General features: G+C 35.6%; 1 protein-coding gene and 1 long non-coding RNA gene across 2 annotated transcripts; both read left to right on the top strand.

Moving 5' to 3' along the window:
• Positions 1 to 34,677: 34,677 nt before the first annotated feature.
• On the top strand, positions 34,678 to 49,894 carry LOC145803154 (homeobox protein knotted-1-like 3). Its single transcript, XM_082896486.1, has 3 exons — positions 34,678 to 35,025; positions 47,450 to 47,570; positions 49,701 to 49,894. The coding sequence occupies exons 1-3, from the start codon at positions 34,681 to 34,683 to the stop codon at positions 49,862 to 49,864; spliced, it is 630 nt and encodes a 209-aa protein (XP_082752612.1). The 5' UTR covers positions 34,678 to 34,680; the 3' UTR covers positions 49,865 to 49,894.
• Positions 49,895 to 59,870: 9,976 nt separating this feature from the next.
• Positions 59,871 to 62,495, top strand: LOC145803153 (uncharacterized). The gene is made up of 3 exons (XR_014345270.1): positions 59,871 to 60,043; positions 62,064 to 62,095; positions 62,227 to 62,495. It is a non-coding gene; the product is annotated as an uncharacterized LOC145803153 (long non-coding RNA).
• The last annotated feature ends 9,594 nt before the right edge of the window (positions 62,496 to 72,089 follow it).

The following is a 72,089-nucleotide window of genomic DNA, read 5'->3' as shown; positions in this document are numbered from 1 at the left end:
AGATGATCTAAAAGCAAATGCCCAGGACCCCTAGCAAGAAGTAAATATGGAAATAGAAGAAATGCCAAGGTTAGTGTATGTCAGCTAGCTCTTACCAGAAGAAGTTAAAGTGGAATTATTTCACCTCCTACAAGAGTTCAAGGAGTACTTCACATGGGAGTATAAGGAAATGCCTTTAGAAGGCTTGTGGAATATCTGCTACCTGTCAAAAAGGGTTTCGCTCCATACCAACAGCCTCCTAGAAGGATGTCAGGGGAAGTCATATAGATGGTAAAAGAGGAGCTTAAGCACCTCCTAAAAGTAGGTTTCATCAGAACCACAAGATATGCAAAGTGGCTCCTATCATCAAGAAGAATGGGAAGATCAGAGTGTGCATTGACTTCAAAAACCTAAACTTGGCTACTCTTAAATACGAGTATCCAATGCTAGTCGCAGACCTTCTGGTTGATGGAGCAACAAAACATAAGGTACTCTCATTTATGGATGGTCATTCTGGTTATAACCAAATTTTTATTTCTGTGGAGGGCACTCCTAAAACCGACTTTAGATGCCCAGGAGCTCTAGGGACTTATAAATGGATAGTTATGCTTTCCAGCTTGAAAAATGTCGGGGCAACCTATTAGAAGGCCATGAATGTTATCTTCCATGACATGATTGGCCGCATCATAGAGATTTATATTGATGATGTAGTGGTTAAGTTAGACAGTCATAAGCAACACTTGGCAAACTTTAGGAAGTCATTTGAGAGAATGAAGAAGTACCAGCTAAGAATGAACCCCCTAAAATATGCCTTTGGGGTATCAATAGGGAATTTTCTCAGATATCTAGTTCATCAAAGGGGAATTAAGATAGACAAGAAAAAAACCATAGCAATATGAGAAGCAAAGCCTCCTACCTGTAAGAAGGATCTTCAGAGGCTATTGGGATAGTTAAATTTCTTGAGAAGGTTTATCTCCAACATGGCTAGTAAAGTTCAAGTTTTTTCAAAACTCCTGAAGCTTAAGTCATAAGAACAATTCAGGTAGAAACCACATCATCAGAAGGCTTTTGAAGTAATAAAGTAGTACATGTCTAGTCTTCCCATGTTAACACCTTCTATAAAGCAGAAGGCTCTGAAGCTTTATATATCGGCATCAGAAGAGTCAATTGGAAGCCTTCTAGCTCAAGACAATGAACAAGGAAGGGAACAAGTAGTGTATCTTAGTTGGCTATTAACTCTTGTTAAGAGTAGATATTCTCCTGTAGAGAAACTTTGTTTACCTCTATATTTTTCTGCAATAAAACTCAGGCACTATATGCTACCTGTGTTAGTTTATTTGGTTTTTAAGACTGTTTTAATTAAGTATTTGCTTTCTTGGCCTATCCTTAGAGGCCGAATTGGCAAATGGTCATTTGCTTTGATGGAGTTCTCATTCTAGTATGTACCATAAAAGGCAGTAAAAGGTCAGGCCTTGCTGACTTCCTTGCCGATCATTCTTGTTTGGAAATTGGTGATGAAGCTTCACAAGGCTTGAATATATGTGCAACATTCTACATCCCATGTAGTCTTTTATTTGATGGGTTAAGAAAAGAACAAATGTCTGGTTACGAGGTGGTCCTCATTTCCTCACAAGGTTTGAAAATCCAACTCTCTTTTTAATTTGACTCTCAGTGTTCAAATTACCAAGCGGAGTATGAAGTTGTCATCGTTGGCCTTGAGATCCTAAAGGAGATTGGGGCATCTACGGTCAAGATTATTGGGGACTCTCAATTGGTGGTTAAACACTTAGGAGGAGTATATAAGTGTCATAGCAAGGATATTACACCTTACTATATGGCTGCTAAACAACTTATAGAAGATTTTGAAGACGTAGCCATTCGCTATGTTCCCAAAATGCTCAACCATGAGGCCAATGAGTTTGGTCAAACTGCTATAGGAGTTAAGTTACCTATGGGGTATATCAGAAGACTATCATGGTCTAGAGAAGGTTACCCCCTTTTGTTCGTAGAAGGAATCTTGTTGTTCACGCCTTTTAAGTGGAATTGGGTCAAGAAGATTAGAGAACCCCTATTATAGACTACCTCAAATATCCACATATTCCTACGGACAGAATAACTAGAAGAAAGGATGCTCAATACATCCTGATTATGGGAGAGTCTAGCTCAACTTTTCGTGCTCCTTTCGGATATGACTAGCCCTACAGTTCAGATTCCTGTGATTTTGAATCTGATTTCATAAGTACAATGTGAAATAGATAAATACAAAAGAGTTCAAATCTGACAAGTCTTTTGGAAAATTGATTTTGAATCAAAATGTCAAAAATAAATTGTTTTGCCAGACACAGAGTAGTCACCTAAATATTTTTGAAAAATTTAGGAAACCCATGACTCATGCCAAAGACCACGTGTCCGTTATCACTAAGATTGTCTTGGCTCGGGAACTTAGGTACGAGAGGGGAAGGTCATGAATTGAGCACCCCACTCGCCTGATTAAAGATCGGTCTCTACTAATCATGATGTGATTCTTATTTACATTATACGCTCTTGTTCCGATTATTAGGCTAACTTACCATGTGATGCACACAAGTATAGACTAATTTGTAAAAATTAGAACACTTTGATTTCATGTTTGTTTTGAAAATTGTTTTGAATATGTACCACGTGAAAAAACGATCTCATATGTACATTACTCAAATTATTCTAATTCAAGCAATTAGCCTTCATCCACAGGCATTCAAGAATTATATCGATTAAGCAATTAGCTTTATGGTAATCATGCTAGACATGGCAATAATCACACTTATGCAATATGCTAAAGCAAATAAAAGCTCACCTAGTACTCCAAGGCAACCCAAACAAAGCAAAATAATTAGAAAAATGCATGTTCCTAACTAATGCAATATGACTAATGCAACACATGCAATATGTAACTAATAAGCTCGGCTACTAGTTATGTCATTTGAAACAACTTGATAGCATGCGGTTTAAATACGTATTCAAGGAAGTATGTAAACTACAATGCTTTGTTAGAATAATGAACCGAGCCTCGATGCATGCGAGACAAGTGAATGCAAACATGAGAAATGCTAAAAGAAACATGATGTTCTAAACTACCCATTATAAGCAAGTAAATAAAAGGGAGAAAGACGTGGGGTTAGAAAACATACACATTATTACATGTTTGTCCTTGCGCAGGAGGGTCCGAATAAATATCCTAGCTAATTACTACGAATTAACTAACCATTACAAACCGAATGAAATAAATTAACTATACTAGCTAATTATTACAACACCACAAATTCACTAACTACTTTAGCTAATTAAATAAGTACAACACAAAACTAACTAGCTATTCTAACTAATTTAACTAATTAATTACTCTAAGTACAACGTACTGATATTACAACATCATTTTAACGGATCCTGAGAATCGAGGGATGGCTCATGCATGAATGTGGATTTCCACCCGAAAAAGCTCTTGTTTCGATACTAGAATGCCTCTGTTGCACAGTTAGAAAATTGCACTGTTTTTTCACCTTTGCCTCTGCTCTGCTCTGTAGGAAAAGGGATACTACCTGGCTGAAAAAAGTGGCAGGCAACCCAGAAGTACTGACCGGTCGGCCACAAATAGTGGCTTGCCGCCTAGTAAAAGTGGCCTGTTGGCCACTAATGTTGGTTCTTTCCTACTGCAACAGAGAACAAACAGAGCACAAATAGAGCATTCTCAGGAAATGTTTGTCCACCATGCCTCTCCGTATTAGCAAACAGGTCAAAGGAAGCGTAGGCTTGATTCGCAACCATCAATCGACACAATTTCATTGCGCAATGACTTATGAACCAAGGGATACAATTTCAATAAATGGTAAGAAAAGACCAACAAAACCTCCTCCCTATCATGAATTGATCAAGGGAAGTGGTTGAGATTGGAAACTTGAACCATTTCATCACTAACAAGTATGAAATGACCTGAGTTTCCATGTGTTCAATTAACATCCGATTGAACACCAAATCATTTTATTATCTTGGTCTATTTTTAAACCATTGATTTCATGTTTTAAATTACCTTCCATTCATTAGTCAATTAAGTCCGATAATGAGCTTTAAGTCCACTAAAGGAGGGAAGTACCAAACCAAATATTGTTTTAGGCATGAAAGGGAGATCATGCTATTGGTAATCAACCCCCAAAATGGATTAAACCATTAAGCACAATGTCACCCTTCAAGCTTAAACAACACTCCTTTTGGAGCAACTCTCAAAACAAAGAGAACAAGCCAAGAAAGGAGGAAGATTGCAAAGATGTTTAGAGGTGAACACAAGTATGGAAAGTAAGAAATAAATGCTATTAACTCAAATAGGTTGGTGGCTAAGGCCTAAACCACCAAGTCTATGAGAACCATTACACTACAAGCATACTATACAAAGCACGAATGAAGCTAATATATAAAAATAGTCCTAAAACACTCAAAAAAAGTGCTGGAATGAAGACAAAAACAACTATAATAACAAGCTAAAATATTGAGGGATTAACACTAGCACACAAGCATAAGAAGGAAGGCTAACCCTCCATTTTTTTAGGACTTCAAACATGATTTTAGCCTCTGAAAAACTCTAAAATTCAGGGCTAAAAAAGCTCAAAAATAGTTGATGAGAAGATGGGAAACACAAGGGCAAAGGCCTTGGAAGCAAGATTCAAAGAAGGGTTGTCAACCCCTTTACCTTTAACGGCCTTAAACTACAAGTTTCAGCCTAAAAATATAGGGAAAAAAACACCTCAAAAATAGCAAGAAAAGATGAGAAAGAGATCGTACAAAAGAACTAGAATGTATACCTCTTGAAGAGGAATGATCCCTTGAATTCCAAATCACTATTTCACACTCTCAAGTGCTAAAATGCAAGATTAAGAACCTCAGCCAAGATCGCTCAATTTTTTGTTTAGAGTGCATAGGCAAAGGTTATGTAAGCTGCAAGAGAGAGAGAGAGAGAGAGAGAGAGAGAGAGAGAGAGAGAATTGTAGAGAGAGAGAAATTTTCCAAACTTTTGCTCTCCAAAATTTTCTAAGATCAATTTTTTTTTCAAACCCCTCTAACAAAATAAAGGGTCATCTAAATATAGAAATATATGTGAGACCCTTGGAAATATCCTTATAAACACAGCTAGAATGATGCATATATCTGTGGAGACAGCTGGCCAAAAATATATGGTTTTTGCACTAGTGCGCGGCCAGCCACAAATAGTGGACGGTAGGCCACATTAGTGAGAGGCAGGCCACTGTAGTAGGTTTGTAGGTCCCTGGATGCTCAGGCCTCAAAAACCACCGTTTTGGTCCAAAACAAGGCACAAAGTTTGTAGGTTCAAACAGAGGTTTCCTATTGAGAAAATCAAGTATTTGACAAGAGTACACATTCATCATTGAGTGATCAATCAGTGGCGCCCAAGTCTTAAGGGCGGTCAATGGAGTGTCTGTAGAGAGTTGTTCAAAAAGAGTCCTGAAGATGATTTACTCCTAAAATGCATAGGTAAGGAGGACGCAACGAGGGTTATGACAGAAGTTCATGCAGGTATCTGCAGGGCACACCAAGATGGAAAAAAGATAAAGTGGTTGATCAGAAGGTACAAGTTACTATTGGCCAACTATTTTTACCGATTGTATAAGATATGCTCAAGGCTGTCAGGCTTGTCAAATTCAAGAACCAATTCAACATGCACTTGTTATTGAAATGAAGGCTGTAGTCAAGCCTTGGCCTTTTAGAGGGTGGTCAATGGATTTAATTGGTAAGATATTTCCTCCTTCTGCGAAAGGGCCATTGTTACATTGTAGTTGCAACAGACTACTTTAAGAAGTGGGCTAAGGCAATCCCAATGAAAGTTGTAGATCAACAAACCGTCATTAAAATGATCAAGGAGAATATTATCTATAAATTCATCCTTCCATAACATATAATTGCCGAGAGGGGTATTGCCTTCTTTAGAGAACAAGTTTAGGCATGTGCTAGTGAGTATGGGTTCCAATTGACTCATTCTACACCTTATAATGCCTAAGGCAATGGTTAAGCGAAATTGATAAACAAAGTTTTGAAGGGAATAATTGAAAGGATGATTGAGGAAAGGCCAAGACTTTAACATGACATTCTACTAGAAGCCTTATGGGCATATAGGACTTCCAAAAAAACTACAATAGGAGTTACTCTATTCATGCTCATGTATGGTCAAGATGCAGTCCTTCCAATGGAGGTAACAGTCAAATCTTTACGACTTTCTTTTCAGAATCATCTATCTTCCGCTGAATATAGTTAATCAATGTTCATGAATTCGAAGAATTGGATAAAGTTAGGCTTTTGGATTTGGATCATCTCTTGGTTCGACAGTAGAAAGTTACAAGGGCTTATAGCAAAGGGTTTATGAGAAAACCTTTGCTGAAGGAGATTTAGTGTGGAAGGCAATAATTCCTATTGGTTCAAAAGATCCAGCTTATGGGAAGTGGTCTCCTTCTTGGGAAGGTCCTTTCCAAGTTTGTGATATTCTTAAGGGTGGGGTTTATAAGTTACAAGATTTGATGGAGAAGCTTATAAACACCTAATTAATGGAAAATTTCTTAAATGATATTATCCAACTAGTTGGAAAATGATGAAACTTTCTACCAAACATAACTAACGCCTCCATTTTATTTATTTATAATAAAGGAGTTGGGGGTACATGTTCCCAAAAAAAAAAAAAAAAAAAAGACAAAAAGGTAGAAGATGTAAAAAGGAAATTTTTTAGGAGAAAAAGTAAAAGGGCTATAAAAGGTCTTCCATATTAGACTTCAGGTTTGCCCATGACTTCCTGACAGTGACTAGCTCTTTCTCACAGTCATTTTTCTTTGCCTTCAAGACTGGGAATTCAGTGTCAATCTCCTCTTACTCGTTCTTCAAAGGGGCTGATGAATCATACAATTGTGTGAGCTTCTCATGGACCTTCTTGGTTTTAGCTTTGGAAGTGGTAAGATAGGTTTTCAGTTCCTCCATTTTTTTGGTAAGCTCTTTTTCCTTCTAGATGTAAGCATTCTCATTTGTTTTGAGGGCCTGGTAAGTGCTAAACACGTTATCAAACTGCTGCTCAAGGACCAAGCTCTTTTAGCCTTCTCAGCGATGAAGTTCAATCCTTTAGTAGCATTGTCATAGGCAAGGCTGATAGAAGGCAGAACAATCTGGAACCATTCTTGAATTTGGCGGTACACCTCATCAAGTGATGAGGCCCTGGCCAAAACTCCTAGAGCTTCAGTTAAATCAGGAAGGCGACCAAGGTGGAGCACGCCAGAGATATTTAGAGGCAGAAGTTTCCTTAGTTGGGACTTAGCCTTTGCAATACTTTTTGGATCTTCGTTGGAGGAGGCTTGGATTGAAGACATGGTTACACTACCAGAAGTCTCTGAGAAACTTGAAGCACTTCTTTTGGTCAATAACTGGAAGAAGGAGTTAAAGTTGACCCTTATGCTTGGCTTGGCAAGGGCCTCCTGAGGAAGAAGCTCCTTGGTAACCTTAGAAGGATCGCTAGAGCCGTCAGAGGACATCATTGATTCCTCTTAGAAGGAAGATAAAAAATGGTCATTTGGAAGGAGAAACCTAAGTAAGGCAATGGATAAAAGTGAAGTATTTAGGAGGTTTGATTTACTCACTAGAATTGTTTTGCTTAAGGTTGGGTTGGTAGAGGCAATGGAAGTTGGAGAAGTAGGATTAACCTTTTCTTTTTTACCCTTCTTGGAGGGAAGAGAATGAATTTCTTCAACAATGTGGGTTGAACTTGTGCGTTTCTTTGGCAAATTGGCGACCTGAAAGAGGGGGAAGTTAGAAATAAGATTGTGAAATTACAAGGTGTGGATAAATGATTACCTGGTTTCTCTATTTTCTTTTTCTTCTTAGAAGAAGCGAAAGGAGGTTCAAAGCATCAGAGTTTCCTTCGTCTTCTCCATCTTTTTCAAATCCGGTTGACTAGTCTTTAGGAGTCTTTGCGCTTGCTGGAGCAGCATTTGAAAAGAAAGAAACATTATCATTTCAAATGAAGAAGATATGGAAATGTAAAGCTTTTTTTAGCTTAGGCCTTCTAACCTTGGCTGGACATCCAGTTTACTTTGATTACCCTATTTTCCAAGGTTTCTTCTATTTTCGATGGGTTGGGATCAAAACTAGCAATAGTGACTCGTTGTGTCTCAAGAATCAAGGCATTCATTCTTTCCCATTGAAGAGTGAAAGCAAGAGCGAAGGAGGTTAAAGGATCAAGAGGGATACTCCTCCTGTAAGGTTGGTAGAAACTTTCTATAAGAGGAGCACGTGGGCCATCCTTCGAAAATGCCTTGAAAAAGGCAGTGTTGGCCTTGTTACGTTGACCATCCTCAATGTCTTTGAGATGAGTTTCTTTTGCATATGCCATACTCTCCTTATCATGAGGGTTCCATTTGCACTTAAAAAAAATTTCAAAACGAAGAATGAAAGCATAAGTCCTAGAGGAGGAGAGAGGTTTACCTTTCTTGGCCTTGGCAGGATCAGGGGATGGAATAGCTATATCTTTTCTTGTTGCACTTTCAGGGGAGATTCTAGCTAGGATGTCTTTGGTTGTAGTAGAGACGTTATTGGATACATACATTTACCACCAAAAATGGAACTCATTGCCGGCATTAGTGGCCTCCTTAAAGCACAGAAGAGTGAAGTTTTGCTTCAAAGTGGAGAAGGTTTGGACTACCTTCTCAACCTTATGCATGTCCAGAATAGGTCTTCCAACGAGAAAGTCATTTTCCGACAAGTAAGGAGGAAATAGAAGTAGTTGGGTTTGGCCGAATTGCATGGAGAATTGAGTGGCATTATGGCATTATAATTCTTAACCCCACACTTGTTGTAATTGAGGGAGTAGGACATTCTATGGGGAAAATCTCTAGAGATAAGGAAGCTGGCCCAAACCTCCTTTTGTTCAGAATTTAAAGGGGTGATTTAACTAGAAGGTGTTCGCATCTAATTAGGAGCTTCAGATCTTTTAAAGGAAAGCCATTGATGTCGTTTCCTGGTCATAGCCTTTTGATGGGGGAAGACAAAAAAAAGTGAATCATTTATCGAAGTAGAAGTTCCAAGGCTTAACGTTTACATAAGAGGCTTCAAAGCAGAAGGCAACAGTTTCTTTGGAGAGTCTATCTGGGCAAAATTCAGAGAAATAAGCCCAAAGCCATAGTTGTAAATGCCAGAGTGGCCTAGCAGCTGCTGAAAATTTGGAGTCCATCAATTCCTTTATTTTCCTATACAGGTGGGCCAAAATTATTGGGGCTAGGGCTAGTTGCCACTTTACTGAAAATGCCTTAGCTAGATCCATAATCTTTGGTTACTTTATGGGAGGACACACAGAAAATGAACTTGTTGAGCTAGAAAATTAGAAATCAGATGTGCTCTTCTTCAATCACTACACCCGCGGTTTCTTTTTTCGATAATTTAAGAAGAAGTTGTAAGAAATATCCTTTTGGTCTGGGTAGTTGAAAGCAAAGCTCTTACAGGAGATAAAGGCGTTAGCCTCCTCGCCATGAGGGTGAATCCCAGCCAGAAACCCTAGGTCTTGAAGAGTTGGAGCCATCATCCTAAATCGAAAGTGGAACGAGTTGGTGGAGACAGACCAAAATTGGTTGGCGACAAGAAGAAGCCCTTTGTCTTGCTTCCAAGTGTAGCGATTGAGCATCACCAAATCATAAATGCCAATTTCTTCCCACAAATCCCCTTTCACCGTGGCAATGTGATCAAGCCAGTCAATGTAGGCTGGATTAAAGAGGGCCAAAGTCTTATGGGGGTGTTAGTTTGGTATTTGTCTTATTCTGAAACATCGGTGTAGGCGAATGGGGGGCTTCTCTTCAACGAAGGATATTAGGCTTCTAAGAATAAAGGATAAGGAGCTTGCAGTGAAGCTCCCGGGCCATATTGTTATTGTGATAATGAAGCAAGAAGGGAAGAAACAGAGATGAGGTAACTGTTGAAAGAAGAGGGTTTGTGTTCATTGATTAGTTTGGCGATGGTGTTTCCCACATTATCAGGATCTCTTGGAGTGGAGGAGTATCTCTTCGTCGCCATTGTTGAAGAAACTTGAAGGTTTGATTGTGAAGAGTAAAAGAGGAATGGAGGAACGCTGATGAGAAGATAAGAAATATGGCTAAGTGTTAGCAGATTTATAAGGTTAGGGTAGAGTCAAGAAATTAGGGGATTTGATTTGAAGTTTAAAATTACTTTTCAGACTTGTCGCCAAAAGTATTGGAAGAGTCCTCAATTAATTAGGACAAGGAGAAGAAGGATTTTCGCCAGTAGAAGAAGTTATGGTGGTGTGAGTCCCAACAAACATCAAGCTTCATCCTTTGTTCAAAGAATAAGGCTTGAGGAGGGCAATGTTTGTACCTAAATTGATAGTCCAATGATTGGTGCCACGTGTGCATGTTGTGGTTAAAGACGTGTGACCATAGCCAAATTTTGGTGGCAAATTTTGGGAAGAAGGCTACAATCATAAGCCTTGATTCTGATTTGACCAAACCCAAAGGATAATGGACAAGGCAACGTGCTTTCTTCTCCTTCCCTTAAATGGATATATGCAAATATATATTTGTATATTAATATTAATATATTAGATATATGTGGTTATTGGTAAGGTTCAAACAGTTTAAGTAGAAGAACAGGTGGCATAGATCCAATGGGTGCCACATTGTTGCCAGAAGTAATCCAATGGTCCTAGCTCAAAAATATGTAACGACTCCTTTTGTAGGAGTCGTATGTTGACCAAGTCAAAACAGGTGGCATCCATCCAAGACCCCCACCCACCACCCAACGACTCATTTTCAGGAGGATCTGGTCAACCCTTTTCACAAGGAACAAACAACTATTTGCATAAAAGGAAGAGGTTATTGGGACAAATGTCACTGCAAGAGGTAATCAAGTACCCTACTTTCAAAAGATCATGAGGGATGTTTAAGAGGCTGTTGCTGATTTCCAAGAGGTAGCCACAATTTTTCAGGAGGCTTCAGCATTAATAAATACAAGAATTGAAGATAGAGCAAACCCCAATCAATCCAACATGCAACACAACTTATTACATAGCTCAGTGTTATTTATCCTTAGTTTAGCCCTAGTTCAACTTAGGAGTACACTTGAAAGGCATCTTTGTTATAGATTTAGCTTTAGTTTCTTAGTTTCCATGACATCCGTGTCAAATTAGTTGTTTTTTGGCCTTCACAGGCATTATTTTGGAATTTAAATTGTGTTTCAATTCCATTTTGTTACTCAATTTTATGTTTTCAAACTTGTTCTTATGCTTTTGTAATTTTCAACTCGTTGAATTTATAAAAGTATGTGTTTTGGTGTTCATTTCCCTTTATTTTCCTCTCTTTTTGACATTAAAAACTCCATGGAGATTTTAAGTCTTCTTAATTGACACAAAACAAGAATCAAGAGGTTTTTTATTTTTTTGAGTCTCACACAACCTCCTATTTTAGAAGTTAGGTTCTTCCAAGTACATTTTCACAAGTTAGGCACTGTTGCCTTAACACGCCCGCAAATCACGCAAAACCTCTTAATTTTAGTCAAAACTTACGTTTTAGTCAAAAAGTATATTTTTGTATTTTTTGCACAAACAATTACTTAGATTTAAAGTGAATTTATTATGTCATTTAGCTCAAGGTTTTTTTTGCATGATCTCTCAATTAACTAAGGGCGTTACAAAATAATTGTACCTGCGCATAGAAAAATAAAATTATAAAATATGAGACACTTTTCGTTAATTTCATAAATTCTTAAAATCTATTTACAAAACATTTTTTTTTACATTAATATCAAATTAAACAATGGACTTAATAACATTTATCATTAACAAATGTAAACAATAATTTTTTAGTGCACAGAACTCATGTCAAAATAAATTTATAAAAAGTATTCTACATTATGATTGAACCAATAACCTTTAATTCGGTCATTTTGCTTGTTTAGTCAACTGTTTGAGTTTCAAATTTTGCTATACACAATTTTATTGATTGATTGGCTTATGATAAATTTTATTTTTATTTTTATTTTAATTGAAAGATGTTAAGTCTTAATCCATTTGACAATAACTTGTATAATGTCATGGGATGGGACCTTACTCTTATTTTTAGCCTCCACAAATTTCAAAAGCAAAAAAAAGCAAAACAGAAAAAAAGATGATGTTTGAGTAAATGCGATAGTGGGGTTAAATCGAGTCCCCATCCGTACGTATCATATTGGTCATTCGAGAGGTTCTCAGTCGGACCTTCTCTTCCCTTCTCTTCTCTCCTCTAAGCAGCGATTTGAGATTTTTAAAGATTTTAGATTATGATGTCGTTTATCAATTATATATTTTAATATTTTAAGTTATTATATCAATTTTTTTATACATTTTTTTTATAAAAAGTATTAAAATAATATATTCTTAAACGGGACTTAAATATCAAAATAAGACCTTATATGGTTGAGTTTTTAAAAAATTTCAAAATTTTCTAGTAGGCCTTAGGCAACCAACTAAGGCACGGATGCGGTGTTGCTGCACTGCATTTCGTTCATTTCTTTTATTTATTTATTTATTTTTCTCTCTCAAAATCTTTTTCTTTCTCTTTGTTCTTTAGCTCCACTTGCTCCATATAATATATAAACATATATATATATATGTGTGTGAATAATTATATAAAAATAAAAATTTTATACAAAATTTTTATAGTGATGATGTGATTTAATGTGAGTATAAAACACTTATGAAAATGATTTTTTTTATAAAAATAATATTGTCACATAATTTTTGTATTATTTTTTGAATAGTATTTACAAAAAAAAAAAAACATTTAAAAAAATAGTATTATGTGAACCCGTAAAATGGCCCATATGCTCACCACAAAAAAATGTGAATCGAGTTCACCTGATGTGAAATGTAACTCACCAAACTAAAACCATAATTATAAACTTATAGACCAAATTATGAAGTATGCTTTATCTATATTTGCTCACCAATTTTTTATGGTGTATTATAGCATCTCAAATTCTTTACATTTTTTTCATCAAATTTTTAAATTTAATAAAAAAGTATTAAAAAAAAAAGAATATTTATCAATAAATCACATCTTACAAACAAGTACCCCCATTAGTTCTAAATTTTTTTTATTGATCTATTAAGTTATATTAGTGGAGAGTTTCTTTCTGTGTGGCCTTATTTTTTTATTTTGGTAGTGTTTTGGTGGACAATTATACCTTTTTATTAATGTCACACATATGATGTGATACTCCAATGTGGCAAGTATTAATGTGACATTCCAAAAAAATTAAAAACTCCTTAATGTACTTTTCCTAAATGTGACAACGTGGCGGGTATGATGTGACACTCAAAAACTTTTACTCTAAAAAAAATAAAAACTTCTTAGTGTATTTTTTCTAAATGTGACAATGTGACAGGTATGATGTGACACTCTAAAAAAAATTAAAAACTTCTTAGGATAGTTCATATCATATTAAATTTTTTATTCAATTTGGGATTAAATTCAATAAAAATAAGTGATGAAGGGTTGAAGATGCTAAGTCAGAAAAAATACATTAATGACAAATTTATTATGCACAATCTAAAATTTCGAATGATGAAATTATGTCACTTTGTGATAAAAGTTAACCCTTTTTTTTAGTGTAAATAAATTAATTTTTATTTCATAATTTTGTGTGGGGGGTGGGTCAAAAACGATTTGTTATTTTGTGGTATGTTATGAAATGTATAACATATGGACCTTTCTAAGGGTGCACACAACAGTATTTTTTTAAATGATTATTTTGTTAATACTATTCAAAAAATATTACAATTATGTGACAATGTCATTTTTATAAATAAAAATCATCTTCATAAGTGTTTTATTTTAAAATAAAGGACTTACATTAATCATATTACTTTGAAAATTTTATATACATTTACAAAAATTTTATATACGTTTATGTTTTCAGTTTATATTTACAAAAATTTTATAAACTGGTTTTTGTTTATTTTTAGAAAAATATAAACCACAAACGCGTTTGGTAATTGACAAAATGTTTAAAAAAATTTTAAAAATATAAAAAGAGTGAAAAATGGCAAGTGGTGGCAAGTGGCGGCGAAAGACGGTGGTGGAAAGTGGTGACGGCGGGTAGTGGGTAGCTGGTGGTGGGGTGACGGTGGCAGGTGGGTGGGTGACGGTGGCGGGTGGTGGGTGGTAGCGGTGGCGGTGGCGGTGGCGGTGGCGGTGACAGTGACGGGTGGTGGTGGCAGGTGGGTGGCGGATTGCGGGTGGCGGCGGGTGGTGGCGAGTAGGTGGCAGGTGGTGGAAGTGGGTGACGGTGGCAGGTGGTGGAAGTGGGTGACGGTGACGGTGGCGGGTGGTGGTGGTGGTGGTGGTGGCGGCGGGTGGTGGGTGGTGGCGGCAGGTGGGTGGCGGATGACAGGTGGCGGGCGGTGGTGGCGGCAGGTGGGTGGCGGATGACAGGTGGCGGGCGGTGGTGGCGGTGGCGGGCGATGGGTGGTGGCGGCAGGTGGGTGGCGGATGACAGGTGGTGGTGGGTGGTGGCGGGTGGGTGGTGGGTGGTGATGGTGGTTGGGTGGGTGACGGTGGTGGGTGGTGGGTGGTAGCGAGTGGGTAGTGGTGGTGGTGGCGGCGGCGGGTGGTGGGTGGCGGATGGCAGGTGGTGGCGGGTAGTGGCGGGTAGTGGCGGGTAGGTGGCGAGTGGTGGTAGTTGTGGTTGGGTAAGTGGGTGACGGTGGCGGGTGGTAGGTGGTAGTGAGTGGGTGGTGGTGGGTAGTGGTGGTAGGTAGGTGGTGGTGGGTGATGGTGGTGGTGGTGGTGGGTGGCGGGTGGTGGTGGTGGCAAGTGAGTGGGTGACAGGTGGCTGGTGGTGGTGGGTGGCTGGTGGTGGCAGGTCGGTGGTGATGGCAAGTAGGTGGCGGTTGGTGGCGGCGGGGGGCGATGGATAGTAGTGGCGGGTGGTGGATGGTGGGTGGTGGTGGCAGGTGGGTGGTGAATGGTGGTGGCAGGTGGTGGTGGGGGGTGGTGGAAAATGGTGGCGGGTGGTGGATGGTGGTGGCGGAAGACGGTGGTGGAAAATGGTGGCGGGTGGTGGCTAGTGTTAGGTGGTAAAAAAAAAAAAAAAAACTGAAAACTGAAAATGGAAACACATTTTTTGTGTTTTCATTTTTTGACTAAATTTATAAACTGAGACCATTGATTTATAAATCAAAATTTTTACCAAACAAGTTTTTATTTGAGTTTTTAAAATTTTTATAAATATAAACAAAAAATTAAAAACGTAAGGGTTACCAAACAACACCTTTTTATTTATATATATAAATTATATGGAGTAGGTGGAGTTAAAAGGACAAAGCGAGAAAAGGATTCTAAAAAAAAGAAAAAAAGAAAAAATAGAAATTCGAAACAGAAAAACAAGTGTCTTGGAATGGGAGCACAAAACGGTGCCACGGTGCAATAGTGCTTGCACAGCAGTAGCTTCTGTACAGCAGCAACCCCGCATCCCTAGGGCACCTAGTGGTTGAACCCCCTCTGGTCTCCTTTCTTCCCATTAAGGTACAGGCACTATATATAGTATACTCCTATAATGTAGACATTATCCATTACATTACATCACTTCTACAAGAACAGAGAATATCTATGTGTAAGCTGCGTAGCCATAGATTCTCGCTCTTTCCCTTTTGTTTTATTGTTTTCTTTCATGTGTTGTTGGACCACAAACTTGGTTGATTTGCCCATGGTTATCATCATCAAATCGCTATTCAAAGGACATTTCCCTATTTCGTAGGCTTATCTAAATAGGAGGAATCTTTAATAAGGTGAAAGATGAAAATAATTACAAAAATATGATCGGTGTAACTTTGTTTTGTACAAAGAATTCGTAGAAAAAAGTTACACCTCACCCTTCTTTGTAAATATTTTTTGGTCAATACATTGTCGTATAATTTCTCCTTCTAAATATTTGTTTAGAACAACTTTAATGCCAAAGTAATAAAATTTGTTAAACCTAATTTTTAACATAGACATCTCAAATTATCGACTATACACGTTGACACATGTTGAGGACACGTACGCGTGATGAATATGATGCAATATGCACGGCTAGCTTATCTTCTTGTTCATATCATTGAATGTAGAAATGTTTGAATTTTATTTTATTTTATTCTCCAAAAATACTGGATTTTTGGCATGAGAGTGCAAATTGTAGCATGATGAAAAAAGTCTAGCTATGAAACAGTGTGTGGCACTATATAATACTATGATGCCAAACTCCATATCATGTAAATGAAGAATTTCCACTGTTTTTTTAGTATATGAAGACCAAAATTAACTTTTAAATTTGGAGAAATTACACATCATTTGTATGTTTTCAAAATAATTACTAATTCATGGAACAAAAATTCATTTTTAATTATTAAAATTTGTAAAATTTATCTTTAATCTGAAATGGATTTTACAAACATACATTGAATTGTTATTTCTCCTTTAAATTATGAAACTCACATGCTTGGCTTTTAATTTGGTGAAATTAGAACACAATGGGAAGTGGAGAAATTATTTACCAAAAGGTGAGGGTGCAATTTTTGCTGTGATTTATTTGTACGGAAAAAATTACACCCCTCATATATTTGCAATTACTTTTATCTTCAATATTAATTAATAATTTTTCCTTTTAATTTCCTCTGAAGAAGGAGATTGATCCATTCAATCTTTATTAATATATCATATATAGGGGTAAGAGATCTTCTCTCTAGAAACTTTTTTGGGATGGCAACGGGCACGATTGATTCTGACATTTTTGAGGACTAAAGTGAATTCAATAGTTATTCATTTAAAAAAAAAAAAAAAAAAACGTGTTTAAAAGATTATATATCTAATTTGATTTATTTATTTATATTTGACAATATTTACAAAAAATGTTACTTCCGTATATAATTATTCAAATTTATTTAAATATATAACAAAGTTTATAATAAGCAAATGAACAAAATAATTCAAATTTAAGTACAAAATAAAAAATAAAAAAATTATTATAAAATATCACTTAAACACCATTCTTTTATCATTTTTAGTTATAAAATTGCTAATTAAATTTTCATAATTGAACTTATCAACTAAATCATTTCAATGGATAATTTTTTTTGACCAAAGGTAAGATTTAATTAACTTTAAATTTGAATTTTTTTTTCATCAAACTGTAACTGATATAATTAATTAATTTTATATTCAATCCATACATTTGAGAAATAATCATCTATTCATTTTAAATAATTTACAACATCAACCGTTTATTATTTTTGAATTTTTACCGAATTTTATCAAGGCCTTTTAAATTTAGATATATATTTTTTGTATGTGAACTAATATAATCCGTAAAAAAATTTGAGGCTCTTTTTTTAATCAATTTTCAATGACCCAAATTGGCGGCTTTGCCTTATTTGGGCCAAAACTGACCCTAGCAACGGGTAGAATGGAGTCGGGGGTGGGTTGGGATTGAGGGGGGATGGATTTATTAGTTTTTGTCCTGAATTTTCAAATAATTTATACTCCGTTGTCCCTATCTCAATTTCCGACAAGAAATATTTTGAGCATTACATCCCTACATCTAATTGTATTTTATATTAAACCCCAATTTGGCCTAGCGTGCACAACTTGGGTCTTGGGATTGTGTTCCCTCTAGGTTTCATGTTCAATATTTACTAGTTGTAATAAGTTTCTTAGGGCTAATTCATACTGGGTGATTACTTTGGCTTTAAAGGAAGCCAAACAAGTAGGCAGTGAAAATAGTCCTCTGAAATTACTCTGAGGTACGTGTAAATTGGCTCGAACACTCAGTTATTAAAAAAGAAAAGAAACAAAAAAACAAAATCCATAAAGAAGTTTTTCTATTTTGAACCCCTAATTTGACCCTATTTCCGAAATGAAAATGTCAAGAGACCCACCCTTATTCATCCAGAAAATTTTGAATGAGTGATTATGTAGTGAAAATTAATTTGTATAGTGTGGGCTTCATAGGAAACTTATATATAGAATATCACAAAATAAAAATTTTAAATAATTTTTGAATTGACAAAAATAAATTTGTAATATTAGTGCTCCGAAAAAGTGGTTGGATTGAAACCCGCCCAACGAAGTGACGGGTTTTCAAATTGTGATTCTCATAAATTCCGCTGTCCCATACATGAGCATAGTTTTTCTTGAGATAAAGATGGATGGGTTCCTAGTTACAATCATGTATTATACATGATGGGTCACGTATGAGATCTATTGGGTCCATTGCGTATCTAATTTTGTATTAAAAGTGATTTCGTTTTCATCATATTTGGACATAAGAAATGTTAGGTCCACATAATTTCTTCTTCTTATAATCTTTTCATATTGTGTATAGTTGAAAGATTTAAAAATAATTTTGAAAAAAATAAAATAAAAAAGATAAGTTAAATTTAAATAAAATATACTTATATTTTACCTAATTTCACAAATCTTTTCTATTGCTCTTTCTAAATTTTTTTCAAAATTCCCCAACAAACGCAACATTAATAAAGTGGCAAAACAAAATGCATCTAAGTGGTTGCTGCTGCTTTGAATATTGGGCTGCTCTATTCCTTTGCTTTGTTTAGTATTGGTTCCTTACAACATTGTGCTTCGTTCCTTTCTTTTTTCTTTCCTTTTTATTGATGTAATCCGATATGAAATGCATATTTTCTTTATTAATAAAGATTCTTTTTTGTTGATGAAAAAAAAAGGAGAGTTTTGAAAAAATATTAGAATGTGATTTAACTTTTCAAATTTTACTTGTCACATCAATTAGACGATTTGAAGGAGAAAAATTAGGTGAATGAATCATTTTTTATTTAAACATTTATAGCTAGGATAGAAAATTGGATGATTTTTCTAGCTCTTAGATGAAAAAAAAAAAACAGAAAAATTAACTACTCACACACACAAAAAAAGAAATTAAAAAAAAAAGGGCAAATTACACTAACAGCTTTATAGCTTGAGATTTGTGTCACTTTAATCCTTGACTTTTCAATTGTGACACATTTGATCATAAATTTTGAATCTTGTTCCAAATAAGAACAATTAAAGATACCATTACTTAATTTCAAGGGCAAAATCGTCAATTTGATAAAATATAAACTAATTCGACAAAAATAAATATCAAAAAAATATTTTTAAATTTTTAAAAATTATTTCTACCCACTAAAGATAGAATTATGTAAAATTGATAAATATTTTAGACATTTATTTATTTTACCAAATTAATTTTTATTATATGTTTGGATGATGATCATGTAATGGGTAGTTGTTTTTATTTTCATTAAATTAGTTTATATTTTTTAAAAGTCAAATATGACGACAACTTTCATATCATTATTAAACCAATCTATTAAATCAAAAAATCCAAAATTAAAAACATTTCATATGTTAAATATATCGATTACACATTAAAATCAGAACAACCACCTATTACATGATCATTATCCAAATACATGGTAAAATAAAATAAATAAATAAATATCTAAAAGATTTATTAATTTTATTTTTAGTGGGTAGAAATAATTTTTTAAAATTTAAAAATATTTTTTGACATTTGTTTTTGTCAAATTAGTTTATATTTTATCAAATTGACGATTTTACCATTGAAATTAAGCAAAAGTATCTTCAATTGTCCTTATTTGGAATAAGATTCTGTACGGGGAGGAAATAATTCTCCTCGTATAATCCTGTTGACCAAGTCCACGCTCCTCCGTACGACGTCGCTTTATCACCTGAAAACACAAACGTGAGCTAGCCGGCGGGTGTGTGCCGGAAACCCCTCCGATGCCTAAGTCAGAAAACTTGACAAATAGACAAAGCTCTAAGTTCTCAGAAAGAATTGTGTTCAATTACCTCCTCCAAGGTGATGCTTGTGGGCTTTTATAAGTTTTCTGTGGCACAATCCTAGTAGGACTTGTACTTCTCCATGCAGAGTCCTCCTAGGATTCATTCTCCTAAGGATAATGCTTATCCTTTTACACCCTCTCCACTGCTTAAACCAAGTGGGATGGTTTTCTCCATGGCCAAATTACTATTCGACCGAAGTAACATTAGCCATGCCGAGCCACAAAGTGGGCCGTACTAACAGTAGTTTGGTTCTTCTTCATGCTATACCGTATCTCGGTTCTCTCATACACGAACCGTGGTATGCTTGGACCGATCTACTGAGTAGCTACATTCCGACCGACCTACCATGAATTCAACATGACCGGACTACCGAAGCAGCTTTACGATTCCTTAGCCGAAGTAACTTCATCTCTTTTGACCGTAGTAAGTCAACATCTCCTCAGAACCGGAATAAATCTATCGTTCTTGAACCGGAGTAACTTTAACAGCTTGGGCCGGAGTATCTTTTATCTCTCCTGGGCCGGAATAACCTTGCGGCCTTTTTACCAAGTCCTTGGTGCTTTGGGCCACGAAGCCCACCACATAGCTCGGCCCAATTTTTACCAAAAATTACCCTCTCAGATTCAAAATTCATGGTCAAATGTGTCACAGTTAAAAAGTCAGGAATAAAAGTGACATGAGTTCCAAACTATAAAAACTATTAGTGTGATTAGCCCAAAAACGAAAGAGAGAAACAAGAATGTGATTAATGAACTTTTTTTTTATAGATAGAATAAACTTGTTTCATGCCAACATAAGTAATACTTTTGATCAATAAATCCTAAATGTTGAAATTGTGATCTAGATAGTCTTAAGATTTTTTTTTTATGTTCCGTTTGGTCCTATTGGATGTCTAATGAAAAATTTAACCTTTTGTTAGGTGTTACAATGGGAAGAAGTGAGTGTCACAATGAAAAAAATACACTATAACCTTTTAAGAATCTTTCTTTGTGGTGGAACATGCCACATCAATATTTTCCTAACCTTTTGTTAGATTTTTGTTGGGTATTACAGTAGGAAAAAATGGGTGTCACAGTGGGAGAAAATACACTAACCTTTTTAGAATATTTCCTTATGGTAGAACATGTCACGTGTCAAATCAGTTGGGTTTTATTGGATGTTACAATGGAAAAAAGTGGGTGTCATAGTGAGAAAAATTACACTAACTTTTTTTTAGAACAATTCCTTGTGGTGAAACATGCCACACATATCACATTAGTTAGGTTTTGTTGGGTGTTACAGTGAAAAAAGTAGGTGTCGCAGTGGAGAAAAGTATACTATAACTTTTTTAGAATCCTTCCTTGTGGTGGAACATGCCACATCCCATATCAGCTAAGTTTTTGTTGAGTGTTACGGTAAGAAAAAATGGATATCACAATGAGAAAGGGTACAATCATCTAACAAAAATTACCAAACATATAAAATATGATTTCACGAGAACTGTTTTTGAAATGAGACTTTCTAGTAATTTTTCCTAAAACCAATTCTTTTGGGGCTTTACATCCTATTCTTAAACTAATGCACTTCAGAAAAAAGTAAACAAATAAAAATAATAAAAACAAAAACAAAAACAAAAACAAAGAAATAGAACAAAGTTAACGGGCAAAATAAATTTTTTTTTTATTAGAACAATTAAAAATCCAAACACGTTAGCAATACATTTAGCAAAATAATATCATAAACTCATTAATTTCTCAGTTTGATGGATAAGAAAAGCACAAAATATTCTTTCTTAATTATTCATTTAGTATTCATTTGTTTTATTTATTTATTTACTTATTTCATATGGTCTGTGTAACAATTGAATCAATACCTGAACCTCCTTATGTATTCATTTTCATATAAAAACAGCTTCCATGTACGATGGAAAATTGTTGGTCTCATGTTGATGTAAAATAAAATTGATAAATATCCATTTTACATAAGTTAGAAAGCAAACCCATTTATTTGAAACGGGACAGTATAGAAATTTTGATATAAAATTAGCACGTGCTACTCATGTGATCATTCTGGAGAGCATAATAGGGAGATTAATTCATTTTCCTTTTCAACGCTCACCACCGAGTATCTTAGCTCACTTCGATCGATCACCAGTGGTAAGCACCACTGCAATAACGAGAAATTTTAGTTTTACACGCCTATTTATCTTAATATATATCATTTTTAGTACATATAGTTATTAATTTGATTATTGATTATTCTTCTCTTTTTACACATTTGATGTTTCAATTATTCCGTAACTTAAATCTTTGTACATACACCACCTAAACCTTCATTCCACATACCCTTACCCATTTTCGGTTGAAAGCCCTCCTTTCACACACACCTAATGTATCAAAATGACCCTGACAACTCTATTTCGAAATATTGAAGGCACAATGAAGACACATCGACCATTCTATTGAAGACCCATTGACATCTCCATTGAAAACCCTACATTTTGACAACTCCGTTGAATACCTTTTTTTTTATTTTTTTGGGAAAATTTTTGATTTTGTGCATTCGGCATTGGTTTACTGAATAAAAAGAAATAATTCAGCGGTTAACTTCCGAAATATTCACATATTTTCAGAACTTAGTTTCCGAATTTCAATATTTAATTCAAAAGTTGAGTTCCAAATTTTATACAATATTTCGGTTCTATAGTACCAACTTAAAAGAAAGTTTTTTAGTACTCCAGTGTCTTTCTAGTGTTACTAGACCCAGAATGATACACATTTAAATTCAATCTTGAAATTCATATTCAAACTATAACATATAAATTTGAATTATCCAATAGTGTCAAATCCTTTAATTTCAAATCAATAAATCAAAACACATCACAAACGTGCATGTCTCAGTGTCTATCAACAAATTCACAAATAAAAATCAGATCTTGTTCACTGTTTTCTCACAAATCAGAGAGGACCCAACAATCTTCCTTGGGTTGGGAAAAAGGGATGTTAAAAATTAACAGTTATCAAATTTATTCTATTATAAATTCAATTTTATGAAAACAAAAATGTAACACCCTAGGAAAAATACCTTAATCAAACACGTTCACTTGAATTTATCCAATATAGAATTGAGAGAGAGAGAGAGAGAGACTAAATTCATAATAATAATAATAATAATAATAATAATATAAATTCCATGACTACCTCTTTCCCATTGAACTATTCCAGTGATTACATTATTGTTCATTTGCATCTATCAACAAAATAAAATAGTTCAAAAGATAAGAGATAATCTAAGGAAAGAGCCAAAAAGGCAAATATCTTCTCAAGGAGTGTCATTGAGTACACAAAAATGAAATTCTAAATTTTCATACAAAATAGCCCGAGGCTTAAACATAACACATCAAAGAGAGCTTCCATGCCCCCTGTCCACAATCTTTTCCCAAGCCAATCATTTAGGTGGCGCATCAACATCGTTTCCTAAAAGGTGGTTAGTTTTGGGGTGAGTTAGTGCCCAGTAGGAAATACATTTAACAAATTATACAAATATTTGAGATGCATATGATCATGCCATACATTTGTTAGGATAAAATTCATATTTTCTCATTTAAAACCAAAAATGTTCCATGCATGATTTTCATTTAAAGTCTCATCTACTAGTATGGGGCGGTAAATCCACTATGATGTCCCAAGCAAGAGCCACAAAACCATACACATATATATAGATTTATATACAGAAAATATTTCCTCATTTGCTGACTCTAAAAAAGGCGGGGTGATGGGCACCCAAAACCTTTCCCTCTCCACTTTGCCGACTCCTAAAACAGTGGACTTGTGGACACCCAAAATCAAAAAAAAATTCCACATTTGCCGACTCTATAAACGGCAGGCTCGTAGACACTCAAAAATCTTTTCCACATTAGTCCGACGATATGCACAAGACATGGCAATTGGGCACCTTGTCTCCCCACGCGAGTGCCAAACACAACATACAACTCGATTCCCGAAATCCGACTCAACTACTCAGACTCATACGCTATTTATCCCCTTTGACATTTTCCCAAACTTCCACAAGATGGTAAAATCACATGACAAATTATGATGTACATAATGCATGAGTTTTCAAAATAAATTTTCCCTATAGTTTGTTCAATCCACAACAACATTAATAACAATATTCTTCAATTTCACAATTTCATCATCTCCCAATCACAAGGATTTCTTTCCACAAGTTATCAACGTCCATATCTCCATGCCAAAATACCCATACATCCAATTTCATCTTTTAAGAGTCAATTGAACAAAATCCCTTTTATCAATTTAATTGGAAAAGTAAAGTTTAATAAAATTTGGGGCTTTCCTCCCATTTACGTATAGAAAGTTAATATTTATCCTCAACATTAAGAATCAACAAGAAACTTTTACAATCTTTCTTAAAATCATTAGGTACAATTTGCCATTAGTTAAACAACCAACTTTATTTAACAAAAACATCTCATACATTATTACACCTAAGAAATTACCACATATATATCTCAATTCAAGAATATAACAATGGTAGCTAAAATATGAAGACCCAACAAGAATTTTGACCAAAAACACGATCCAATCGATGAGAATCTTGAATCAAGCTTACTCCTCACTTTTCTTGAAGGATTTAAGGTGAATCTATGGTAAAACTTGAGGAAATCGAGTGTTTTTAGGGTTAGGGTTCAGAAAATGGGTGTTAGAGAGAGAAAAGAGTTCGGAAAAATGAGAAAGAAAAGTGTTTGTTCGACTTTTAAGTAAGCTGTCCCGACCAGACTGCTCGAGCGAACTTTTCACCGCTCGAGCAGTAAACGCAAGGTTCCAGAAGTTTTGTAGAGCTACAGTGAAATTACTGGGAGCCTAGATTCTACGCTAGAGCATCCACTCCATCTTTTGAGCGGTCTCACTTACAAACTTGCAAGATATTAGGAGCAGAGCATCTGCGCTCGAGTGACCGAACAACCGCTCGAGCAGTCACCCAAAATCAAACTGTTACAACCTACACCCCTTAAAGAATTTCGTCCCCGAAATTTCGTAATTCCTGTGAGAACAACTCCAACAATTCCTAAGGAAGATGAATACTGCAATAACAATAACTCCAATCATTACAACATCACCAATTGAAAACCAAAATCAAGTCAAAATTCTTGCCAAAACACGAACGTTCAAGTCCTTAAGAAATTAACATTTTCTATTACTTCTGTCCATAATTCAAGATGTACATTGTGACAAACATAGCCATCTAACAAAATTATACATTATTAAATAAATCCGAGTATTTCTCTCAGACCACGGTTTCTCGTTCCCAAGTAGCTTCATGATATCGAAGGGGCTAATGAACCTAGGTGACAACTTCCTACTTCACCCAAATCTCATAAAAAACACATAGTCGCCCACTTCAAAAGATAGAGGTCTCATTCTTCAGTCAGCATAACTTTTCTATCGATTTTGGGCCGTAATTAACCTCTTCTAAATGAGAGCCACTTTCTCGGTGGTCTCACAAACCAATTCTGGCCCAAGCATGGGTGAATCCCCCACCTTCGTCCAACACACCGGTGATCTACATGGACACTTATACAAGGATTCAAAAGGTATCATTCCAATGCTAGTTTGACAGCTATTATTGTAGGCAAACTCTACTAGAGGTAAGTGAGACTCCCAAGAACCCTTGAAGTCTAATATGAAAGCTCTTAACATATCTTCCAAAATTTGGATAATGTGCTCGGACTGTCCGTTGATTTGAGGTGGTAGGCAGTGTTAAAGGTCAACTGAGTGCCCATGACAGTTTGTAAACTTTGCCACAACCATGTGGTAAAGAGAGGGTCTTTATCTAAGATGATGCTCACCGGAACCCCATGAAGTTGGATAATTTCCCTAACATAAAGTTCAGCTAGGTAATCAACTGAATCGCCCATACACATAGCAAGAAAATGGGCCCACTTAGTCAGTCGATCTACAACAACCTAAACTGCATCATTACCCTCCTGTGTTCTAGGAAGACCTGAAACAAAATCCATATTGATGTGCAACCATTTCCATTCGGCTATAAGTAAGGGTTGTAACAACCCGACTGGCTTTTGGTGCTCCACTTTGACTTGTTGGCAAGTTAAGCATTTAGACACAAACAAGGCTACATCTCGCTTCATACCTCTCCACCAAAATTGATGGCTAAGGTCACGATACATTTTTGTGCCTCCCGGATGTACCGCAAGGCGTAAGTGATGAAATTCTCGGAGTACTTCATCTCTACAAGATTCTGGTACAAAAAGACTGTTTACAAACTAGATACGCAAGTCAGAATGTAGTCTTAACCCTTTTTCCTCCTTTCCTCGTGAGATTTTCTCTCTAATTGCCTCTACTTCTGAATCACCTTGTTGTGATTTTATAACTCGCGAGACAAGTGTGGGTTATGCAAGAACTGAAAACAAGGTGGCTTGCTCAAGAGACTCACCAAGATGCAAGTCAAACTCACCTAGATCACCCAACATCTCCAACTATAACAATTTTGATTTAGACCCAACCCATTTTCTTGCTTTTGAATCTGAGAACCCATGTCCTTAACTATTGTTCATCTCATTTCCATTTTGTTGCTCGTTGAGTTTAGCTATTAGGAGTTTTGATTGTGTTTGAAACAAGTTGGGAAGTTAGTTTTTCAATGAGTTGTTGTCCTGATTTTTTCCTATTCGCTAGAGCAGTCTTTCTTGGGTTCGAGAGGTCTTTTACAGTCTGCAAAACTACTAGAAGTGTGATATTTTTGCTCGAGCGGCCCTTCTTGTGCTCGAGCAGTCATTTGCAGGTCTGAACTTCTAGGAGGGGGTTATTGTGCGCTCAAGCGGTGGTTTTGGTCGCTTGAGCAGTATCACTTATTATTTCTTACGTTTGAGAGGTGTTTTGGTCGCTCGAGCGGTCTACGCATATATTAGTCCGAGAAAAGGCCATTTTGAATCAGTTTTTCATCTCTCTATCTCTCTAAACATTTCAAAATCCTAAAACCTTCACATTCTCTCTCTAGCTCTTACTTCTAGCTCCAAATACTCTCAATTCATTGGTTTTCTCACCCTAGCCCTCTGGAGTAAAAGATTGAGCACGTTAAGGGCTTCGTTCTAATAGGAGGAGTTATTGTTTTTGGCTCCGCCAAGTTCTACCTTTTGCTCTCCCTTGTCTTTTAATTTGAGGTAGGGATTTCTTTAACCTTTAATATGATTTTTAGCTTAGTTATTTGCTCTTTAAAATGGGCTAGTGATTTGGGAATTTTTGGAAAAACCTACGGTTTGATTTTGAAATCAAAAGACGGGTTTTCCAAATGGGTTCTTGAGAATGGTTGTGGGGATGTGTTTATGGTTGAGATATGTTAAAATGATGGATATCCTTTCTTAAAATTAATTTTGTAAGTAAAAGGAGTTTTGTTCTACAAATTTGGAATATTTGGATTTTTGAAAGGAAATGGAAAATGATGTTAGGTTTTATAAGATTGGAACAATGCTTATGTTGATGATGATCGTGTAGTTGGATATGTAATATCACTCCCATTGTAAAAGAATGAAATTATATTTTGATTAGAAACTATTTGTTGTATAGAAATATCTGTTTTGAGTTATCGGTGGAGGATAGTCTTGAGTGTTGTAGACATTGCGCGAGAATTAGGTTAAATTGAAACTAATTTCTCATACATTTTGCGTTGAGTATCATTTCATATTGAACATTGTAAATGTATTGATTTTGAGAAAAACAGGTGAGTACTTTAGTGATTCTGGTTAGGTGGTGTGGTTGTGGTTATGATGTTGGCCTGTGTATCCTTGGTGAAAGTCAAGAAACCCGTGCGGTTAGGTGCTGATCCTTCCGGTTAATAACAGTAAAATGACTTTGGTAGTGCTTGTATAGCCTACTGACAGACACGTTCCTAGAGATTTCTAGTGTTTTGTATCCATGCCTTGTTTTTTGCTATAAAAGGATTATTTTCATGAGTTGATTTATAATCTGGCATTGCATTATTTTGAGATGGAAAACGAAGAATGTTTGACAAATGACATGCAGATGCATTCACCTTATAATTTTGCTAATTTTCATATACTGTGTTAGAGTATCTCTACTGGGCTTTGGCTTACCCTACGTGGAAAATAACTTTCAAGTGCTGATGATATGTCTCCACAAAGGATGTAGCTTGGGAGGACTTTGAGCTAAGGGCTTCATTTTTATTTATTGATGTAATTATTTTTGTTTAAGTCTCGGCCTGTATTGAGTTAAACTCATTTTGTTGTACCCAAGCATCGACTTGGAAAGTTGTAGCCATTAGGGCATGTAATTAATTGGTTTTACTTTTACTTTAATTCATGTATCCATGCCATATGCTATAGATTCAGAATCTAAGATTTATGAACGTATATTGCATATGTCATCTTTTGTATTGAGAAAAGTTATGAATGGAATAGAAGATATGATATTGTTGATCATTTGTAAGTAATGTTATGAGTTGGGTTATTGTTATTTATTTTGGGGCATTACACACACTTTCTCATGGCAAGACTAGCAACAGTGCTCACATACTTTCTACTCAAGGCGTCGACTACTACATTGGCCTTCCCCGATGAACTCCATCCCTCTTCTTTGATGTAGGTTCAAATATTTTTCTAAAAATAGGTACTTCAAACTTTTATGGTCAACAAATCAAATTTCTCCCCATAAAGATAATGCTCCAAAGTTTTAGAGCAAAAATTACAGCAGCTAATTCAAGATTGTGGGCTGGGTAGTTCCTCTCATGAGTCTTTAACTGACGTGAACCATATGCCACTACCTTACCCTCTTGTATCATAACACATCCCAAACCTTCTCTAGAAGCATCGTAATATACGGTGTAGCCTAACCTTCTCTCCGGAATTATTAAAATTGGTGTAGAGGTCAATCTAGCTTTTAATTCTAAGAAGGATTTTTCACAAGACTCACTCAAAGCAAATTTTACTCCTTTTCTGGTTAATCTAGTCAATGGTGATGCTAGGGTAGAAAAATCTTTCACAAATCGCCTATAATACTTGGCAAGATCCAAAAAGCTACGAATCTCAAATGCGTTCTTAGGTCGCTCCCAATTCTGCATGGCCTCGATTTTTGAAGAATCTACAGTAACCCCCTCATCGGAGACAACATGACCCAAAAACTTTACCTCGGAAAGTCAAAACTCACATTTCTCATACTTAGCATACAATCGGTGTTCCCTAAGCAATTGCAAGACAATGCGGAGGTGCTCTTCATACACTTCCTCAGAAGGTGAGTAGATAAGAATATCATCCACAAACACCACCACGAATTTATCGAGATAATCTCAAAAGACTCGGTTCATTAAGTCCATAAAGGTGGCAAGGGCATTAGTTAAACCATATGGCATCACGAGGAATTCATAGTGGCCATACTGAGTACGAAAAGCCGTCTTCGGAATATCTTCTTCTTTCATACGCAACTGATGATAACCCAATCTTGGGTCTATCTTTGAGAAACATCAAAAACCCTTAAGTTGGTTGAAAAGATCACGTATCCTAAGCAACAAATATTTATTTTTAACCGTGACCATATTTAGCTTGCGGTAGTCGATGCATAACCACAACGAACCATCATTTTTCTTGGAAAAAAGAGTCGGTGCTCCCCATAGCAAGGTACTAAGGCGTATTAAACCTTTCTCTAATAACTCTTGCAATTGCTCCTTAAAAACAAACAACTCTACTGGTGTAAATCTATAAGGTGACATGGAGATGGGTGCCGTACCAGGTACCAAATCTATAGAAAACTCAACCTCATGGTGCAATGGAAATTTGTTGTGATCCTTAGGAAAAACATCTAAATACTCACATACCACTCTAGGAAATACTCCCTGAAGCACACTACTTCTATCATTCACAATGGTTGCAAGAAGAAAATTAAGTTTACCTCAACTTCGCGGGTCATACAATGGCGATAACCTATTGTCGATCCTATCCCCTAGAAAATAAAAATAGTCCCCACTTGTTGTGCACACAGTATGGTGGAACGATAAGAAGACAACCAGTCCATACTAAGGATGACATCTAATAACACAAGATTGAAAGGAAGTCGGCGATCAGCGACTTCAATCATTCACCCACAACATCCCCGATTTAAGACAACATGACCCCCAATTGGTGACTCTACCATAAGTGAAGACTCTGGTCGTTCTATCTTTAAGCCCAACATGGATGCAAATACAGATACTATGAATGAATGTGATGCTTCGGTATCTATTAATAAATTGGCCCAAGTATTATAGATAAGATATGTACTTCTCATCACCGATGGTCCAGAAGATTGTTCAGAAGTAGTGGCAGCATAAACTCACCCTTGTGGCCTCTGCTCACTTCAATCACCCTTCGAAATGTAGGCCAGTTGCACTGACTGTGTAGATGTGGCCCCTTACATCGCCTTAGATGCCTACCTAGACTGGACCGGCTGATAATTCTGTCTTTGACCCTGGCTTGCCTGATGATCTCCAGACTGTCGGGACCCTGAAACACTTCCCCTTTCTCTGCTAACTGCGAACAAGACCTCTTTATATGCCCTGACTGTCCACAATGATAACATGTGGGCACTGACCCCTATCTTGGGATTGGCTCTGAGAACGAGTTGACTACTAATGGTTAAGATTCTGCTTACACACTAATGTCTTGTGACCCTGTTGGCCACACCTGAAACAAGTAATACGACTAGGATCCATATTTCCTGACACTACTACAAAAATAGTTAAAGATCACACTTTGACAAAAAAAAAGATCTCACTTTTATTGGAAGTGTGATAAAAAAAATTAGATTGATATTTTAATCACACTTAATTTGATTGAGTGTGATAATATTTATTTTTTATGTCACTTTTCAATTAAGTGTGATTATATATATATATATATATATATATTTTTAATCACACCTTCTAATTAAAGTGTGATTATATATACACTACTACTTTTTAATCACACTTTTTAAACAAGTGTGATTATATATATATTTTTTAATCACATATTCTAATTAAAGTGTGATTATTTATATGTTTTTTAATCACACCTTCTAATTAAAGTGTGATTATATATGTACTACTACTTTTGAATCACACTTTTTAAATAGGTGTGATTATATAGATATTTTTTAACCACACATTCTAATTAAAGTGTGATTATTTATATATTTTTTAATCACACCTTCAAATTAAAGTGTGATTATATATACACTACTACTTTTTAATCACACTTTTTAAATAGGTGTGATTATATAGATATTTTTTAACCACACATTCTAATTAAAGTGTGATTATTTATATATTTTTTAACCACACCTTCTAATTAAAGTGTGATTATATATACACTACTACTTTTTAATCACACTTTTTAAATAGGTGTGATTATATAGATATTTTTTAACCACACATTCTAATTAAAGTGTGATTATTTATATATTTTTTAACCACACCTTCTAATTAAAGTGTGATTATATATACACTACTACTTTTTAATCACACTTTTTAAATAAGTGTGATTATATATATATTTTTTAATCACACATTTTAATTAAAGTGTGATTATATATACATTACTACTTTTTAATCATACTCCCTAAATAGGTGTGATTGTATAAAATATTTCAATTTGATTTTTATATAAAATATACAATTCCCAAATCCGCGCCTCTATTCTACCCATGAATGATAGAGATGACTCACTACTAGAAAATGAGGCTTTAGACACGGAACTTTTTCACCCATTTTTTCATCTTTCTATCTCTCTGTCTCTCTTCTCTCTCTCTCTCTCACTCTCACTCATCACTCTTCTCTGTCTGTCTGTCTGTCTGTCTCTCTCTCTCTCTCTCTTTCTCTCTGTCTATCTCTCTCATCTCTCTCTGTCTCTCTTCTCCATCTCTTTTCTCGTTATCTCTCTCGCTCATTTCTCTCTGTCTCTCTCTCGTTTATCTCTTTTCGCTCTTTTTTTCTCTCCCTCTCTCTTTGTATATATCTTTTCACCTATTTTTTCATCTTTCTCTATCTCTTCTCTTTCTCTCTCTCACTCATCACTCTTTTCTTTCTGTCTATCTGTCTCTCTCTCTCTCTCTGTGTCTCTCACTCATCTATCTCTTCTCTCATCTCTTTTCTCTCTCTGTCTCTTTCGTTCATCTCTCTTCTCTCTATCTCTCTCATACTTCTCTGTCTCTCTCGCTCATCTCTCTTCTCTCTCTCTCTCTCTCTCTCTCTCTCTCTCTCGTTCATCTCTCTTTTCTCTATGTCTCTCTCGCTCATCTCTCTTCTCTCTATCTCTCTCTCTTTCATCTCTCTTCTCTCTCTATCTTTTTTCTGTCTCTCACTCTCTATCTTTTTGTCCCTCTCTCTCTCTTCTCTTTCTCTCTCTCTTGCTCATCACTCTGTCTTTGTCTCTTTCTCTCTCTCTTTCTCTCCTCTATCTGTCTCTCACTCATTTTCTCTCTCTCACCACCCATCTCCTTTACCACCTTCACCACTACTGCAAACGCCATTCCACTACCACCATTACTACCACTGTCGCCACTTCACCTCTACGACTACCATTGCTACTACCATTGCCACCACTACCACTACTGCCACTATTACTACCATTACCTCTCATTCACCCTTGTCACTTCATCTACTCTACCACTACCACAACTTCACCACTAATCTCCTTCGCCACCACCACCACCACCACCACCACCATCATCTCTTATCCACCACCTTCACCACTACTGCCACTACTACTACCATTACCTCTCATTCACCCTTGCCACTTCATCTACTCTACCACTACCACAATTTCACCATCAATCTCCTTCGCCGCTACCACCACCACCACCATCATCTCTTATCCACCACCTTCACCACTACTGCCACTTTCTATCCTCTACAAAAAAAAAAAAAAATCATTAATTACAAAAAAATATATATTTTAACAAAAAATATTTTTTTTTGACGACAGCAACTCCCGTCGCAAAAAAAAAGAAAGAAAGTTAAACGACATTATTTTGTTATTTAAATTTCATTTCTGACAAAAAAAAATATTTTTTATTCCCGCCTGTTTTTGTTTTCCATTCCCGCTCTATTCTCTCTCTCTATCTCTTCTATCCGTCTCTCACTCATCTCTCTCTCTCTCTCACCACCCATCTCCTCTACCACCTTCACCACTATTGCAAACGTCATTCCACCACCACCACCACCACTACTTCCACTGTCGCCACTTCACCTCTACGACTACCATTACTACTACCATCGCCACCACTCCACTACTGCCGCTACTACTAGCATTACCTCTCATTCACCCCTTCCACTCCATCTACACTACAACTACCACAACTTCACCACTAATATTTTTCGCCATCACCACCACCACCACCATCATCTCTTATCCACCACCTCCACCACTAATGTCGCTACCTTTCCTCTACCACAAAAAATTAGTTCATGATTTTTACTAACCAAAAAAAATAGGCCGTAGAAAAATATTTTTCATTGACCACATAAAATAAACTTTTATTTTAGTGGAAAATATTTTTCATTAAAATATTACCCCTACTTCTACCAAATAAAAAATAATAATAATATCTATATTTCTATCATTTGATTTTCACACATACTTTTTGATTTTTTTCTTTTTAATCTCTATCATTTGATTTTCATACATAGACTTTCTGATTGATTTGTAATCGATCTGTGCTTCTCTCTTATTTTACTTTTAGACCCTTGTGTTTGTATATTTGTTTTTGATGCAAGATTGTTTCTTTTTTTTTTTTTTGAAAATTTTCTCTTCTCTGTTTGTTTGCTGAGAAAATCGAGCATTAGAACCAAATATAATTAAAAAATAGCTTGATTAGTTGTTGATTTTTTAAATATTTTAAATATTTTTTTAATTGATTAAAATATTAAAAAAATTCACTAAAAACTCAAAAAAATACTAATTAAAAACTCAAAAAAATAATTTTCAAAAATTAAAACAAAATTTTAATACAAAATCTATTTTGACTCGTTCAGACCCGCCCATTTGCCACGTTTGAAAAAAAAAAAAAAACTAACAAATTATTCCAAAATTCCCCCCAAAATTTCCCTCATTTTTCTTCTTCTCAGTCGCGCTCATCTCTCTCTGTCTCTCTCTCAATCGTTTTGTATTTTTTTTCCCTTTGAATTTCAGCCTCTTTTTCTCTCTCTCATTTGTTGCATAACCCTAACCCAACCCGTCTTTGAGGGAGATGCAGAGACGAAACGACCTGGAGATGAAGGCGATGTGACTCCGGTAGACGACTCCAGCAGACGACTCCGGCAGCTAGGCGAGGGGAGGCGACATCGAGGCAAGGGAAGGCGGCGACCGACGAGGTCCCTTTCGTCTTCATTTTGATTTGTTACTGATATATATATATGATTTCTTGCCATGGTTTGATTTGTTGTTGATTTGTTAAATGGGTTTGATTAATTAAGTTTTATGGGTTTGAAGATTTAGGGTTTGTTGTGGATTTTTTTTCATCATCATTCTCATTTGTTCCTATTATATATATATGATTTCCTGGGTCAAAATTGTTGTTGATTTCTTAGATTTGTTGTTGATTAAGTGGAAAGAAGAATGGAATCGTCCACTGCACACCCTTCTCCATCTACAATTTTGAATTTTGTTTCTCTCTCTATATTTACATGTCATATCTCTAGTCTCTCTCTCTCTCTATATATATATATGTATTACTATATGTGATGCGAGTATTGTCGTCGTGAGAGAGCATTTTTCTCGATGGCTTTTCCGAACCACTTGTCTCAGGAAATGGCGTTCTCTGACCGACACTTAGCCGAGAACACGTCGGTTTTACGAACTATATTGCCTGAACAGCTCGGCCAGTCCGCCGGAAATCCGCCGGAGCATCACCACCAACCGCCGCAACAACCACCACAACAAGTCGGTGTTGGACTGACATGGCTTAATAGCGCGATTCTCCGGCAGCAGAACCAGTTGTTATCGGCTCATGTTGCGCGCTTGCGTATCGTAACACCGGTGGATCAGTTGCCGAGGATTGACGCTCAGCTCGCTCAATCGCAGCACGTGGTGGGGAAGTATTCGGGTCTCGGCCATGGTAGCATTGGCGATGATAAGGAGCTCGATCAATTCATGGTAAGTAATTAAGCTTCTTGTGCTCTGTTTTATCTATATTTTCTCTGATAATTGTTTGAATTTTGTTTGTTTGTATTATTCTTTTTGCTGTGGATATTATTAATTAGGTGATATGTGTATGCTATTTATGAAACTGAAGATGAGTTTATTATGGGTCTTGTTTCTGATTGTTTTGTCATCCAATTTTGTCTCTATGCTGTCAAAAATCAGAACATAACAATTCATCAGGGCGAAAATTTTCCTTGCTATAGATTATTTTTTTAAATCAATTTTGATCAATATCCTCTTGACAAGTAAATATTATAGGGAAAATATTGATTATTTTTGTTCTTTCTGTACTTGTTGCGTTCGTATGGATCTGCATTGTAATGTGAAGAGTGGCTGGAACAAGTGCATCAAACGTTTTGCTCATAAAATTAAGTTATTTTAGGAACTTATAGTATTGTTATACTAAATATTGGATGAGAGGTCTTGATTAGTTGTCTTTGCTCTTAAATTAAGTTCTTGGTAGGAACTTTAAAGTATTGTTTTACTAAATTATATGAGAGGTCTTGATTTGCAGTGATAGACAATTACTTATTGGAGCTAAGACTGTTGATATGAAAAAATGGCCAATATTGCTGCTTATTCATTGAGTGTTACTCATGATTGAGAAGCTTTGAACTGCAGTTTTGAGAAAATATTTACTGAATTTGGATTACATGGGGGCGAAAAATTTAAATTTGGAACTACGTAGTAAAAAAATTTCAACAGCATACTTCTCACAATAATGGACTGACTCTATGAGCAATGACTACAAAATGCACCGCTGATGATGGAGATTGCCGTAAACTGAGGTTCTCCTGAAACCTAAGAGTCTGTGAGCCTTGCTCTTGACCTTAGATACGATTAGAATCAATAGCAACGCTTTCTTCTTCTTGTTTTTCTTTAAGAAATTAATTGACGCGAACAATAAATCTCATAACCTCTGATTGAGAAAGCTTTGAAGTTGTTATGATAATATAAATTTTGCATTTTTCAATTGAGGATACCCTGAACTCATATTTGATTGAAGTTAGTTAGTTAATCAATTAGGGAAATGTGATATTAATTTTACCATTTATATAAAACGCATCTAAATAAAGTGTTAAGAGTGTAATGCATTCACAAAATTAAAAGATGTAGAAAGTGACGATGATGTGACTCAAAGCCAAGATCATTTTCAATGAATCTGAAAGTTAAAGCAACAATTTCATTAAATATTTTTTACTGTCAAAGATGATCAGCATATGCTACTAGATGATTCTGTTGCTTTAAAGTCATTTCCAAGTAAAGTCGTTTCCAAGATAACCAAACACATTATTGTCTCTCTGCGTCGCATCTTAATTGGACATTTCAAACTGTAGACCTATTAACAATGAGAATAAAGGCATTTTAATAATGATTAGGTTAGGTGTACGACGAGTTTGTAGAAAAACATGAACTCATTGATTAACTCCAATTTTAGGGTTTTAGTTTCCTTAAGAAGGTAGTACAACTAAATGCATTAGTTAACTATTTTGTGTTGTTGAATTAAAATTGCTTCAATTCTTAGGCTCTTGTGGATGAATTTGAGTTTTCTCTATTGGAAATTCTACAAGAGCTTGAATTGGTTCCCACATCTAGAGAACTTGGATTGAATGGTAGTAAAATTTTCTTAATGCCATACATTTTGGATTTGTAGTTAATTAATTAATTTATTTCTCTGAGGTTTGAGTGCTTTAATTGAGAGTCATGAAAGGTGTTTCGTCACTGACAAGAGTCTACACTTGTACATCAGCTATATTGTGTAAACATAGCGGCATACATCCTGCAACCCTGTCAATTAAATGGAAAGAGGTTAAAGAACTTGAAAGCAGAATTTCCTGATAATAATAAGGTTTCTCATTTTTTGTACCTATAAATTTGTAGGAAGAAACTTTCCTAGAGATAAAACTACTATTCTGCATGGGTGGATGAATTTTATATGGATATATTTCATATGAATAACTCATGGATGTGGTAGTAGAAGAGTTCTTCTATTTTTCCATGTGGTAATTTTGCACTAAATAGTATTTTATGATAAATCCCCAGCAGAGGAAAATTGGATTATGTGCACAAAGGATTGAATCTGCTCTTAATTTCAAACTATATACTAGAACAGTAATGAGTGATCTTTATTGATCTCAATGATATGGAAACTTCCAAGGTTACAATTTCAGGAATGACAGAGTCATAACTTTCATCTTCTGCAAGGTATTAAACTGGTGTATTATGATTGAAACTTGTTTAGAAGTGATAATCTTGCCTTAAAGATGGATAGTGATGGTATGCAAAATGAGAACATAATTTGGAATCTAATGTGCCTTGTTAAGGAGTTATTTTAGTTCTTTCAATTATCCGATTTCACTTTTTTTGAATGCCAAAGTCAGTATTTGGTGGCAGATACTTGAGCATATTCTGAGACACTGTAGACACCCCATTTTTGACCGACCTTAAGACTTAGACGTCACCAGTTGAGCGCTTGGTGATGTTGCATGTTGTGCTCGTTCAGAAGTTTCAGAGTCGCGGCCGTGAGCCCTGCCTCCGGACTTCCGAACCCTCTTCTGTGCCTTGTCTCGGTTTGCGAACCAGACTCGGTTTTCTCTGTTTCTTTTCCTGAGGGAAGGGAGAGGTCCCGTAGACCATCTCTCAATGCCCGTAGGCTACATTTGGTGGCCGTAGGCCATTTTGCCCATTTCGGAGTCCGGTTTCCGGTTTTCGGAGCCGTCAGGCCGTGTGCCTCGGTTCAGGACCGCCTAACCATCTCCGTTTGTTCTGATTTTTGGCATACATCTTATTTTCTCCCTTTTGAGGGACACTGGGGTCTGAGAAACCCACTTCGTGGTCGAACGCCACTTTCGGTGTTTAACGAGCAGTTTCTAGGGCCCCGAACTGTGTGTTTTGGCCCCCGAACATTTGTTTTGCATCGGTTTTCGTTCATTTTTGGCAGGTACCTCTGTTTTATCACTAGGAAGGCCGTAGAAGGGTGGGAGGCCAGCAATTGTTGCAGCAACCAATTTTTTACTCCTCTGGCGCCCTCCGACGCCCGTTTTTCGCACTTCCGGGCTAATGTTGAACACCTTGGGCCTATTTTCTCGAACTTTGAACCACATATTTGTGATGTACACACATGAGAGGACCCTAAAAGTTCATGGCCGGCCATTAATTCAACTTGACCCTTTTGACCCCATCCTTCCGGGCTAATGTTGAACCCCTTGGACCCATTTTCTTGAACTTTGAACCACATATTTGTGATGTACACACATGAGAGGACCCTAAAAGTTCATGGCCGGCCACTATTTTTGATCAATCGGCCACTTCTCCTAACCGAGACCTTTTCTTGAGGGAGCTTGACCCTTTTGGACCTTTTTTTTAGCTTCTCCAAGAAGCTTGACCTTTTTTAGCTTCTCCAAGAAGCTTGACCTCTTTTAGCTTCTCCAAGAAGCTTGACCCCTTTTTTTAGCTTCTCCAAGAAGCTTGAACCTTTTGACCATTTTAAAGCTTCTCAAAGAAGCTTGACCCTTTTGAACCTTTTTGTTTAGCTTCTCCAAGAAGCTTGAACCTTTTGACCCTTTTGGCTAGCTTCTCCAAGAAGCTTGAACCTCTTGACCCTTTTTGCCTAGCTTCTCCAAGAAGCTTTGCCCTTTTGCTCCAAGCTTCTAAGAGAAGCTTGGCCCTTTTGGTCAAAGCTTCCAAGAGAAGCTTTGCCCCTTTGGTTTCTCTATATAAAGAGAGCCTCCACTCCCCTTTAGGAGGTTAGAAAAATCTGATATAGGAGAGATATATATCACTCTCTCTATATATCTCCCTCTCTCTCTACATTTGGGTGGGTTAAAGGGTCCAAAAGGGGCTTATTCTTGGCCATTTACACACCAAGCCATAGCACAATACCTCCAACACCCATTCCAGCAGCTTGAGGCTGTCCTCCAGAGGTTAAAAGCTCCCAAACTCAGTCCAAAGGTTGCTAAAGATTGGTTCTACAAGGGTGAGTCCCATTTTCTCTCTTTTGTGCATTTTTTTGGCCTATATCTTAGCTCCTTATGCTTATTGTTTTGAGCTCCGACCATAACTGAAGGTGGCATTTTTTTGAGCTCATTTTCACTTTTTCTTAAGGGCTCAACCCTGTTTGAGCCCCCCATATTGCACTTGCTTCAATACCCTTCTTAAATACCGTTTTCTTGCATGATTTTTTTAGCTTGTGTGTGATCTGTTTTGGAGTTTTTACAGTTCTGTAAATAGGCTTATTTTGAGCCCCTCTTCAACATTGAAGAAGGGCTCAACACCATTTGGGACTTCCATGTTGTACCTACCTTTATACTCCTCTTTTCTTCCCCATTCTTGCATGCAATGGCAGCCTAATCATACTTTTATTTTTGGCCATTTTACAGTTCTGAAAAAGTTCTTATTTTGGTCCATACTTCATGTTTCATTTAGGTCCTTTCATGGTTTGGGACCTCCATAGGTCACTTCATGTTATATCTCTCTTTTATTCCCCATTCTTGCATGTTTAGTTAGCCTACCATGCTTTTGTTTTTGGCCATTTCACAGTTCTGGAAAAGTGCTTATTTTGGTCCATTCTACATGTTTTATTAAGGGTCTTTGGCTGTTTGGTGATTATTTTGCATACCTCATGTTATAGCCTCTTTTGAGCCTTATTTTGCATTGCATTTCTAGCATGTTTGTATACTGTTTTTGGGTTTTTACAGTTCTGTAAATATGTTTATTTTTGGTCCCTCTTCAATGTTGTAGAAGGGAATTTTTCAGTTTGGGTTTTGCTTATATCACTTGCTTCATAACCCCTCTTTTAGCCCCTATTCTTGAATGCTATTTTTGCCATACCTATGCTTGTTGTTTGGCCATGTTTATAACTGTGAATGTGCCTTTTTTGGGACTGTCTAGCTTCTGTCTTTGCATTGCATGTCCATGTTGTGCATGTTTGGCATAGCTGTAGGCCATTTCGGGTGCCATAATCCATCTTCCGGGACTTTTTCATGCATCGGGTGTGTTTTCGCCTCATTTCGGGGCTGTTTTCCCCCACATTTCAGTGCTGAAATTTCATTAGCATGTTTGCATGTCATTGCCATGTCATTTGCATTGCGTATGCATCGCCTCGGTTTGCGTGCCCGTGTGCACGCATTTCGAGGCACTTCATTTTCTGCCATCGGCATCTTATGTGAGTGCGGCTGAGGCTCTCTCATGTTAGTATAAGTCCATATTGCATTCTGTATGTCATTTGCATTGCGTATGCATCGCCTCGGTTTGCGTGCCCGTGTGCACGCACTTCATTTTCTGCCATCGGCATCTTATGTGAGTGCGGCTAAGGCTCTCTCATGTTAGTAGAAGTCCATATTGCATTCTGTATGTCATTTGCATTGCGTATGCATCGCCTCAGTTTGCGTGCCCGTGTGCACGCATTTCGAGGCACCTCATTTTCTGCCACCGGCATCCTATGTGAGTGTGGCTGAGGCTCACTCATGTTGGTATAAGCCCATATCATGTTTTCATGTCATTTCATCACATTCTGCTACCGCCTCGGTTTGCGTGCCCGTGTGCACGCATTTCGAGGCACCTCATTTTTGTAGCATTTTGCCATCGCCTCAGTTTGCGTGCCCGTGTGCACGCATTTCGAGGTATCTCATTTTCATTGCGTATACCATTGCCTCGGTTTGCGTGCCCGTGTGCACGCATTTCAAGGCACCTCATTTTCATAGCATTTTGCCATTGCCTCCGTTTGCGTGCCCGTGTGCACGCATTTCGAGGCATCTCATTTTCATTGCATAGCATTTTGCCATCGCCTAGGTTTGCGTGCCCGTGTGCACGCATTTCAAGGCGTCTCATTTTCATTGCATTCATGCATTTTCTCGGTTTGCGTGCCCGTGTGCACGCATTTCGAGGCATCTCGGTTTGCGTGCCCGTGTGTACGCATTTCGAGACATCTCATTTCCATAGCATTGTGTATGTTAGGATTGTATCTTAGTTGCATTTCATGCATATCATGCATATTGCATCGTGTCCGGAATAGGAGTTAGTCCGGGCACGGGAAACGAGGTACATTTCGTACCCCGAGTGACGGAATGTGTCTCAATTCCCCAGTCACCGACACTCCGGATTATCCATGATGGAGTTAGGTTTTAGCTGTAGTTTCACGTGCATTCATCTTATATTGAGTTGTGCATTTCGACTCCTCGGCCATCATGCCTCGGTATGCGTGATTGGTGGCACGAGGATCGAGACATGCATATATTTGTGCAAATACATTGCTATGCCCCTTTCCTGCTCTCTGTTGCAGCAAAACGAAGAATCAGCAACTTTTTGGGGCTCGGCACGCATTTCAAGAACAGGTGTAAACAGAGGCTAATCGGGGCATTCCGGTGGATTTCCGCGCAAGACAATCCGGACATGCATCATCCATCAGAAGCAAGACAGTCCCTGGCTTGCACGCCAGTTTTATTTGCTTTCTTAGTTAATTCATTAATTAATTAGGATTTTGTAATATTTTGGACTGTAATATTCTTTTATTCGGGACTGTAATATTTGGACTGTATATTTATTCGGACCCTCTGCGCGAGGGCACAACTGTAATAAGTGTGCGTGTGTGTGTTGTATGTCTTCCAACCCCACGTCTTTCTCCCTTTTATTTATCCGCTCATGATGGTTAGATTAGGGCATATTTCAATTAGCATACAGTATGACAGCATGTTTGCATTCATTCATCTGTATTGCATGCACCGGGCTCGGCGCATCATACTAACTGCATTGTACTTTCAATTTCAAAGTTGAATACATGATAGCTGTAGCATTTCATATACCATCTTAGAACAGCCGAGCCTGCTATAATTGCATTTCGCATGTGTTGCATTAGGCATTTCTGTATACTTAGGATCATGCATGATTTCTAATAAATCCCTATTTTGGCTTGGAGTACTCGGTAAGTTTTATGCTTTAGCATCCTTGCATGCGTGTGAGTGACTGCCATGAATAGCATGCTTACCATGAGGCTATGTGCTTATGTGATATAACTGTCTGAATGCCTGTGGGTGAAGGTTGGGTTATTTGAATTGGAATAATTCATCAAATGTGTGTTTTAAGCCCACTAGATAGTGGCAAAATCATGTTTTCTAAGCCCACCCGAGGGTGGCAAATCCACGTTTTAGCCTACTTGCGGGTAGCACCATCAAACCACTTTCAAATAAACAAACATGAAATGTTTTGTTCCAATTCAGGCGACCCGGTCTATATTTACATGCTGTGAGCATCACATAGTAACCTAGGCTAATAAACCGGAATAAGAACTCGCAATGTTTTCAAAGATTGATATCATGGTTAGTAGAGGCCGGTCTATGACCGGGCGAGCGGGGGTGCTCACGAAGTGACCTTCCCCAATCGTACCCAAGTTCCCGAGCCGAGGCAACTTTGGTGATGACGGACACGTGCCCTTTTGGCACCGAGTCAGGGTTTCCTAAATTTCCCAAAATAAAATATTTAGGTGGCGACTCTGTATCTGGCAAAGCAGTCCATGTTTGGCACTACTTTTTCAAAAAATCAGTTTCTCAAAACGATTTGCCGGATTTGGACTCTTTGGTTCAGATTAAGAACCGCAACATTTTAGAGTCCGAGCTGTAGTGACCCCAAATGAACAGAACGGGACTTAACCCTCCCGGGGCGTTCGGGGACGTCTACAGACACTGATTAAGAACTTGAGTCTTGCAGATCACTTGGTGTACTCAAGCTCTATGGTGATCATGTTTTTGTCATGACATTAGAGCCATATAATATTTTCTCATTCTGCCTAATCACAAATCCGTCATATAAATCCACGAAAGCAGTTCCTGAAACCTGAATATAAACAGAACTTTATGCAGACTACTATATTATGTTTAGGTTCTTAATTGATTTTTTGGGAGCTAAATATAATGAATTGCGTGGAATTACAGTTCTTCATTCCACTGGGTTTTGCTTATGTACTGTTTGAACATATGATTCCTCTTCCCTTCAGAACTGGTCAATGAATAAATAAAAAAAAAAGAGAAGTTTATTCTCATTTTTTTCAATACACATGAGATTGAATACTAAAATTTGGTCAGAAAGAATTTATGCACCCATTTCTCTGGAAATAAATCTAGTTCTCCGGTGTTTTACAGTTAAGTTGCCTAAATGATCAAACAGTGGACTGCTATTTGGGAGGAAATATTAGGATATCTGTAATAACCCGACCCTCATCTATGATTCTGATATACTTTCAGTTCCCTTATTCTGTATATTTATATGCTCATTGTGAAATTCCACATGGTTAAGTAAGTAAATCCCATGTTTAAGGATGTCTATCTGTTGAACACGAAAAGTATCTGTTATATGTAGAATGCTGGAAGCAGAAATTGGAAGCCTTAGGGGCTTAATTTCCTGAAATTGATTTTATGTATGTGATCAGCATATTTTTTAAGTAATATTAAATGTTTCTGTGAAATTTCAATTTGGGATGCTTAAACGATTGATTTTCGTCCTATTCAACTTTTTCTTTTATAATATATATATATATATATATATATATATATATATGTGTGTATATATGCTAGCTCTTTGACTTGGGACCCTTATATCAATATTTCCTGAGAGAGAGAGAATTAGAGAGGAGGAGGGTTTGTGAGGGAGTTCATCAAGGAAGAAGATTGAGGAATTAGAGGGGTTATAAAGATTTTAATGTAAGGTATGTGTAATTCATTCTAATTGGTTCCTCTCTTTGATAATTAAGTAGAAAGTTCTTTATGTCATACAAGTTAGGGTTTATGTTGTGGAACAAGTAGGTGGTGAATGATTAATGAGAATTATGTCTCTTGAGCTCATGTAGCTAAATGATCATGTGTGTATATATGTTTATGTATGTGAAGATGGGAATGTTATGAAGTTAAGTTGTCAAAGGTCCAAATTGTATGAAGATTGATTTATATTATAGCTCCTATTTACATGATGGTTGACCTATGTTTTAACAATTAAAAGATCTATTTTGAGCTTCAAGAATACTCCCCCAAAACTAAGCTTTGCTGAAGCTTCGAACTGTTTTCTGCCCAGATCGCCGCACGTGCGGGGTTCACTGCCGCACGTGCGGGAAGCACTGACGCACGTGCGGGGCTCACAGCTGCACGTGCGGCCCAAACTGCAAAAATTCGTTCACTCTGTTTTGCGTGCTTAACCCTCTGGTATTTTTGAAATTTATGTTTGAAGTTTCTAAGATGCCTATAAATTCGTTCGAAGTGAAATGATGCAGGAAATGAATTAAGAAAGAAAAAGAACTAATGTCTAAGTTATGTATGTGTACAGGGCACATTCCAGGAGGGACAAGCACTCCGTTGTAGCACTGTGAGTAGTAGTACAAAAATGTACATTTTATCTATTGTTGACAATTATTGTCACTAATGCTCTGTTTCTTGTAAGTGTTATACGAACATTTATGATAATTGGAAAGCAATGTGAACTTACATGAACGCTGAAAGATTCGCGTCCGTCGGTATGATTTTGGAATTCTTATGTTCTGTTAATGACGAATATTAGTCATTTGTTATTTATCAGCATATTATGTTATTTCTTAAAGAATAAGTGGAACCTAGGTTCATCCTTGAAGAATGATATTTGTGTGAATCTAAGACTATGTTACGAAGGGACCCAAGATCATTTAGAATCTATGATATGAATGTAAAGGTTTACCATCAGTATGCAACCCACATAAGAATATGAATTATTCTATTTTGTTAAGCGCATGTTAATGGCATGATATAACAAGAAATGCTCTGTTTTCTATTAACTTAATGAATGATTATTCATATATGTAGCAGTATTCACATCATCTTTAGCACAAGGCCCTCACCCAGGGGTAATGATACCGTGGTTCAAATAATTAAGTTACAAGTTTACGTATGTTCTAAGTTTAAGTCTGTTATAAGTTTACGTACGCTATAAATCAAGAATGTTACAAACTCAAGAATGTTACAAGTTTATATATGTGACCAGTTCAAATATGTACAAGTTTAAGTTAGGTTACAAGTACAAGTATATACAAGTTTAAATATGTTACAAGTTTTTAAGTTTAAGTATGTTACAAGTAGATACATGTTGCAAGTTCACGCATGTTATAAGTTCAAGTATATTACAAGTAGACGCATGTTACAAGTTCATGTATGTTATAAATTCAAGTATGTTACAAGTTTAAGTACGATACAAGCTTAAGCATGTTGCAAGCTACGTTACAAGCTTACATATGTACAAGTTCAAGTGTACTATAAGTTCACAATGTTGAGGAATTTCTTTATGGAACTAACAAGAATGCTTTTTATTGATTTGCCAGCGCTATTAAAAGGCTAAGTATAAGTAAGTATGAATTCTGATTTCTGTTAATGATTCAAGCATAATGCATATGTATGAATTTATTTCCGTTTATGGTATGACATTTATGTATGGTTTGGTCCGTAAGACCTGCTAATTATTGGTATGGAACAAAGTGCTACTTGGAACTAAGTGCTACATTGTGAGCCACCGCTAGAGTCCATGTGAGACACCTCTTGAGTCCATACATATGTGAAAATTATGTGGCTGAAAGCCATTCTGTGAAAGTTATGAGGCCCATGGCCATCTGTATAAGTTGTTATGAAATGACACAAAGTGCTACACGGAACTAAGTGCTACGATGTGAGTCACCTCTAGAATCCGTGTGAGACACCTCTTGAGTTCATATATCTATATGTCCAAGGGCTTAATGCCATTCTGATAAGAGCTGTAATGCCAATCTGATAAGGGCTTATGCCATCCTAATGTGAAACAAAATGCTACACAGAACTAAGTGCTACGATGTGAGTCATCTCTAGAATCCGTGTGAGACACCTCTTGAGTTCATATATTTATATGTTCAAGGGCTTCATGCCATATATACAAGGGCTATATGCCACCATGTTTAAGGGCTCCATGCCATATGTTCAAGGGCTATATGCCACCATGTTTAAAAGTTTAATGCTAATATGTACAAAGGCTATCGCCACTTTTTTAAGGGCTTAAAGCCAGTATGTTCCAAGGTATTATGTTTCAAGTCAATATGTTTCAAGACTGGGCCTTAGGCCATTCAAGAATTAATACAGAATCAATTAACCTTATGCCTTATTATTTATGTATGCATTGATATGTATTTTAATTCAAGTTGAGCATTGAATCGTTTACGTACTATTATTCACTGAGCTTCGCTCACTTTGTGCTATGTCTGTTCTGTAGGTAATCACTTTGGGAGTCCGTCTTAACCCTTGATGCTCACTCTTCAGTTGTCAACCTTAGTTTGTCCAGGCTCCCAGACCGAGTCTATGCACTTATGTCAAGTTCTGATAAGATTTTGACTTGCACTTTGATTATTTACCTAAGGTTAAAATGTATATATGTGGTCCCTTTTTATACCAATGTTCGATTGTGCAATTATGTATGTGTTTGGGTATGTAGAAAAAAAAAATGGCCCTCACGAATGTGATCCTGGCATGTTAGGTTTAGCTCAATGGATGCTTTTCTGTGTTATTTTATTATATTAAGTGCTTCCGTTCAGGCCCCATATGATATGTATATCAGGTTAAGTGCCCGTTTCTGTATGGGTCATGCCCGAACTTTTAGGGGCGAGTTTGAGGCGTGACAATATCCAACTTCCCACTACTTTTCTTTTTGTCATTCTATGTCAGGCTTTTTGGGATCTTTAGTTGACATGGTGGAATTATGAATCATTTTGTAAAAATAAATCTGCAAAAAATTCTTGTGTCAACAGAAAACACCAAGCACGATGCAGACTCCTTGACGCTTCACATGATGATTAGCCGATCTTTTTACAAGTCCTGATGAACTTTGCTTCATGCTTGGGAGCCATTTTAATATTTGTCAAAATAATATATTCTATGGATTATAAAACCTAAATTCTTGCAAGAATACAAGTAACCATCAATACGCTTACAAGGCTTCAAAAATTTCCATTTACTAATTTCTTTGAGCAACTGTCGTGGTCATAAAACGACTGCATTATATTATTTTAAGACTTATTTTGATACATAAACATGTTCTACATTCAAAACGAAAGTTTTTTTAAATGGAACCAACCCGAGATCCCCTACCCCTAAAAAGTAAGGGGAAAGGGTATGGGACTAAAGCCAAGGCCTTTTTCCTTCCATCAAGAATACAAGTAACCATCAATACGCTTATAAGGTTTCAAAAATTTTCATTTGCTAATTTCTTTGAGCAACTGTCATGGTCATAAAATGACTGCATTATATTATTTTAAGACTTATTTTGATACATAAACATGTTCTACATTCAAAAGGAAAGTTTTTTTTTTAAATGTATCTTATTTTTCATATATCTTCCTCTTATAATGTAGACACATTATGTACTCTTGCTCTGTTCTTTTAAAGAACAACTGCAACAACATGTTCGTGTGCATGCAATGGAAGCAGTAATGGCTTGCTGGGAGATTGAGCAATCCCTACAAAGCTTAACAGGTATGTTCATTATTTATTCTTTCTAGATTTGTTCATTTCTCAGATTTCTTGTGTACTCCAATAGATTCCAGGTTTCCCCAAAATTTGAAATCCTTTTTCCGCAGGCCAATTTTTACTTGCTTTCTTGTAATGATGTTGATTATCATACAATTTTTTGACAGTTTGAGACCTTTAGTGCTGTTACTTACATTGGAGTTTACATAACTTCTCATGACCTTACATTTTTCTTTAGTTTGTTGATATGAATTAAGAATGGTACATATCACCTTCCTTGGTAGGTAGGTAGTGATATTTTGCTTTTGAGGAAGAAGAAAACTTCAAAACAAAGAACAGGACTACTGAGAAGGTTTCTAATTTGGTTTTCCAAATCCAAAGAATCCTCTGGACTCTCAGAGCATAGTCCTTTACTAGGTTGAATGAGTTTATTGCTTGTCATCCACCACCATTGGCATCTTGACTAAATCCAATAATTTGCCCTAAAGCCCAAGGCCTCATGAAATCATTGCACTTCATTCTTAGTTTTCAATGCATATGTATACTCAGCCTCAGCTTAACTACACATGAGCACATAGATACTTCATGCTGTGACCCAGTTAACTGGCAGGTCAAAGCTAAGAATTTGGTTTTTTATTTTTTAAATTATTATTCTTATTCTTATTATTTACTTCAGTGAAGATAATGTATTTTCCATGTAGATTATTTTTCTAACTCCTCTGGTGGCTAGACTTATATTTAGGCCTCGTTTGGCATGTCAATGTTTTAGCTTAAAAGCCTAAAAGTTACTAAAAAAATCAAAAAGCCTATAACCTATACCAAAAAGTCAAAGATTTCCTTTTCTCTCTACTTTTTGCACATCTTTTCGTAAAAAACCAAAAAGCCATTCTAAACATACTAGTTTTTTTTTACCTCATATTTTAGCCAAAAAACCAAAAATTTACTAAAATAGTCTGTTCCCAAATGAGGCCTTAGTATATGAGAATATAAAATCATTTAGGCACAAACTCTTGTCGAGCAGTTGATTACTTATTGTGTGTGAGATAATTCCTATGTCAACTCCATTGAGAAACATGAAGCAAAAAAACTATGATTAAAATTCCCACAAGCATCAATAGGCTTCGATTTTTAGATGCTCAAATCAACACTTCCATTACTCCTAAAATTATGTTGTGTTGCTACTTGTTAGTGAATGCATTCTAATATGATCTACATAATAAAATACCTTTCAAAAAAAATCCTTTTTGTAGCATAATTGCTGAATTTGCAGAAGGAAACTGGAAGTGTGGAATTGTTTTTCAACAGATGATTATTAATAATTGAACCCTCTGAGAACCAGCTTGAGGCTGGACAAATGAGGAAGCATATATAAGTGCTGCGAGAAAGTATTGAGATAAAGGTTTTGGGTGCAGTGCTGCACAATTTTTATATGCATGAGAATGTTGTATTAGCCCATAACACTTAGTGATATGAGTCCTTTGCTTCTGGACTACTTCATGTTCAATATTTTCCATTCTATCTGTAATTAACATTTCGAAGCCTTCAATGCTACTATCTATCTTCATGGATATAACCCACCCAAAAAAAAATATATCTTCATGGATATTTCTCATTACATTGTTTTTACTAGCAAATTCTCCTGTGTCTGGCATGCTAATATTCTTTCTATTACTTATAGAGGAATTAGTGATTGCTTTAAAAAAATGTACTCTGCATGGTATCTATCTGATTCTTAAGCCTTTCCGTATGACGGTTTATGACATTTCACAAGAAGCACCTGTAACTGAATACCTAGTGTGGCTGTGATGACCCTTGAGAACCATGATACATGCGTATACATTTTTATAACACGGAATTGGTTACGTTTAATTTTTTTTTTTTTTGGTCTGACCAAATGTAGATCACTTGTCCTTATTGAGATAACTATACAATATCTAAAAAAAAAATTGTCAAAGGAACACCTATTGCTTTGTTTCTTCTGCAGATAAACATGTTCTTATGGTAAAGTAGCAAGATTCAAGAATCAAAAGCATAATGAAAAATTATAAAATGGAATTGTGCTTTACCATGTTGAACTCCATGATGTCTAATCTTGAAATACTAAAGCAAATTCTGCTTAACATGGTATATGAACAGGTGTTTCTCCTGGAGAAGGCACAGGGGCAACAATGTCTGATGATGACGATGACCAAGTAGACAGTGACACAAACTTGTTTGATGGAAGGTTGGAGGGTGCTGACATCTTGGGTTTTGGTCCTCTCGTCCCAACAGAGAGTGAAAGATCCTTGATGAGCGTGTGAGGCAAGAGCTGAAGCATAAACTGAAACAGGTGAGAGACAAATATTTGATTGTGGACACTTTTCTATGCATATATTTGGCTGTGGGGAAAGGATTGGGGCAGTTTAACAACTGGATAAATTACATTATTTTTGGTGTCATCTAAATGTAAGTTTATAAATTAATTAGTAAGTTTATTCATATGCTTCTGGCGGTTTTTAAATTAATTTGTTTTTTTATTTTTCAGGTCAGAAATTTTTTGGAGAGATGCAAAATATGGTTAAAGAATTCAAGAATTTACTTTTTTCAAGTTTTTTATTTTTTATTTTTTAATGTATGTAATCACAGTTAATTTTTTTTTATTAATTTCTTTGTATATACTTTTAAACATTTAACTTTCATTTATAAAATATATGATATTATTTCATTCAATATATGGTTGTGATTCAAAATATAGTATATAGTGTGTATTACATTATTCAAATGCGCGTGCAAAAATAATATTGATTATTCTTTAAATATGTCAAATTTTTTTTTTTTATCACAGGTTTTATTAGTTATTAATCACACTTAAAAGGTGTGATCTAAATGTTTTTAATCACACTTAAAAGATGTGATCTAAAGTTTTTAATCACACTTAAAAGGTGTGAACTAAAGTTTTTAATCATACTTAAAAGGTGTGATCTAAATGTTTTTAATCACACTTAAAATGTGTGATCTAAATATTTTTAATCACACTTAAAAGGTGTGATCTAAATGTTTTTAATCACACTTAAAAGGTGTGAACTAAAGTTTTTAATCACACTTAAAAGGTGTCATCTAAATGTTTTTAACCACACTTAAAAGGTGTGATCTAAATATTTTTAATCACACTTAAAAGGTGTGATCTAAATGTTTTTAACCACACTTAAAAGGTGTGATCTAAATGTTTTTAATCACACTTAAAAGGTGTGATGAAAGCATTTTTTAATGACACTTAAAAAGTGTGATTAAAAATGACCATTTTTAATCACACTCCTAAAGACCACACTTTAATAAAACTTAAAAGGTGTGATTAAAAAACATACATCACACCAAAAAAGTGTGATCTTTATCTATATTTGTAGTAGTGTGAACTCTTCATAGAAACATACCCCGAAGACTTGTTCTGTTGAGGCAAGAACTAGAAGGAAGAAGAAGAAGAAGAAGAACCCCATGACTTCTTAAAGGATCCTGTGTCACTTCGAGATTCGGCATAACTTGACCTCTTATGTTTCAGCCTTGATTCCTTAGCTTCTAAGATGATTTCTACATGAGCCACGGCCTCAACTAGCTTGTTATACTCTCTGAACATATTGTTCATCACCTTCATCACGATCTTGGGCCTCAATCTCTTCTCAAACTCCAAATATCGGCGCTGCTCGATTGCCACGAGTCCAGGTGCAAAGCCTACCAAACTAGTGAAAGTGGCCTCAAATTCAACCACTGGTGTATCTAATTGTCTAAGCTCCTTGAACTGTTTCCTTAATCTCTCCCTAGCCGTGGGAGGCAAGAACTTCTCTTGGAAGGCATACGTGAATGCCTCCCAAGTGTGCTTGACCCTAAGTTTAATAGACTTCCACCACTGCTTGGTCTCCCTTTTTAGTTGATACGTCGCCAATGCTACTTAGAGCTCTACATCACGGGTGTTCAGGATCTCAAAGGACTTAAGGATTTGCTCTAACCATTCATCAGCTTCCATGGGTTTGAGTCCTCCACTAAACTCGACAGGTTTGGAGCGAAATAAATCCTTCTTCAAGAAGGAGGTTCACGTTTCTTCCTCTAATGTCATCGTCGCTTGCTCGGCTCGGAGTATGTCTATGGACTCTCGAAGAGCCCTGGCCATTTCTCAGGCTAATGCCCTCATCATATCTTGGGCTGGAGGAGTAGCCACATTGTTTTCTCCTGCCTCTTCTTCTTTGGAAAGAATATCTTGTTGGGCTAGACTACCTCGACCACCCCGACGAGGTCTACCACTGCCTAGACATCCTATAAGACTAAGAGAGAATTGAATTAACTCACAATTCATGCACCCCACATGCCAATCCATGTGTCACACTCAAATAGTCACAACCCTAACTATATATTCATTAAACATAAAACAACCCACATAAGCACATAAACACATAGAGCACATACGGATCATTTTCCTAAGATATCGACTCATTTCACAACACTCAAGGACTTCCAAGTGGAAAAAGCATTGATCAAATGCCTTTCCATATGGACTTCGATAAGTGTAATGGACACAAATCATATATCATAAACTTGACCCTATACCCACATAGTCACATAAGCACATCAACAAATAAGGTACTAACGTCCCATCCCAACATGATAACCCAATATGGCATAAGCCACATCTCACGAGCTCTAGATATTCAAACCCCGATTAGCTCTGATACCAAATTGTGACACCCCAGGAAAAATACATTAATCAAACACGTTCACTTGAGTTTACCCAATATAGAATTATGTGTGTGTGTGTGTATGAGAGTGAGAGAGAGAGAGAGACCAAATCCATAATAATAATAATATAAATTCCATGGCTGCCTCTTTCCCATTCAACTATTCCATTGATTATATCATTGTTCATTTACATCTATCAACAAAATAAAATAGTTCAAAAGACAAGAGATAATGTAAATGAAGATCCAAAAAGGGAAATATCTTCTCAAGGAGTGTCCTTGAGTACACAAAAATGATATTCTAAATTTCCATACAAAATAGCTCGAGGCTTGAACATAGCACATCAAAGAGAGCTTCTGTGCTCTCATCCACAATCTTTTCCAAAGCCAATCATTTAGGTGGCACGTCAACATCGTTTCCTGAAAGGTGGTTAGTTTTGGGGTGAGCTAGTGCCCAGTAAGAAATACATTTAACAAATTATATAAATATTGGAGACGCATATGATCATGCCATGCATTTTTTAGGATAAAATCCATATTTTCTCATTTAAAACTAAAAATGTTCCATGCATGATTTTCATTCAAAGTCTCATATACTACTATGGGGTGATAAATCCGCTATGACATCCCAAACAAGAGCTTCAAAATCATACATATATATTAGATTTATATACAGAAAATATTCTCTCATTTGCCGACTCTAAAAACGACGGGGTGATGGGCACCCAAAACATTTCCCTCTCCACTTTCGCGTTTGTGGACATCCAAAATCAAGTTTTTTTTTTTCCACATTCACTGACTCTATAAACGATAGGCTTATGGACACCAAAAAATCTTTCCTACATTCGTGCGGTGATATGCACAAGACAAGGCAATTGGGCACCTTGACTTCTCGCGCGAGTACCAAACACAAGATACAACTTGTTTCCCAAAACCCTACTCATCTACTCGGACTCATACGCTATTTACCCCCTTTAACATTTTTCCAAACATCCACAAGATGGTAAAATCACATGAGAAATTATGATACACATAATGAATGAGTTTTCAAAATAAATTTTCCATGCAGTTTCTTCAATCCACAACAACATTAATAACAATATTTTTCAATTTCACAATTTCATCATCTCCCAATCACAAGGATTTCTTTCCACAAGTTATCAATGTCCATATCTCCATGCCAAAATACACTCAATGCATCCAATTTCATCTTTCAAGAGTCAATTGAACAAAATCTTTTTTATCAATTCAATTGGAAAATATAGCAACCCCGGTCTTCTCCCATTTGATTATTGTATCCTGACTTAGGTTCCGTAGATTCTGTCATTGTATAACGGTTGTTGTTGTCCCTTATTTCTCATTTGGAATTATAGGATGTGTTGGGTAGGTTTGTTTCAGGTTGGTTGGGTTTAGAAATCATGTGTTGCTGTCCAGTATTTTGGATCTTCGCTCGAGCGAGGAGTTTGTCGCTCGAGCGAGCTGTTGTTTTTGGTTCTTCGCTCGAGCCGGGGTTTGGTAGCTCGAGCGAGAGTTTGTTTCTGGTTTGGACCTGTAGCTTTGCATTCTTGGCTCGAGCGAGCTTTTATTCGCTCGAGCGAGTTAGTTCGTTCTTCGCTCGAGCAATTGGTCTTTCGCTCGAGCGTGTGTCTGGTTACAGACCTGAGGGTTTGAGTTCTTCGCTCGATCGAGCTTTCTTTCGCTCGAGCGAGCTTTTGGCTTGTTGGCTCGAGCAAGGCTTCCTTGGCTCGAGCGTAGTTTCTCTGTGTCTGGTCGCTCGAGCGACCAAGTCTTCGCTCGAGCGAGCCTGTCCAGTTTATATACGCAACAGCGGGTTTGATCAGTCTTTTTCACATTCTTTTTGATTCCAAACCCTAGGTCCGACTTCTCTCTCTCCCTATTCACCTTCTCTCTTAGATTTGATCCACTTAGGGTGTGTTTCTACCCTAGATCCTTCATTAGAAAGATAGAGGACGGCTTGGGCTTCATTCTAATCTGAACATTTGGTGATTTGGAGCACATTGGAATTTGGGCATTTATCTCTATCTTCTCCATTCGGGTTATTTTCTTTGAGGTAGGGATTTCCTACTCCATTTTATAGGTTTTGTTCTAAGCTTTGGTAATTTGATATGTTGGGGATACTTTGGTAATTTTGGGAAAGACCCTAGTTGTATTATTGAATTAATTTGTATAAGTAATTCATGGAATTGGGAATTCATTGGTTAAATAGCATAATTGGGTAATTGGAATCATTTGTTTATTGAATTGATGACATAGTTATTTTCAGTTTAGAAATAACTGTTTTGGGCTATCGGTGGAGGATAGTCGTGATTGTTGTAGACATTGCATGTGGATTAGGAATAACTGAAACTAATCACATTGGTTAAGTCATTAATTTTGACTATTGCATTGATACAGAAAATACGTGTATTGATTGAGCATTGCATTTGCATACATTGTTTTGTGTGTGGGAGGAGATAGGGGATGTACTCCACGGTTTAGGGGAAGATAGGGGATTGACCTCTAAATCGGATTTTGTTTGGGAGGAGATAGGGGATGGACTCCATTAGCATCACTTTTATGTGTGCTTATTTATATAGAAGTGTTTTATTGATACAGCACTAAAATGTGTATCAATTTGGAAGTATGAAGTGTTTGATTTGAGCTTGAGTCTCATTTGTTTGTTGATATTGGAAGGATGTGAATATGATATATGTGAATCACTGTTATCAGTTTGGCCAAGTTTTGAGCCATATTGATAAAATTGGAAAGTAAAATGTATCTTTGGCAATAGTGTCATGAGACTGTAAAATGAAGTAATTGATTATTTTGGTTAACCATCTGTTGAATGCTATTGCTTTATTCATTGCTTATATATGGTTTAGTATGTTTCTACTGGGCTGTGGCTCACCCTTTATGGGAACATCATTTTCAGGTTCAGGTGATAAGCTACCTCCAAGGACTTAGCTTGGGAGGGTTTGGCTTCTGGATTGAAGAAGACAACCTTTAGTTAATAGTTTTTATTTATTTGTACATGTAAACATTCAAGCCTAGGGCTTTTCTTGTATTGAGATTAGAACTCATATTTTTGAGTCCAAGTGTTGGCTTGGAAAGATGTAAGCCTGTAGGGCATTTTATTCGATGTTACATGTAATGATTTATTTAATAATACTCTGATGAATGAATTAATAAATCGTCTTCTTTAAATAATGCATGTCAATGTTATATAATGGGTTAATTTTGAGGGCGTTACACTAAAGTTTAATAAAATTTGGGGCTTTCGTTCCATTTACATATAGAAGGTCAATATTCATCCTCAACATTAAGAATCAACAAGAAACTTATACAATCTTTCTTAAAATCATTAGGTACAAGCTCCCATTATATAGTTAAACAACCCACTTTATTTAACAAAAATATCTCATACATTGTTACACCTAAGAAATTACCACACACATATATATATCTCAATTCAAGAATATAACAAGTTAAAAGTACCCTTACCTCGAAATGGTAGCTAAAAGATGAAGACCCAACAAGAATTTTGACCAAAACCACAATCCAATCGGTGAGAATCTTGAATCAAGTTTATTCCTCACTTTTCTTGAAGGATTTAAGGTGAATATATGGTAAAAGTTGAGGATATCAAGTGTTTTTAGGGTTAGGGTTGAGAAATGGGTGTTAGAGAGCGAGAAGAGTTGGAAAAAATGAGAAATAAATTAAGTAAGTTGTCTCGACCAGACCGCTCGAGCGAACTTTTCACTACTCAAGCAATAAACGCAAAGTTCTAGAAGTTTTGTAGAGCTACAGTGAAATTACTAGGAGCTTAGATTCTACGCTCGAGGGTCAACTCCATTGCTCGAGCAGTCTCACCTGCAAACAGACAAGATACTAGAAGCGACGCATCTACGCTCAAGCGACCGAATGACTACTCAAGCGGTCACCCAAAATCAAACTGTTAGAAAAAAGTTGCTGATTTGTGAACTTGTTTTGCATACACCATAAAGTAAGTGTAACACAATGGTAAGAAACAATTGATAAATTAGGGTTTAATTTTTTTTTACTCAAAAGATGTTCATCAAGATTTTATGTTTTAAAAAGGTGTGCACAAAAAAAAAAAAAAAATTGATATAATAATATTAAGGGTGTATTTTGATATTTATTACTATCATTTACTTTAGGATATAATTATCATTAAAATAATATTTCATTAAATGTATACACTGAGATAAATAAGTGTGAAATAATATAATTTCCCCTACCATAACCCCAGCTCTCTCTCTCTCTCTCAATTCTTCTTTTTTTCTTTTTTCTCAATTCACATCTCTCTCTCTCTCTCTTATTCACGTTCTTTCAATTTTTGAATAAATGTCCTGTGTGCTCCCATTATCCCTGAGTTATCTGTGCTAATTTTTTGTCAAAATTCTTCACATCCATTTTTAGTTTAGACCAATTAAACAAAAATTGTAAAATTAGTGAAAAATTTGTTACAAGATGAAATTAACACTAGGGAAAATTTCAAAGATCACCAATATAATTAATTGTTGTTCCTTCCTTTTTTTTTTTTTTCTTTTCTTTTTCTCTTCAGTTTGCCCATTCAAAATTAGCAGGTGAAGAACAAGTCCCTATTTTCCACCAAAAATTTTAATAGACATTATCAATTGAATCAATTAGATACAAAATGCAAAATTAAAGAATACATTTTTTTTAAAAAAATTAAAATTGCAGAAACTAAATTGATACAAAAAGTAAACTACAAAAATTTATATAATTTTCTCCAACTCTTATTTATTATTCATTGATATAATCCCCTTCACTCTTTTCTTGCTAAAAATAAATTAAAAGAAGGAAAATATTTGAGACTGTCAAAAAGTTCTTACAATTTGACCTAGAATTATGTGATATGATAAATGTCCATTTTTAATTTGTTAAACATTTACTGATATAGGGGTACAACTCCCTTACCACACTACAAGAATTTACACAATGGCCGACCACTTTTGCCGACCAAAAGAATTTTGGTCGCAAAAAAATGACATTTGGCGACCAAATATTAATTAGTCGCGAATGATCATTATTTTCGGCGACCAAATATTATTGGTCGCAGAAGGTTATATTTTGGCGACCAATAGATGCACTTTTAAAGCTTGTGGATTTTTATATTTCAACATTTTAAAACTGGAGGTTGAGTTTTGTCCAACTGGGAGGGGAAGGTGCCGCCTATATGAACTCAAGGAAGTGTTACATCAAAGAGGGAACCGACTACACAGTTTGGCATGCTCTTAGAGTTAAGGGTTCATAGAAATCTTTATAAACCATACAAAGGTTCTAATATAATGGAGAGCATGTTTAAGAGGTTTCATTGAAACTTTCGAAGCTTTCTTGGAACTGTGTAATGCAATTCTAACTCCATGTATGATGCTGATCAAAAAATTCTCTCTATGTATGATGCCTGTACTTGTCTTTTTTTTCCCCTTGTCAACCTTCTGCAATTTTAAAGCCTTTAAAGCTCATAGCCAGGTCTGAGAAGCCCTTATTGCACTCTTAAATCGTATTTACATATGCCAACTCTTCACTCATTGATCAAGTGTAATGCAGAAATAACATCAAGCCAACTCTATTCTTGGTTACTGATCACATCACCCAAACTGCCCCACTACTTTCTTTATGCCTAAAATACTAGCCCTTAAACCTTATAGCCAGTTCTGATTAGCCCTTATTGTACTCTTAAAATCGTGCGTAAATGCTCCAATTCTTCATGCAATTTTTTGACGAGCACTCCAACTCTTCGCTCATTGATCAAGTGTAATACGCAAAAAACACCAAACCAACTCTTTTCTTGTTATTGTTCCCATCACCTTAACTGCCCCACTACTTTCTTTCCACCTAACTACTAGCAGATCCATGCCCCTTCTATTGCCCCATTTGGCTGCTAAAACCAACTAGAAACAGCCTAAATAAGGCTCTTAGCTGCTGACCTACATTGTTTTTGGGGTCACTGTTTGTACTTTGTATTTTGTAGAGTTTTCTTCACAATCATCCTATATCAATCAATTACCTGTAATGTACATTATCACAAATCTGTAGCAATGATTCGGCTGTATGACTATAAATTTTTGGTTATCTCATGTAAATTTACTGACTTTGTCAGTGATTGTAACTTTTGTCAATGTGAAAATTGAGTGAATTTGTCAACGACTCAGGTAAAATAATCAAATATGTTTAACTGAATCATAGAAGATGTTGAACAACATTATTGATGAGTGTTCGAATTCCCTCCTGTTTGCCCGGTTCACTGGCTTAGGGGGTGGCCTCTAAACCTCAAATTTACCTTCTTGGGGTGGTCCAAAGGTCCCTGCCTAGGATGGGTTCTCGATTATCAACCAAAAAAAAAAAAAAAAAAAGGAGGAAGAAATATGTTGAACTTCAAGTTGAGATTCAACTTTAATGACTTTGAAAGTAATAAATTCTTTTCTATTTATGGATATTAAATCTATGATTTTTGGTTATACTGCTTTACATTATCATTATCAAACCGCTTTACATCTATTTATGTTGTGTTCTCCCTTTTTTGCACAGTTGGTTTGCTTATATTATTCTTAGTTTTTATTTGGGTTGCGGATGCCTAATTTTGAATTTGATATTTTCCTCTTTTCCCAGCTAGAAACGACCAAGTTCTTGTATGGCTGCGCAGTAAATTCCTACATACTTAATGTTAATTGGCTTATTGATTCAGTAGCAGCTGGTTATGCCTTACCGCGTGACAAGTATGTCCTGCATATATTTAACTTCCATTCATATCACTGGTGCTTTTTAGCCTGCTGATTTGTGTTTAACTTTCTTTCATCTTGTTGCTGGAATTCTTTAATTCTACTGTCATACTAACGTATAAATTGGTTATTAACTTCATTTTAATTTCTCAATGCAATATGGTCGAAGGAGTCACGCTAAGCTTTATAACAGTGGTCTTTGAAGGCTATAAAATTAGGCTAGATAAAAATAAATTAAAATTTGAGCATGAACTATGGTTGAATTGATTTCAGTCTGGACTTTTTTTTTTACCGACTTGAATGTGCAGCCAACCCATTGTGCTCTCTTATAACTGAATAGAATTTGAGGTTAGATAAAAAAGTTAGGTCAGTTGCATATATTGTTATCTCTCAGATTTTGAATTGTTACCAACAAATACTTTGGAAATAATATGTAGTTGCCTTTTCATAAAGAAAATTCTATGAGGAAACATGAAGACTGGTTAATACTTGGTAATGGGACATGTCCTATATAGAATTTTGGTCATGGAACATTCTGTGAGGGGACATTGATGAGAATGTTCATTATTATTGTTTATATTTATAGTGCTGGTTAGAATTTGATTTGAATTTTTCCGAATTTGAGTGGTCATATGTTGTAGAAGTGACTGACCTTCCAGCATGATTGAAATGTGTTAAACAAAGATGTTGGTGGCCCATCTGAGAAGTTCTGGGGTTTACTTACTCTCCTTACTTGGTGGCCCATCTCAAAAATTAGATTCCATTAAACTGAGTCAGAGAGCTAGTCTTAGCTTTTTGCTAATAGAAAATTTCTCTGAAGAGATTTTCCTCTTTAATGTGTTTTCAAAATTCCTCCCCTGGGAGTATTATACAGATCCTTATTCACTTCTTTTCTCGAAAAAGCACTCTCCGGTTGGCGTGATGAGTTACGTAAAGACATTGAACAGTTGTGTATGCAGCAAGCTAGTCCTGGTTACCTTGCTGTGGCTACTCGAATGCATTTTCAGAGGTATATTATTTATCTCAAGTCCATCAGATGAAGTTGTTATCGTTAATATTTTTTTTGGTAGGCATGCGTTGGCATTATCTTTTCAAATTGGAAATAAGAATGCATTGTGAATTTATCCTCCCCATTAGGACAGCTGGCTTGGAGCAGGAGATTGAGAGCTTGAAAAAGAAGTTAACTGCTTGCACTAGAGAGAAGTTAAATCTCCAAGAGGAGCTTTCTCAAGTCCTTCCTGTAACATTGATGGGAAGGGCTGGGGATGGTTTGAAATAAAACAAACTTCACATGACACAACTCCTGTTTCTAGCACTAGGACAAAATTTTACATTCCTTAATGAGCTAAGATTAGCTCTAATATCACCCATTTCTATCTTCTTGACTCCTTTCCCTTCCAAACATGATACATAGTACCAGCAAGGGTCAACCTATAAACATAATCTGTAATAGCCTTACCTCCACACTCTTCAGCAAAAGTCAGGCATTCTTCTACCAGGAAGAATTCTCCTCAAAAGAACAGTCTAAGTATATGCTGAAAAATATTAACAAAAAAATAAATGATCGTGATCAAACCCATTGCACAATACACACTTGTTTTCAGAAACAATCCCCCACTTAAACATTCTATCCATTGTAGCCAGTCCTCACTGAACAGCAACCCATTACACAAAGCTCCACTTAGGAACATTTTGAGGAAACCATGCCAATTTATGTCAAGGGACGATAGGGTATAGTTTTTGAATTGCTTGCCAAGCTATTCACCATTACTAGAGGGTAGCCAAAACACGGAGTCAGGCCTATTAGGATTCAATACAAAGCTAGCAGGGTATTAGCTTCAATCTCAGAACAGCAACCAATTGCACAAAGCTCCACTTAGCAACATTTTGAGGAAACCATGCCAATTTATGTCAAGGGACGATAGGGAATACCATTTGAATTGCTTGCCAAGCTGAAGCCACAGTATATTCACCATTACTAGAGGGTAGCCAAAACACTGAGTCAGGCCTATTAGGATTCGATACGAAGCTAGCAGGGGTATTAGCTTTAATCTCAGTAATAACCACTATTCTACCTCTAGGCCACTTCCAATTCCCAAAATTAATGATAAGAGGAAACTCTGCTATTCACAGCCATGCCCATATGAAAATCAACCCTTTCCCCATATTTCTTATTCAAAGGACCCAAGGGATGCCAATTATCAAATCGCGGAAATGTAACAGTCCCATCACCAATGATATATTGATCAAAGGCTGCCCCTCAGCTCTTAGTTCAAAAAACTTCCTGACAGTCGAAGATGCCTCAGTAGGAAGACACTTACCCTTAATTACACAAGTATGGACCCACTTAACCCACAAAGAATCAGCTTTCTTACTTAAAGCCCACAAAGGTTGTCTTAGCATAGTGGCCTTATTCCACTCTCTCAAATTTCTGAATCCCAAGCCCTCTTCAGCCTTTGGTGCACAAATATGCATCCACTTCACTTTTGCACTGTAGTACCTAAACTCACTCACTGTCCACAAATATGCATCCACTAGAGAGAAGTTTGTTTTATCTCTATTATTATTTTTAAGGAAAACTCGTCAGATGTATTCATTCATATCATATCTGGTAGGTAGGGTAGCAGAATGGATGAATATGCTTTCCCTTAATGTCTTGGGAAAGAGAACGGAAAGGAGGCACAAATGTTATGCCACCTTATTTATGTGAACTGCAAATTTATATTTTTTTTTGGTACACGTTAATCTTTTGTGTGTGATTACTTAGATTAGGGGCCTTGATCATCAGTGCTAATTAAATGTCTGCTCAAGCTACTCATCTACAACTCAAAGTTTAATCTAAAGCTAAGACCATCAGAATCATTCATGTTTTAATTAATCTATGGTATTATTCGTTAAAATAAACTTTACCAACTTTATTAAAAAATCATATATAAAAGTGAACTGAATCAATGGAGCTTTGATAGTTAACTATGCCTGTATTTGTTATGGTTGTTAGCTTATTAATCATCGTGTATTGAAATTTGTAGGTACAGCAATAGGTACAGTTTTATTATGCCAGGTAGTTGTCTCAATACGATGTACATGTTTATAGGATTTAATTGATTTTTGCAAAGATACGGGTTTGCAATCCAGTGTTGCTGCCACTATCATGCTTCTCTGATAAATTTTCCAATTCTGTTTCTTTATTAGGTGCCTTACATCACTACTGCTTTGATGGATGCGAAGCGTGGCACGGAAGGGCGCAAGGATTTTTTGATTGGCTATCAAGGCAACTTAGTGGATTAAGCAATTTTCCTGTTGCTGTAAATCTGAATTATGTATTGTTTCAATTTGTTATGCTAGATGGATGTGACTTGTGAATGAAAACTTAGAATAGTTGTATTGTGTCGAATGTTAATGAATTATGTATTGTGTCGAATGTTAATGATTCAGTTAATTTGAAGGATGCTTTAAAATTATAGGTTTATTATGGATTGAATGAATTATTAGGAATTACAGGTGTATTGTTTTCCTGCTTTGGCGACCAATTTATTAGTCGCGACAAATAAATTATTTTTTTTCGCAAAAAATGACAATTGCCGACCAAGAGTTTTGGTCGCAAAAAATACATCTATTGCCGACCAAAACAGTTCTTGGTCGTGGAAACTCACTTTTGCCGACCAAAAGTTTTGGTCGCGAAAAGTAACAAATGGCGACTAAAACCTTTTTTGGTCGTGGAATGTCACAATTGACGACCAAACTTTTTGGTCGCGGAATGTCACGATTGGCGACCAAATTTTTTGGTCGCGGAATGTCACGATTGGCGACCAAAATTTTTGGTCGTTGAATGTGATAATTGGCGACCAAACTTTTTGGTCGGGAAAATATCACTTTTTGCGACCAAAGTGTTTTGGCGACAAAATAAATTAGTCGCGGTAATTAAATATTTAGCGACCAAAAATTTAGTCGCGAAATCCAACTTTTGCCGACCAACCACAATTTTGGTCGCGAATTACTTTTGCCGACCCTCAATTGGCGACCAAAGTAGCGACCAAAAATATTGGTCGCGGATAACTTTTGCCGACCAAAAATTGACTTTTAGCGACCAATTTTTTTGTTGCCAAAAGTGTTAATTCTTGTAGTGCCACATTATTGTAGACAAATTTGTGAATGGGATTGGACTATCTGTAGTCCACTATTGGACTAGATGATCCAGTTCAGATCATTGGGTCCATTTTTGAATTTCATTTTGATGATCCGAACCGTTTATATTTTAAGATTTGTCGAGCATATAATCCCTTCAAAAAATCAAATCAATCGAATAATTGAAACCATCTGTTCGGATTAATTTTGTATGAATTGTTTATTTTCTCACCGTCTATTTTTTTCCATGTAAAACTAATTCGGACACGTGGTTTCCATTATCTAATCGACTTGATTTTTTGAAGTTATGATATACTCAACGAATCTTAAAATATGAACAATTCGGATTATGAAAAAGATATCCAAAAGTGAACCCATTGGACCGAACAATACCTCTTTAATCTGATTTGAGACCGGAAAAAAGCTAAACCCCTTGTGAGTTTATAATTGTAAGTCTCTAATATTTTTCTTAAAAGAAATACTACGCTTACAAAGACATACAAACAAAGCTTTGCTTTACTTCTTTTTAGTGTTGTCTATCAAGGCAAATGTAAGGGTTATATATATAAATACTACGCTTACAAAGACATACAAACAAAGCTTTGCTTTTCTCTTCATTAGTGTTGTCTATCAAGGCAAATGTATGGGTTATATATATATATATATATATATTATAGGGGCATTTTTTCATAAATCTCTTTTTATTTACTTATATTCTATTTAGTTCACATTATTTTCTTATATTCTAATAAGTCCTATGAGGACCATAATTACCAAAATACCCTTAACAATATTTACATTTATAGTGTGAATGTTCACACCGTCAATGTGAATATTCACACCATTAATGTAAATGTTAACATGCCAATGCGAATATTCACATTGTAAAATATGAATGTTTACATCACTAAATTGCTAACCGTTCAAAAAATATTTGTAAGGGTAGCAATGTCCAAAAAATACTTTAAATATGTAAATTAGGGTTTGGTAGATTAAATGTTCAAATAATAGGACTTATTGGAATATAGAATATCTTATAGATTAATTGGGATACAAACACTCAAAAAAAGATTTTCTAATAAATCTCCCTATATTATATAAATAAATAAATAAAATAAAATTGGATAAATTATATTTAGCTCTTCTGAGGTTTGAACAAAATACAGTAAGTCTCACAAGTTTGTCATAATTACACTAGACTCCTTTAATGTTTTAATTCATATAATACTTGACTCCCTTTTCATGAGAAATTTGTCAATTGTATATTGAAAAAAATCATATTGTCATATCTTTTATATTAAAATGTATATTTATCTTAGTTATTTTTGTGTTTTTATAACATCTGCATTAATTTCGGTCTATTTAACTTTACTAAAAAGAGAGATTAATGTAATTGTGTTAAAACTATGAGATTAATTTCGGTCTATTTCCTCTAAATCTTGAAGAAGGTTAGTACAATTTACCCAATAAAATTTTATTTTATAGTTTTTCAATAAATAAAATTTTAAAATCCAATCCACAGTTAATAATGGTTATTATTTAGTGGGTTTACTTCCAAGTGATTACAGGATTAGAAGAGGATTTTTTTTATAACAATGATGAAGAGTATTCAATTAGGGAAAATTGATGATTCCCCACAAGTAAATCAATTAATGGGAATAAAAACTAATGCGGAAAAATTAAATCAAAAGCAATACAAGAATTTTTATGTGGTTCCCTCAATGTGAGGTACGTCCACGGGATCGAAATCCAATTCCACTATCAACCAAATAATTCCAAACGATTACAAACGAGACACTAATGGTCTCACAAAACACCCTTAGGTGAATTCCAAATAATCACAAATAAATAAAGAGGAAAAACCTCACCAAATAGAAGAACCAAAATCTTCAGAACTAAAATTGAAGAATATCCAAAATAACGAACCAAATCATCTTCCACACAAAGCCAAAATAAACCCACTGCGCACCCACACAAATTAACCGCAGTACTTCGGAAACAAAATGTTTGCAGCCGCCGTTTTGCTTTTCTTCTACCAACGATGCACAGCAACAATGAACCATTAATTGAACTTATGCCTCAAGAATCAATGTTCGGCTCCTGAATCTATGTCGCTGCCGTAGTGTGTCACTTGGGAAAAATAATACACCCAAAAATTATATTGTGAATCTAGGATTTTGTAATTAAATCCTAATTGTATCCTAATTGAATTGGGTCTCTTCCAATATAATATATAAAAAAATATATTATACTAAACCAAGCCAAATTAAAACTCTTTTAATAAATCAATTAGGTCCCACACTCCAATAAGGAGGTATACCCAACATATTCTTGGCATGAAAAATATATGAGAGTTTTAATTGAGCACCCTTAATCAACAGTTTTAATTGCGCACTCTCTATCTCTATATTCTCTATCTTTCACATAGGTCAAAATAGAAACAATGTATTAGGGAATGATTTATCATTGATTTGAATTCTTTTTTGAAAACCTCCACCAACTTGCAAATTCTCCAATTCTTATTATCTTAGTAATGCCATGTTCTCCCAAAAAAAATAATAATAAATAAATAAATAAATTAGGGTAAATTACACTAACATCTCTTGTGATTTGAAAAAAAAAATATATATATATATATAAGTCCCACAATTTTGACACAATTATACCAACTCCCTCTTTCACTACAACAAAAAACACTATTGGCGACTAAAATGGGAATTTTCGTCGCTGAAAGTCATGGAATTGGCGACTAAAATGGAATTAGTCGCCAAAATTGGTCACTTTTGCCGACTAAAAGACTTTAGTCGCCGAATGTAATGGTTTTAGCGACTAAAAGGCAGTTTAGTCGCCAAATATAGGGGTTTTAGCGACAAAAATATTTTTAGTAGCCAAAGGTTAGGGTTTTTGGCGACTAAAACCATTTGGTAGCCAAACGTTAAGGTTTTGGCGACTAAAAACCACTTTGGTCGCTGATTGTACCTGTTTTGGCGACTAAAAACAGTTTCGTCGCTGAAGGTCAAGCTTTTTGGCTACTAAAAAAAAAATAGTAGCTAAAAACAGGTTTATGGCGACTAAAATTCACTTTAGTAGCCAAAGGGGGAGGTTTTTGGCGACCAAAAACAAGTTTAGTCGCCAAAAGGGTAGGTTTTTAGGCGGAATGGTTTTCTTTAGCGACGGAAAATTAATTAGTAGCCCAAAAATAATAGAATTGGCGACTAAATAATTTTTTTAGTCGCCAAAAGTGATCTAAAATTTTTTTAATAAATAATTTATTTTTTACATAAATTATATTTTGAATATATATAATTACATTTATATATATAGTTGTGTATTAATACTGATGAAAGTAATATATAAATAATATAAGTTGCAATTATAGTCATGAGATGGCTCAGTGGCATAGTGGGGTGGAGTGTGTGGTTAAGGTTTGGAACTTGGAGGTCCTAAGTTCGAACCGTGGGAGCTCTGAGGCACAAAGGAAATTGTTTTTTTTTTTTCAAAAATGCTTTTGGCGACTAAAAAAAAATAGTCGCCAAATGTATAAATAATAAAAAAATAATTCACTATTAGCGACTAATAGTTTAGTCGCCAAAGGTATAATTTCCAAAAATGGAATCGACTATTGGCGACTAAAACCTTAGTCGCTGAAAACCTGTGTATTGCCGACTAAAAGTTTTTTTGTCGCCAAAGGTATTGCCGACCGTCTATTTGCGACAAACCCGGCGACTAAAAGATTTTGTCGGGGAAAGTGGAAATTTGACATTTGGCGACTAAAAAGGGACTTTTGGCGACTAAAAATTTAGTCGCCAAAGGTGTATTTTCTTGTAGTGTTTGTAAGGCTAAAATGACCGAATTTAATGCAAATGATGTAAAAATACAAGGATAAATACATATATATATATATATATATATACACACACATTTGAGTATAAAAGTTACAACAATATTATTTTTTCCATTCATATGACTTACGAATTATTAATGAAAATATGACTAAGTATTATGTGAATTAAATTTTTAAGTAAACCTAATATAAATATGTTAAAATTGTGAGACTTATTATATTTTTTTATCCTCAAGAGAAGTTAGTATAATTTACACAAAAAATTATGTAGCCCAAATTCATTTTGGAAGCCTAAAATAAATCTACGCCGCACATTAATTTTTATATACACGTTTTTATACATTTTTCTATGCCTTAACATTATTGTTCTTATTTGCATTGTTCCGAGGGGAATGATCCGGTGTATAATAAATACCGTATGTAATCCTAATACAAAAGTACATAAGATTTTACAAACTTACATAAATGATCTTACAAATATGCGAAAGTTAAATACAAATTCCTGTAAGTTCGTCAAAACTTACGTGATTTGAAAATTTATGTAAATTTGTGTTCAAGTTACACATTTTTATAAGATCATATATGTAAGTTCGTGAAAACTTATGTAATTTGGTATTAGAGTGCATACGGCAATAAACGTCCTTCCATACCTCTCAATACTCTTCTTTTAGGTTTTAATCCGCATCTACATCAATAATCTAAACCGTCTATGTCTTAAACCCCACAATAAAGGTCATCCATGTAAAAAATTAACTTTATCAGAAAATTATAAATACAAAAATAAATCACATTTTTATAAAATGAATAGTAAATATAATTAAATTTAAACCATCTATTTTATAATAAAAAAAATGTGATTTGTTATTATATTTATAGTTTTTCGATGAAATTAATTTTTTTGTATAGATGATCTTCATTGCGAGACTTATGAGATAGATAGTTTGGAACATCATTACGAGTCTATGTTAAACCGATAAGAATAATATGCAGATGTATGAAAAAATGAGATATAGAGGACAGCTTATTCCAATGCATATGGTGTGTAATACATACCGGAAAATTTTCCTAATGCACCACAAGGATGTTGCAAGGTCGAGAATCACCAAAACTTTACACACACACACATAAACACACACATATTAATAAATGTACATATATAAATTAATAAAAAAAATAAGCAGAAAAGGTGGTGGTAGAATATTGTACTATAGTATGTATGTATTATTATTATCAAGATAAATTACAAATATATCTTTTACGATTTATATTTAAAATATAAATTGCACCTGTAGTTATAGAAAATATAAAGAACCCTTATCAGAGTTTCTTATTTAACAAAATTAACATAAAAAATTGAAATTCTTAACTACTCTCCTATATAATAATAAAATTGCATGAATTGTAATTGAAATATATTCCTGACAATATTAAAAACTATTGATTATTTGATGATTTATTAATAAAAGACTAATTATTATGCGATTAGAAACTTGAAAAACGGGATGTAATTTCTAAAATTACATCGGATAATCTTTATTTTAAACAAACATAAAAAGATGTATTCATAATTTACTTTTATTATTATTAAAAGAGCATGAAACATATGCGGTTGCAATTTGCTGCCTCTGAGATTTGCCAAGACTTTTAATCTAATTCCACTACTTTATTATTTTATTTTGGATCGTCAAATTGTTGGTGGGCCTCGCTGCAATTATATTGTCAATAAGGTAGCAAAACAATTTTGTATTGGCAAACAATTATAAACTATAGTCTTAGTGAAATAGTACCTTTTTCAGTTCACATTAATCTAAGAGTAGTTTAGGTGATCAGATATGTACGAATATTGCTTTACTTTTTTAACAATGATGAGAGAGATAGAGATGTAACCAATGTGGCAACACCTTGTTAGGCATTAAAACAGTGACAACTTTTGAATTTTAGAAGATGAGTTTAACAATGCCTCCACTTTACAATCGTGTTGGAGTATGTTAGAGAGTGCGATTGAGAGATAGAAAAGTTGTTTTGTTAAATTTATTTATTTATGGGAGCTTCACATATATTAGGTAATTTACTAAATCAAAACTTTATCTTTCACTGATTCTAATGTACCAAAAAACTTGTCATAAAAATAAAATAATCTCATTGTTCCTAAAGTGGGAAAAATTAGTAGACCGGGAGTCAGTTTTAGAGGATGAGGTGTTCTCTTCCTTGAAGTGATATTTGGGTCTTTGTCGTATTGTCTTAAAATGCAGTTCCTCCATTTACTATTCCCCTCTACTAAATGTGAAAAGAAAAAAAAAGTAAAAAAAAATTGAGAAAATTGAAATAACCAAAAATATTTTGGCCTATTTCAAAAGGTTTTCCATAAGACATTTACCAATGATTTTTTATTGATTCAGCAAATAACATCACTTATTAGCATGTTGTAAATCATGAATCTTACATCACATGCTAACTACAATGTTGTATCTCATCAATGCCCCTACCTTATAACCTGACCAAACACATCTCCATGTGAAGTAGAGTCGCATAACATCAGTGTTGGTGATAATTACAAATAAAACACCAGAAAATAAGAATAATAAAAATTACAATAACTATTGTAAGGGTTGAGGCGCGGGAAATTTGCTTTCTTTAAGGAGATTCAAGTCCTTTGCGGTTAGGCAAAGCCTCATACCGGTGCAGCAGAAAAAATCTTGACTTGTCCTCCCCAGAATACAACAGCCCGACTAAGACGTATGGTTCACCAATACTGCACAATTGGTTGAACCCAAAGCTTTATCACATACACCCTTTTTTATTTGCCTGATAACCTCACACTAGACATAACAAAGCAACAAAAACTCCTTCTCGTATATACCAAGATAGGACATTAGCTAAATATATATAGAAGATAAGGCTTGGAAGGTTTTACTTGGTGATTAAGAAAATGATAAAGACTTGGAGAAGACTTGATGAGGATAAGTCTTGGTGAAGACTTGGAGAAGACTTATCTTGGAAGACTTGAAAGGATAAGAATGCGGAGACTAAAGACTTGAAAGGATAAGAATGGGGAGACTAAGACCAGGACTTGGCAAAGACTTGACAAGGACTTGGAAGGCTTAACCTTGGAAGAAAAGAAAAGAAAACCAACTTATAACACATTATAATATTAAAATATCTGCTAACATTCCCCCACTTATTTTAATATTATAAGTAACCAAAACTGAGATTATTAGGCAAATAAGGATATTATGCATCATGGTAGGTGTGCTTTGCATTGAACCTCCATTAGTGAAACAATAATATCTACTCTAGAGCCAATAGTATGCTCAGCATTGAACTATGACTACTTAAGGGAAATAAATAATTATTGCACACACATAACATTCCAGGTGTTCACAAAAGCTTTAAAAGCTAGCACATTACGGCCTTGTGCAATCCCAGGATTCATGAGTGTATTTGAGAATTAGCTCAAATCTCATAGGTAGTGGCCCCACTACCACACTCACATAGGTGAATTCTGTCAAGGGTGCTTCTGTAACTATGACACTCCACTCAATAAGAGCTACAGAAATTCATTAAGAGTTTTTTAATAACTCAACCTCTACAACGTTACAGGATAAATGCACTTACATCATAGAGATGGGTAAAAAGTAATTTAGTGCATTTCTCACGGCCATCATATGATCGTTTTTCTCATTGAACCCAGTTACAGGATCTCTGGTCCCTGGGTTGAGTATCCTCATACATGGCTCCTGCTATATTCAATGGGCTTCAACCCCATCCCCCTCGATGTATTCCATACTCTATCTCTTGCTAAGGCCTTAGTTAATGGATCTGCAAGATTATTACCAGATTTAATATAATCCACATTTATGATGCTATTATTCATATAAGATCTCACAGTATTGTGTTTTCTTCTGATAGGTCTGGATTTACCGTTATAATAACGGTTATTAACTCGACCAATTGCTGCGGTGCTATCACAATGAATTAATATAGGTGGAATCGGTTTTTCCCAACAAGAGATTTCATTTAACAAATCTCTTAACCAATTTGCTTCTTCACTAGCTGTAGCTAAACAATAAGCTCAGCCTCCATTGTTGAATTAGCAATAATGGTTTGTTTTTTTGATTTCCAACTTATAGCACCCCCTCCCAATGTAAATAAGTAACCAGTGGTTGATAATGAATCACTTGACAAGGTATTCCAATCGGCATCACTGTAACCTTCAAGTACTGCAGGATACTTATTATAAAACAAGCCATATTTTGTGGTACCAGATAAATATTTCATAATCCGCTCAATGGTTAGCCAGTGATCACTGCCAAGCTTGCTAGTAAACCTGCTAAGTACTCCAACTGCATATGCAATGTCAGGTTTAATACAGTCTGTCGCATAATGTAAGCTACCAATCATACTAGCATATTGCTTTTGATTAATTACATCCTCATCATTTTCAATAGGAAACAAACGCACATGAGGATCAAAAGGAGTAAGAACATGCTTGCAGTTATAAAAATTATATTTTCTCAAAAGTTTCTCAACATAATGCGATTGATCAAGAAATATACCATCAAAGGTTTTGGTAATTTTCATTCCCAAAATATAATTAGCCTCACCAAGATCTTTCATATCAAAATGGCTACTAAGCATATTTTTAGTTTCCATGATGATATGCAAATTGGAGCCAAATATAAGTAGATCATCCACATAGAGGCTAATAATGACATGTGAATTCTCTTCAGATTTATAGTAAATGCATTTATCACATTCATTCGTTTTATAGCCATTCTCAATCATGCAGGAATCAAATTTCTCATGCCACTGTTTAGGGGCCTATTTTAAGCCATATAGGGATTTAACTAGCTTGCACACTTTACTTTCTTGACCGGGTTCCACAAAACTCTCATGTTGATCCATATAGATTTCTTCACCCAGGTTTCTATTTAAAAAAGTTGTTTTAACATCCATTTGATGAATTTTTTCGATCATGAATTGCAACCACTGCAATTAATAATCTAATGGATGTAACTCTAGTAACCGGAGAAAATATATCAAAAAAGTCAAGATCTGCTTGCTGTTTAAAACCTTTTGCAACAAG

This window comes from Camellia sinensis, chromosome 11, assembly GCF_055761805.1.
Source record: "Camellia sinensis isolate YWXY chromosome 11, ASM5576180v1, whole genome shotgun sequence".
In the NCBI taxonomy this organism is placed as follows: Eukaryota; Viridiplantae; Streptophyta; class Magnoliopsida; order Ericales; family Theaceae; genus Camellia; species Camellia sinensis.
Note: the sequence above shows the minus strand (reverse complement) of the source record. Positions and strands in the feature narration are given on the sequence as shown.

What these genes read in the sequence shown, in the direction of transcription:
- LOC145803154 (XM_082896486.1), top strand. Translation starts at nt 34,681, where the DNA reads ATGGCGTTCTCTGACCGACACTTAGCCGAGAACACGTCGGTTTTACGA. An exon ending in AGGAGCTCGATCAATTCATG is followed by an intron (nt 35,026 to 47,449) that starts GTAAGTAATTAA and finishes CTTATAATGTAG; the next exon opens with ACACATTATGTACTCTTGCT. An exon ending in ATCCCTACAAAGCTTAACAG is followed by an intron (nt 47,571 to 49,700) that starts GTATGTTCATTA and finishes GTATATGAACAG; the next exon opens with GTGTTTCTCCTGGAGAAGGC.